The 72,089-nt window shown below is 33.2% G+C and overlaps 6 protein-coding genes across 6 annotated transcripts in view; 4 read left to right on the plus strand and 2 right to left on the minus strand.

The window, feature by feature from the left end:
- Window positions 1-8,962: 8,962 nt before the first annotated feature.
- Window positions 8,963-10,311, minus strand: LOTGIDRAFT_214285 (hypothetical protein). The gene is made up of 4 exons (XM_009053771.1): window positions 10,024-10,311; window positions 9,690-9,771; window positions 9,297-9,378; window positions 8,963-9,082 (listed from the first exon to the last, which is right to left on the minus strand). The coding sequence occupies exons 1-4, from the start codon at window positions 10,160-10,162 to the stop codon at window positions 9,014-9,016; spliced, it is 372 nt and encodes a 123-aa protein (XP_009052019.1). The 5' UTR covers window positions 10,163-10,311; the 3' UTR covers window positions 8,963-9,013.
- Window positions 10,312-11,720: 1,409 nt separating this feature from the next.
- On the plus strand, window positions 11,721-17,515 carry LOTGIDRAFT_114873 (hypothetical protein; the record flags this gene model as incomplete). Its single annotated transcript, XM_009053772.1, has 11 exons — window positions 11,721-11,897; window positions 12,210-12,301; window positions 12,556-12,696; window positions 13,275-13,401; window positions 13,681-13,796; window positions 14,185-14,228; window positions 15,302-15,412; window positions 15,791-15,951; window positions 16,307-16,391; window positions 16,783-16,856; window positions 17,327-17,515. 11 exons carry the CDS (start codon window positions 11,721-11,723, stop codon window positions 17,513-17,515), a joined length of 1,317 nt encoding a protein of 438 aa, XP_009052020.1.
- Window positions 17,516-21,693: 4,178 nt separating this feature from the next.
- On the plus strand, window positions 21,694-22,614 carry LOTGIDRAFT_94311 (hypothetical protein; the record flags this gene model as incomplete). The annotated part of the gene is made up of 1 exon (XM_009053596.1): window positions 21,694-22,614. A coding segment is annotated over one exon (921 nt), but the record flags the coding sequence as incomplete, so codon positions are not given.
- Window positions 22,615-24,180: 1,566 nt separating this feature from the next.
- LOTGIDRAFT_214293 (hypothetical protein) lies at window positions 24,181-26,516 on the plus strand. Its single transcript, XM_009053773.1, has 2 exons — window positions 24,181-25,378; window positions 25,577-26,516. Exons 1-2 carry the CDS (start codon window positions 24,256-24,258, stop codon window positions 26,137-26,139), a joined length of 1,686 nt encoding a protein of 561 aa, XP_009052021.1. The 5' UTR covers window positions 24,181-24,255; the 3' UTR covers window positions 26,140-26,516.
- A 2,334-nt stretch (window positions 26,517-28,850) lies between these two features.
- Window positions 28,851-44,692, minus strand: LOTGIDRAFT_231601 (hypothetical protein). The gene is made up of 9 exons (XM_009053774.1): window positions 44,602-44,692; window positions 35,288-35,370; window positions 33,264-33,473; window positions 33,032-33,106; window positions 32,580-32,684; window positions 32,008-32,073; window positions 31,424-31,528; window positions 30,870-30,953; window positions 28,851-30,529 (listed from the first exon to the last, which is right to left on the minus strand). Exons 2-9 carry the CDS (start codon window positions 35,345-35,347, stop codon window positions 30,470-30,472), a joined length of 765 nt encoding a protein of 254 aa, XP_009052022.1. The 5' UTR covers window positions 35,348-35,370; window positions 44,602-44,692; the 3' UTR covers window positions 28,851-30,469.
- A 16,675-nt stretch (window positions 44,693-61,367) lies between these two features.
- Window positions 61,368-72,089, plus strand: part of LOTGIDRAFT_159467 (hypothetical protein) — a gene marked incomplete at both ends in the record, with an annotated part of 15,112 nt that continues 4,390 nt past the window's right edge. The window contains one exon of the mRNA XM_009053775.1: window positions 61,368-61,887. Coding sequence (XP_009052023.1) covers window positions 61,368-61,887 — 520 coding nt within the window. The remainder of the gene's footprint in view (window positions 61,888-72,089) is intronic.

Raw genomic sequence — 72,089 nt, forward strand, 5'->3', positions numbered from 1 at the left:
GATAACGTATGCTTTGAAAGTTTAGACCTACTAGATATCAAATTACCTAACCATCCTCGTCAAATCCATGCTAAGTCTTTTTTCTAAACCCATTTTAATTATCTACCGTTTTTCCTCTGACGTAATGACGTCAATGGTTAAGATGCAAAGAGAATTGCTTCAAGATGGAAAGATTAATGGTAAAAATTTAAAAATTTGCTTTTAATAGATTATTTTGAAGAGGGTGGTTTCCAATTATCTTAATATAAACATCGTTTCAAAAACATGTTACAGACGTTTTCTATTAGATACTAAGTGATTATATTAAAATGTTATTAGCTCAATCATTCTAGATTTACGTATCATATTCTACACATCATAACATAGGTATTTCATACGTAATACAAACTTCCTTTTTACCTTTTATTTATTTCTCATTATAACTATCTTGAGATAGGTGAAGGTATCCAGCAAACGATTTGTATGTTTTGTGGCCCTTTTTTGTGGCCGGAATATCTAATGAAAAGCTCATGCCTGTTATGAAATGCTATTATCATTTAATAGCATTACGTGACAGTTTCCTTTTAGTATCAGACAGTTTTTTCAATAGCCTAACATTTCTCAATCTCAATCTTACCACGGAAAACTTCCAATGTACCTATAGGTGCAATATAATAACAAGAACTAATACACCAACTATTCTTAAGGGTATTTGTACCAAAAGTATCTACTCTGCACTTCTGTAACGTAAAAAATAGGTACCGTATATAATTATCTTTGTATACTACAATTCCCACTAAACAAATAATAGGAGAGTGGAAAAAAGATGTTAAGATTATGTTATCTGATACAAATACTGCAAATACTATATACAATTACCCCACTTACAGACCATAACATAGTATTCAAGGGATCTGGGTGTCTAAATATTTGGAGTGTCGGTCATCGATAGTAGAACCTTTTAGAATGAGGATATTTTGTAACTCAATCTAAGCGTTGGAACATTATAACTGATCGAAGTAATACTAATACTATATTGTTATCAAAAGTCTCATTTCAGAAAAATTTGTGCGTTTTACAACTGAAATTCGTCAAATGTGTCTGGTAATACTGTTTTCACCATCCTTTTTCCGTGAAATTAGAGATTTTGAAACTTCATTCCGAAAAGATTTGGACTTTTGATATTGTGCTCTATTGCCTAACAAGGCAAATATTTAGTCGACTTAATTCCTTTAATGTGATTACTATTCCACACCTAGCCATACTTTTTAATAAGTTACACCTTGGAATTCGTTCAATGAGATAATTATATATGAAACAAGATACAAACATCTACAAAGTGCCTCTATTTACACCGTTATATTTTGGCACAAGTAATGATATATATCAATCATTGTATCGTAATTGGTTTTAAGAGTGAAATTTCCCTTTCACATTGATGTTTATTGCCTCTAAATGTTAAAGGTTATGTTAGGTTTTAAAATTTCAAAAGCAATAATAAATTTCCAAACATCTTGGAATCACAATTTCGAGTTTTGTGACATCATTGTTGTGGGATAAGAAAGACAAAGATGTCATTCTTACTCTTGAGTGTGACTGTTTCAGATATAGACGAGAGAAAGGGTTTCAAATTACATGGTTCCCACTTATACATTAGGCCTGTATCTTATTAGAACTTTTTCTAACATGAATCGGCCATATTCCCTTTCATTAAAAATGGAAAACTATAATTCAAAATATCTGTATAATTAATAGAACAATGTTCAATGACCAGAAACCATCGGCACTGATTGGTAACATCGTGATGTTCTATTAATAGACATTAGCTAGCTATATGTTCAAACAGTTCATTAATTCTTTAAGCAATATCGCAGTTTCACCCGTTATTTTGTTGAATATTCAATTAAGTTTATGGATAATTTATTCGAATACAGTACATTGTTATTGTTTATTTTTGTTTACCTTAACTGTTCAGTTTGCTTCCTGTATGAAATCCCACTGTGTATACATTTATTCAATAGATGACGACAATTTGTATGAATATATAATACTTGTGCAATTATCAAATATGAAACCCCATAACATATTTTTGGTCATGGCAAATGAAGTATGAGCAAATGTTTCGGTTATACACCTGGAAATTTTCTCGAATCATGAGATATCAGTTGTTTTTAAATTTAAAGTGTGATAAATGCTAAGTATTGAACTGCTTGAGCGGTCGGGTGAATTGGTTTGTAAACGTCTAACAAATTCGATTTGAGCCTGTTCGTTTACAAAAGTCTAATAAATCTTAATTTGACCAATTGACCAACATCCCTTAATATGTAGCAGCATGCTGAGCTTTTATCACTTGTGGTAAATCGTATCAAAATATGTTCTAACCAGATATATATCAGGGGAAATATAGGTTAATAAATACTAGCTTCACTAATCATATTGATTAGATATAATTCTATCAAACTAATAACTAATCTGACATCAGCCTCCGCTCACCTGTAAATCTAGGTAGCATGGAACAATGAGTCTCATATATAATCAATTCTTTTTACTGAAAATCAGGCCAAGACGTAAAAAGTTTATTAAAGAGAGATATCTAAATAATGACAAATAGGAAATCATAGCATGAGGCAGCATATTTAAATTATCACAACGATGCCCGTTAATACGAGTAGGTCTACTATGAAGCTTTTGAAGGAATAAATTCTTGTAAATCCAAGTAAAGCAAGCTGCCTATTCCATTTATTCAAAATGCAAATCCGCAACAATCTGGTCTGTGAGCGGAAATCAACTTCTCATCTACCAACCAACCAACAGTACTAAACCATCCTTTTGATCCAGATCCTACGAGGGAAATACCCCGACTATCAATAACTACCTAGTCTGTGATATCAGTTTTAGCTGGATGCGACGTTAACTTGGTATCTACCATCGAACCAACAAAACGAAGCATATGTTTTTATCAGTTGGTATGAAATGTTTGATATTAATCTTTGACTGTCTGAAAATTGTTATAAATGACTTGAAACAAATGGCGGCGCCTGACCCAGTGAGCGGTACAAACAGGTTCTCTGTATAGACGCAAATCTCGATCATTAATTTAATAAGACAGCAGATAATGTTATTATGATCAATAGGATCAAACCAAAGTGTATGTTTTTTAACAAGAAAAACACTGGAACAGAAAGTAGTTTATAGCATGATGTATGGTTATTTGACATTTATACTAAACAGAATACCCGTAATAACATTAGATCTCGGCGAAACATTGAAAATCTAGATTAAACGACTTGATTACATCATTCGTTATCCTGATCACAAATTTGCTGACTATTTTCTGAACTATGATGGTTATTTTTCTGACAGATGTCGGTGACTCACGTCATCCGTTTAGATCTAGGTTCTTATTATTTTAAGATAGCTTTCACCTTTCATTTTTCGTCAGCATTTATATGTCACATAATTGCAATTAACAATACACGAACCTTATCTCCACCAATTATTTTTACCAGATATAGGCTATCTAATTAATGTGTATTTGATGCATGTAATCGATGTTTCAACATCTATTGGGCAAAGGTATACGATGTTGTGTTCCGTCCCCTGTTTGTCCGTTCAAAGCATTATGTTCGATAATTCAACTGTACGGAACATGCTTCAACATGCTTTTCCTGCATTAAAGATATGTTGTTTCGAACATCTGGTTATAGTAAAGGTAATATGTTTCAAACATCTTTTATACGACAAAGATACAATATTTCAAACATCTTGATACGGAAAAGATACGATGTTTCAAACATCTTGATACGGAGAAAAACAATGTTTCAAACATCTTTTATACGACAAAAATACAATATTTCAAACATCTTGATGTGGTAAAGATACGATGTTTCAAATATCTTGATACGGAAAAATACAATGTTTCAAACATCTTGATACGGTAAATATACATGTACAATGTTTCAAACACCTTGATACGGTAAAGATACGATGTTTCAAACATCTTGATACGGTGAAAAACAATGTTTCAAGCATCTTGATATAGTAAATATACATGTACAATGTTTCAAACATCTTGATACGGTAAATATACATGTACAATGTTTCAAACATCTGGATACGGTAAATATACATGTACAATGTTTCAAACATCTGGATATGGTAAAGATACAATGTTTCAAACATCTTTTACAACAATAGATTTTTCTTCACTCAAATTGTAAATAATGCGAATCCAGAGAATTAATGATAAAAGTACAAGTAAAACTGCTGAACAATGATGTTAATAATTGATTTTGACATTTAAATCGAAGTTCAGCTCGTGTGGAATGATGTTTAACATGTTTGGGGTGATTAGCACAGACGACACACACAATAAACTGGTGACGTCATCAAGATTTTAATCTTATAATTACATTTCCGTTTTCCCGTTCAATTAATTGAAATAAAAGATTTTCTCTTTGTACAATATTATAATAACGATTGATTGGTATTGATCACTCATTGTTTTTCTTTTATTGTTTATTCTTTATTTTGACAATGATGTAGGCAACGTTAAAAATATATGCAATCCTACATAATCATATTTTTTTTCATCTTGGACACTGTCGGCTATGGGACGTTTTCACAATGTCAAGCTATTACCAACTGTGTCTTATACCTCGACCGCATTGGGCTCTTTACTAGATCACGGAATGCAGCCTTTTGATTGACTTGTACGCTAGTGATTCAGCGAATCGAAGCCATCGCCAAACGGACATTATGGCACATGGTTTACAGAATTTTTGTTAAGGCTTCTGATTAGCTGTAATCGCTAGCGTACAATCTTGCATTTATAAATTTCTGAAATACAAGTAATGAACTTAATGATGTCAAGGTATTAGATGCAGTTCGTAATAGATTAACCCGTGAAGATAACTATAGGACTGTAAGATCTTCCTGCATCAGATACAGGAAGTTCAACTAACTTAGTACCAGTGCCAAGTTATCGGAAATAGATTGAACACTTATGTTTCATGAATCAATGACTGCTTTTCAGATCAAATAATGCTTTCACGGTAGGCCGTTTGCAAATAAGACAAAACGAAATTTTGACTTTTTGTTGAAATGAAATGAAGTGAACGGAGTTTTACGTCCAACTTTTCTGCACCATGTGGGATAATGAAGACGGATCTTTTTGTTGAAGAAAAGGCATTTTGTGCATAATAATTCACTATCTGTTCTGAGCCTCACCTACATTCCAAATCGTTGCTCAAGTGACTGCAAACTGGAAGCACCTGAGAGAATCTGAGCTCTGTAATTTACCTATTGGCCATAGTAGCTATCGATATATGCTTCTAATAAACTATTGAAACTGAAAGGCGACCTGTACAATTATCTAATTGGCGATAAGTGATTAAGATGAGTAGATGTCGGATTTTACAGATTTTTAAGAGTGTCGGGACCATTGATTAGTGCCGTAATTAGGAATATACAGAGTGTCGTAGTACCTTTTAAATCTCAAATTGTACTTGAAGATTGGAAATATAACAGACTCATTGCTTTATTATTTGAAACATAAGTCAGTCATGGTTATTGGTGGTGATAAATGATAGAACACAGCAGACTTGTGACGTAATAGAAACCATTGAAATTGACAGAATTTCCCCTACAGACTCTGCCACGACGTACTAATGATGGAATCAGAAGCCGTGTTTAGAGTGAAAAGTAAATATAGTTGTCAGTTTACTTCTGAATTCGACCAGTTTCTATCTGTAGGCTGTCAAACTTGATATCATTCTGTCGTTTTCAAACCAGAATTGAACACCAGAGAACTCTTTGTGCATTCAAATGACACACTTGTTTACAATTGTCGACATTCTCGATTTTGATTTAGCATGTTTAGTTCACTTGTACTACTGTAGTTGAAGGAAATGGACATCATAGATCTGTCTCTGATTGTAAAAAAATGATGGAAACAAAGTAAATGTCGCTCGAGTTTGGAAATCAAGCAATATTTTAAGTGCATGATTACGAGTATCACATGGGGTGTCATTCAGCCCAACTTTTTCCACCATTGGACACCCACCAAGAACTTGACATGTTGACACTTTTATAGTAGGATTTTGTTTATAATACAGCAATACATTTTGAGAATTGTTTGAACCTGGGCTTGAAATCGGAACAAAAATGGGTAGCCTACTAGGTGGAAAAGTTGAGGGCAAGTGTTTCATGTCACAGAATTAATGTTGTATATCGTCTCTCGATTTTCGTCTTTCTTCTATCTCATCCGATGCCAGCGGCCTACCTTGAAAGTTGCGCTTGTCCTCTGCAACAAATTCAGCTCTACAGAAACTGTTAAGGATTGACGAAAGCATTCGATGTTGACCATTCCACGAGAGTCAAGAGTGGACGACAAATGATACATAATTATATTTAACTAGTAACTTCAATGAGTTATTCAAATTTTCGCCACGCCTCTTTAAATCTTACTGATCTGGAAAATTATTCGTCATGAAATTTGAGGATTTATTATGGTTGAGACATAGCAGGGGGTATAATAACATGTCAACATGAGTGATTTAAGTTTTTTTTAGTATTAGATAAATAAAGCCTAGTGCCTGTGGTAAAATAAGACAGAGGTGTTATATAGTTCACTATAATGTTTTATAATTTTAGATAATTACAACAATTACCAATAAGGTCATTAAATCGAACACATATTGCGCAGTACATGGGCTTAAATGGAAAACGCAGAAAACAAATTACAAACACAATTCTGCCTTTTTATGCTACTTAGTCCAGGAGTAACCAGGTAGGGAACTTCAGAAGTTCGTATATATCAAATATTTACGGAACTGAAGTTGTGTAATATCATTTGAAAATTCACCATTAGTATAGTGAGATACAACCAGTTCAATGTATGCCCGACCACACAAATCTGCCCAGATACAGATTTGTCATACGTTTGATCTGAAAGTGGTGTTCCTCAGTTTATTTTACATGCAAACTTATGCTTACCGATAAAAAAGTCATTATACGAATAATTCAAATATTATTAAGGTCAATTTAATTTTATAATATATTAATCTTATCTTAATTCTTTACAAATCCTTTTAGGACTAATTGTGATTGACTATGGTGATTTCATTTAACAAAGAATAATGAACGTACACGATTTAAAGTCAAAGGTAGAAGAGCCTGTCATGGAAATTTTTGGGGCCCCCTTAAGCAATGTTAACAAATCTTTCAGATTTTTTTGTAGCCCCCGAAAGCAAGTTCAAAACCTTTCAGACTTCGTTAAGCAATGGTTCCCAACCGTTCAGATTTTCTGGTGTCCTAAAGCAATGGTTCCCAACCTTTCAAGCTTTTTCGAGCTCTTCCTTTATGCAACTTCCTAAAGCAATGGTTCCCAACCGTTCAGACTTTTTGGAACCCTCTAAAGCAATGGTTCCCAATCGTTCAGATTTTATGGTTCTTCCTAAAGCAATGTTTCCCAGACTTTTCAGACTTTATGGTTGTTCCTAAAGCAATGGTTCCCAAACGTTCAGACTTTCTGGTTCTTCCTAAAGCAATGGTTCTCAACCGTTCAGATTTTCTGATTCTTTCTAAAGCAATGGTTCCAAACCGTTTAGTCTTTCTGATTCTTCCTAAAGGAATGGTTCCCAACCTTTCAGACTTTTTGGAGCTTCCAAAATCAAAACAGCACCGTTTGACAATTTCCCGGACGCACTAAAATACAGACAAAGCAAAATGTAGACTAATAGTCTATTTATCCGATCGTTGAAAAGATCGAAAACAAAAACCTTATCCACTTATTTCTCCTAATAAAATAATGTACAATCAGTGATTTCTGAAGGGAAAATTGACGAAATAATTTCAAGCTTCAACACATTTGTTAGATATAATTGGTTCATCTATTTCCGCCTTTTCTGCTTCGTCTCAGATTCTGAATAATGTTTTGATTGAATTTTAAACTTACATTAATCGGAATTTGGAATTTAACCATACTAGTATAAATTTCACAGATTGTATCATATCAAAAAAAGTTCATGTTGGGTTTGTAAATTACAGCATTCTGTTGTCTGAAATCACGTAAAATGCCTAACGAATTGCTTGAAGTGGTCCTCACACCATTCACAAGTATGGTTGCGAATAAGAATAGAGGTTGTAAGTTTTGAACACAACCCCCATGCTATGCATGTATGAGTTGCGTTAACTGCGTTAGTTCTGTTCGTGGTTTACTAAAAAAAAAATTAACGTTAACGTTGACCTTCTATTGAATTATACCATTATTCAAAGAAGGTTTGCCAAATTCAGGACGATAACTATAATTCAGAAACCTATGAACGCTCCACTCCACTTTATGCATTCATTTATCATATTACATCTGATCATCAAGGGCATTAATTCAAAAATATGTAGCTCTACATATTGCAAACATCGAATTCAAGCGAGTCCTCACGAACACTATTTTCTATGCTGATCAAATCGATAAAAGATGGCCGATTCCATCAAATTACAACTCCATCCTTGAGTAAATCTTTTGATCACTAGAACTAACAGAATATAAACAAGTCGGTTGGGAACTGCCAAATCTTTTTCTGAGGAATTGATTCAATAACAGTATAACGACGACTCGATAAACATAGTTTCAGTGATTTTCAATAGTACTAATGATTTGTACTGAATCTAATTTTATCTCTTACTTTTCTCTACCATTCAGTTTGCTGATTAAATGAATTGCCTCGTGGGGTATAAACAAATTATTTTGAGAGCTCTAAGGTGTTTAGTTTTCAGATATATATATGCGACGATGTATGAGGGTGTAAGAATAGGAATGTCCAAACAATTGAAAATACAAGAACCGAAAACTTGTTCGTGCACGATGCAGACACGATTCGCCGCTCTTATTTGATTCCATATTGATTGACCCGATTATTCGGACGTAAGTTTTACAATGAGTGTCGAAGGGGATACTCGAGATGGTTCTAATAAAACTCCAAACAATTGTCTTAGGTTTTTTAAATACAATTCTATAAATCAAAATAAAATGACTCTAATCCTCTTCCAATAGCATTTTCACCATTTCAGGTTTAGCACATTGTGCTTCTTCTAACCTCTGCGGCTGAAACAGAAAGAAGATTCGAATTTCCAACATAGAAAGGAATTTGAACAAGTCTTTCAACAAGAAAAATGATTGTACAAGTAAGAAAGTTTTCAATTAACCACGAAATTCAACGCTGGTATAAGGGAGTTAACTCCATTTACAGCAATAAAACCAGACAACACTTATTTTCTTATACTCTTTAAATAACACTTATACTCTTACTGCTACTTACATGTCCGATTTTTAGTAATGTGGGAACCGACTTTAATTTCAACACAGGATCTTTTCTAAATACATTATTTTGATCTTTCCAGCTGAAAAGAAAACAAAATGAAAGGTGTTAGTTCAAGGCCAAAACACCATCTCCCTTCCAAACTATGCATATCAAATTTATGTCACAGATTGGTTAAGAGTAATCATTCTTAGGAGGTCTGAGAATATCTATTCTGGTATGAAACTCTATGTAGTGTTTTCCCTGGAATATTTCTACCACAACTTGGAAATTGGAAACACTATTGATTGGATGTAGATGCACAATTTGTTGGAGGCATTAAGCATGGGGTCAAAGTATGCCAAGGGGTTAATGTTTACACCAAATTGATTATCGAAATACGAAAATACTTACAAATCTCTACCTCCGACACCACAATGGATGAAAACTGAATCTTTAGGGGCGTGCTTCAAGTTATCAGCGATAACTGGGGCAGCTGAAATAAAAAAAAAACTTCAAAGAATGTGTGTATAATAGATCTACTATCGGCACTGACATCAAAAAGAGCAGGCTAATGCCGCTGTCCTGGCAAAATTGCCCACATGGTGGAGAAAAGTAGGAAGTAAAACTCCATTCATTTCATTTCAATAGTGACCTTGAAGAAACTCAATCTGTGGTAAATATCTCCTACCCCACTACTACGACTTTGGTGACAGCTTTATGTTTCTGTACAGTATAGATGAAATACCTGTTACACAGTCCGGGCACCAACTTTCACCATTAGCATTAACAGAGCCACAGAATAAGGCAAAAACTAATTTCGATTTATTCTCCTCAGCTGCTTTTTTGTAGGCTTCATATCCTTCAACAGAGACTTCAGCAACCATTTTTAAGTTTTTAGTGATTACACAAAGTCCGAACACTAGATCTACCAAGTGTCTATAAATATTACTAAAATTGACAGGTTAAGAGGATAAAAATATGCAATATTTACAATTTACTATCCTAAACACACTTAACCATGCGTTTGCCACGCCCACATAATTTTACCAACCGATAAATCAGAGTTTGAAAATGAAGTATAGTAAATGAGATGACAAATTGATTATCTTTCCTCTGTTCTCAGAAATATCTGCCTAATGTTCTTTTCAGATTGATCTACCGCACATGTTTTTGGTACTGTGCATGAAGATGGAAATATGAATCAATGATTTATCGATTTGTTTCTAAACCGGAAGCTGAAGATTTTTTAAATGAAAGTAGATTTCGCCTGTGATCATAAATACAACTCCACGCCTGTGATTCAAAGTTATTCTTCTTCAAATTTTGTTTAATATTAAATAGTGAGAATGATTAAGCCTTAAGTCTAAAGGCTAATGAATCAAATATTTTGAGGAGCGAAAAAAATGGACAGACCGAAATGCAAACTAAGATTGTAATTCCCATCTCCTCTCTGTAAAAAGTACACGGACACGGAATTTATTGTCATTGTTTGGCTATTATTCTAATCGGTGAAAATATATCTTTGATAGCAGTAGCTGACAGGGCTGAAGTTCTATTTAGATAGTAAGCCAGATGATTGCTTCAAGGCTTGAATCAAGTAGGCTTATCTCAGTGTACTAGTCTTTCAAAATTAAAATAGTGTATTCGTCTTATGCCTGTTACTCATTGTACATCTCTGTTACTCATTGTACATCTCTCTTACTCATTGTACATCTCTCTTACTCATTGTACATCGCCCTTACTCATCTTACATCGCTCTTACTCATCGTACATCTCTCTTACTCACCGTACATCTCTCTTACTCATTGCACATCTCTCTTACTCATCATACATCTCTCTTACTCATTGTACATCTCTCTTACTCATTGTACATCTCTCTTACTCATCGTAGCCTACATCGCTCTTACTCATTGTACATATATCTTGCTCATTGTACATCTCTCTTACTCATTGTACATTGCTCTTACTCATTGTACATCTCTCTTACTCATTGTACATCTCTCTTACTCATTGTAGCCTACATCGCTCTTACTCATTGTACATATATCTTGCTCATTGTACATCTCTCTTACTCATTGTACATCGCTCTTACTCATTGTATATATATCTTACTCATTGCACATCTCTCTATAAAGACATACCAAACATTTTAGTTTTGCACACTGCTAGCTGCAAAGTACTTTTTGAGGTTGGGCCATAAAAGGACCTATTTAAAATTTTAATCATATAATATCTTACACTTACACTTTTTCTCATTCATAATACTGAATCATTTAAGTGTCACTTAATTTACTTTATGTATAGTGGTAAATCATCCCCTACATATAAAGAGCACTACTACTGTTAGATACTATGTTAATAATATACAGTCATCTACAAAATTCAATACGCAAAATTCAGTAATTTGTATTGGGCTAATTCTTTTCAGGCTGAAACAGAAATATGGATGAAGAGGATATCACAGATAATATTTTCTGTCCTGCTTGTTCTAGTCTACTAACAGTCCCTTACATCAGGTGTACAGAATGTTTACAGCCTGATGTTTACATCTGTTTAAATTGTTTTGCAAAAGGTGTTGAATTCAAGTCACATCAAAATAACCATTGTTATAGTCTTATTGTAAGTTTTAATGTTAAATTTTCAAATTTGCTCTTGTCATGCCAACAGGTTATAAAATACATAAATAAACCTTCACTTTGTGTATGGATACTTTATGTATGGATACTTTATGTATGGATATAATTAAGCTTCTCTGAATTTGTCTTTCTAAAAATGAAAGTAGCTACAGATGGAATCGCTCACAACTTTTCATAAGGATCAGCTTTTTTCACCAAGACAGTAAGTTTCCGGTATTCTTCAAGAAAGTTAATAAACCCTAGGCCTCTGCCATTATTAAGAAGATTAGTGATAAATGATATTTTTCATGTTCAGAGAAAAGATTTTCCATTATTTGAAGATAAATGGACGGCAGTAGACGAATGTAATTTATTAAAAGCTATAGAAGAATTTGGTTATGGGAATTGGTAAGTAGGTATTGTGTAAGAATGTTGGAACACAAAAGCAGCAGTGGGTTCTTATTTCAGTCAGCGTGTGAAAGTCTGGTCATCTTCCCTCATTATTCCAGTCAACGCAGCTGAAATTTGGTGTGGATAATCAGTAAAAGAATGGCAAGAGGTTTGGCCAATGTCCAACTGGTAGAAAGGATCCTAATTGAATTTAAGTTGTTATCCTTGTAAAATATAGTGCAGGACTGTAATTTTTTTGATATTTTTGACAGGAAAGAAATCAGTGAACATGTTAAGAGTAAATCAACTATTGAATGTGAAAGACATTATGATAAATATTATATTGAAAATCCTTCAGATGAAATGCCAGGTGAGGTCATAGTCTTTTCTTTATCCAATTCTTGTTCTTCTTTGTCTAAAATAGCTCAGGATTGACAGACTAAGTAAAGATATATTCTCAAGGTCAGTAAAGACCACTCAAGAGAGCTCCCATAGGTTTTCCAATACCATCTTGAAAAGTAATCTACCTATCAGTTGATCTGACTAGCCAAGTCACCAAATAAGGAATAAAACCAATGGCTATTTTACTAACATGTAATTTCTTTTTGTCAGATTTTCCTGAACCAGATATAGATGTGTTTCCTTCTCCTATAGTATTCAAATGTAAGTAGCTTAATATTATCAGTTAGTAAATTTTTTATTATTTTTTTTTGATCCATACATCTTCCCAATACAAGTTGGTCAGAAGATAACAGCAGTTTCCGGTAGATGGACATTGATAATGGGTTGACAAAACATTTCTCACTGTGATTTTATGCTGTTTGGCATTATGGACATTTGGAATGTTTCATTTCTTATATTATTATTGCATTAAAAAGCAAAGCACTAACTTTTCATTGTAGTAAGTGAAGACCCACCATGTCCACCAGAAGGATCTAGTATATATAATGATATGGGTGGTTATTGTTATAATATCTTTATTTGTAGTAAGTGAAGACCCACCACGTCCACCAGAAGGATCTAGTATATATAATGATATGGGTGGTTATTGTGCAGCTAGAGGTGATTTTACTGTAGAATATGACAACTATTCAGAATCTACTATCTGTAATATTGATGTTGATGAATATCCAGAAGAAGATGATGACACACCTGTTCCTGTAGATGAAGATCTCTCTAATGGTATGTTAATCAGTATACTGCATGTTGGACTTATTCTTTATCATGAAACGTTTCTTGTCATGCTTCAATATTATGTGGTTTATCATGTGGAATGTATTCAGAAATAGCATGCAAAATATAAACCTTGCACTTTCATTCCATAGGAGACCATAGGCTGTTCATTAACCATAGTATATCATTAATACGACATACCAGATTGTATGTACATTTACCAGATTTCTATAAAAAATACTCATTTCTTTGATACTGTATATTTTCTATTAACAGAATTAATATATGCTGCAGCCAATATTTATAATTCAAGTTTAAAGGAAAGGGATAGAAGAAAAAAGTAAGTGTTGCTAAACTGGTTAAAAAGAAAAGTATTAATCAAACTGTAAAGATTTAAATATTATTTGTGATACAATGACATTATTGTGTTAAAATGATATTCTGTTGGATAACAATGATATTCTGTTGGATAACAATGATATTCGTTAGAATAACAATTATTATTTTCTTATTTTGTTTTAGACAACCAAAATAACCATGATTTCCATTTGGATGTCAAAGATACTTTTAGGATAACAATGATATTGTGATATTATTCTGTAGGATAACAATGACGTTTATGCAGGATAACAATGTTTATGTAGGATAACAATGATATTTATAACAATGGTATTTATGTAGTATAACAATGTTTATGTAGGATAATGATATTTATTGCATTTTTCCAGAATCGTACGAGATTATGGTTTAATTAGTATGAGTAAAGTAAACAGTAAGTCTATTTATCATTATATAATATATTTTGGTCTTGCTTTGGATGAGATTTTTGGTTCATGGAATTGTCTTCTGTGTGCAGATTTTTTAATACATTTGAAGTCAATTATAGACCCATTTACTACAAATTACCCCATCATTCCATTATCTGTATATTTTCTTTAGAATGCATTCAAAGATGGAAGGCTTATATCTATATTTTCTGTATTTTAGGTATTAATAAAAGATACAGTAAGACTATATATCTGTATTTTAGGTATTAATAAAAGATACAGTAAGACTATATATCTGTATTTTAGGTATTAATAAAGATACAGTAAGACTATATATCTGTATTTTAGGTATTAATAAAGATACAGTAAGGCTATATATCTGTATTTTAGGTATTAATAAAAGATACAGTAAGACTATATTTCTGTATTTTAGGTATTAATAACAGATACAGTAAGACTATATTTCTGTATTTTAGGTATTAATAAAAGATACAGTAAGACTATATTTTCTGTATTTTAGGTATTAATAAAAGATACAGTAAGACTATATTTCTGTATTTTAGGTATTAATAAAAGATACAGTAAGACTATATATCTGTATTTTAGGTATTAATAAAGATACAGTAAGGCTATATATCTGTATTTTAGGTATTAATAAAAGATACAGTAAGACTATATATCTGTATTTTAGGTATTAATAAAAGATACAGTAAGACTATATTTCTGTATTTTAGGTATTAATAAAAGATACAGTAAGACTATATATCTGTATTTTAGGTATTAATAAAAGATACAGTAAGACTATATATCTGTATTTTAGGTATTAATAAAAGATACAGTAAGACTATATTTCTGTATTTTAGGTATTAATAAAAGATACAGTAAGACTATATATTTGTATTTTAGGTATTAATAAAAGATACAGTAAGACTATATATCTGTATTTTAGGTATTAATAAAAGATACAGTAAGACTATATATCTGTATTTTAGGTATTAATAAAAGATACAGTAAGACTATATATCTGTATTTTAAGTATTAATAAAAGATACAGTAAGACTATATATCTGTATTTTAGGTATTAATAAAAGATACAGTAAAACAATATATCAGTGGTTAGATGGGTTACGTGTATATTGTACACTATTTAATCCTATTGAATATGATCAGTTGTTAGAATCACTACATTGTAAGTACTTAAATCATTGTAAGGTGTTTTCCTCATCTTAAATCACTCCAAATTAACAAAAATGATATTGTATTTAAAAACAGAATAAAATGGAAAGAAAAAGAAAAGGGATAATACCATTTGGTTTTACAGAATTTGTATTTAAAGGGATTGTAAAGAGGTTTTCTAAACTTTACATGTGTATCAGGGACATTGATTCCAATTTTCATTCAGATGTCCACAGGTCTTCTCATTACACTAAAACTAACCAGTTAATGGCATTGCTATTACAAAAGCCCTTAGATATTATAAGCAGCTTCATATATAAGATTCAGAATTTTCCACAGACATCTGACAATATAAATAGGAATTGTTGTAAAATGGTTTTATTTTCTAAAGATGAACAAGAATTGAAGAATGATATAAAGAAGTTAAAAGAGTATAGACAAAATGGACTAACTGAATTAAGAAATATCAGACTATATAAATGTATGAAGAAAAGAAGGGAGATAACTAAAAATAGACGCCATTTTCTTTCTGATCTTATAAACCATGTACAGGTGAGTGATAGCTCAACTTAACTCTTTTATTTGAGAGTAGCTCAACTTAAGCCATTCATAGCAATTAGCAAATTAAGGAATATAGCCCAAGGGGAAGGCTACGTTAAACTTTAGGGTGTTATTACAGCTAAGATTGATATACGTCACCACAGATCTTTTCCAAGGATATACTAGTCTAGTCAATCTCCCCTGCAGCCAGAAAAGGAGTAAATGTAGGCCAGACAGGGGGTCTAAGGTAGTATCTATCTAATCTAACCCCATTTGATATTTTTATAGGGTCATGAATCTTTATAATTGAGCTCTATGAGCTTGCAAAGCCAATAGTTCAACCGTTAAAATTATTATTATTATATAGGATGAAGAAGCATGTATATCTTGGTTACAGAAACAAGCTGTAGCTAATAATAGATCTACCTCTATTTTACCACTACCTCAATTACGTAAGTCGTTCTTATTGAATTTTCTAAAGCATTTGAATTGTAATATTTCCTAAAGTGAATGGAGCCTTGTTGGCTCAGTGACTTGTAAACAGGAAGGTCCAGGGGTAAATCACAGTACAGGTCGAAATCAAAATAATATCCCCTGTCAGTATTGTAGGTGTTACATGCACACTGCGTGATGAATGCCCAATAAGGTGCAGAATCAAAGGACATAGAACTCCATTCATTTCATACCATTTGAGTCAGGACTAATAAGACAAATAATGAGCAACAGTTATAGCCTAATGAATAATATCTATGAAAAAATTGATAGTATTTTTATTGTATTGACATATTCATAATTTGTGAAATGTTTTTTTTTTATCAGTATTTGATCTTTCGTGTTTTCTAGAGAGAAGAACTCCACAACCACTAGATATAACAAGTTATCCAAGTTTTGATAAACTTTCTGCCACAGAAAAAGAGGTAATTAAGAATATCACTAAATATTCAACTGATAAAGCAGCACAGGATCATCACTAAAGCATGAGCTATGGACTGAGAATCCATCCGTGGGCTGGTCTGCAATTTTTATAGTTTAAATTTGTCTCAATTTTTTCATAGCTCTTGTACTATGTTCCAATGTTATCAGAAATTTTCAAACCGTCTTCATACGCATATTTATGAGATCACCTCAATTTTTTATTTTATCAATTCATTTATGTCAATTTATGGAAGAAGTCAAATTTCATGTCAAAAGGTGATAAGATAGGGTTGAGTGAGCTGATTAAATAAAACCTAGCACCAATGGTGATGCAAACTCATCATTATAAATTAGAAATAAATTATCATGATTCCCATAGCCTCATCTATAGAAGATGTAAGAGCTTGATGCAATCTTCATTTACGTGATAAAAGGGTTCTAAAATTACAACCCTGAATATAATTTTTTTCAGGTTTGTTCCTATGCAAGACTTTTACCAGAAGCTTTCATGGAATTCAAAAGGATTTTAATAAAAGAAAGTGAAAAGAACAATGGAATATTAAGATTGGCTCATGCTAGATCATTGATCAAAATAGATGTCAACAAAACCAGAAAAATTTATGACCATTTACTGAATGAAGGTTTAGTGAATAAAGAGTGATGATACATTTGAGCTAGTAGACTCACCCTCATGTGATGAGAACAGTGACTCGGTCAGTAGTGGTACTTTTAAGTTAGTAGACCAACCCTTATAGGAATAGGACAGTGATAAAGCTCTGTCAGTCGTGTTACATTTGAGTAAATAGACCCACTCTTGTGTGGGGACACACAGTGACCATACTTTTGAGTTAATAGCCTCAAACTTATAAGAATAGAACAGTGAGAAAGCTCAGTTAGTAGTGATACATTTGAGTTAATAGACCCACCCTCATAAGAATAGGACAGTGACACATCTCGGTCAATTGTGATACATTTGAGTTAAGAGACCCACCCTTGTGTGAATATGACAGCTAAAAATATTCAGTCATAATTAGGCTAGTGAGAAAGCTTTGTAGGTATTAATGGTAGTGTCCAACCAGGCTTTGACATTGTTAAGACGTCAGCGCTATGCTAAACCTTTTATGCCATCTATCCAGTTTTATGTTGACAAATGGAATATTTCATTGTAGACTACAATCACACTTGTATAAACTATTTGTGTTCAGGGGTATTTCATACTGCAGACATATGTTTTGGGAATAACATCCACATTGGTAAAGGTAGTTTTGGAATTGTACGTTAACGATAGATAAATATTCTATAAAGATAATGACCAGGAGAGAAACAGATGATACTGTGCCCAGTACTTTGGTCCAACTAGCTTTACTCAGAATGTTTCACTGTACAGATAATCTACTGTAACAAATAACTTCCTTTATAGCAAACACTTTTAATCATGTATAAACTATATTTACATCATACATGTACCCATAACAATATACAATACTATATTCAGTATGCAAAAACTATTTACAATACTGTAATACAATACAATACAATACAATACAATACAATACAATACAATACAATACAATACAATACAATACAATACAATACAATACAATACAATACTTATCTCGTTTCTCTTAAAATTGTCTCCCGTCTTCATTAGCCCACATGGTGCAGAAAAGTAGGACATTAAACTCCATTCATTCATTTCATTTCTTATAATTGTCTAAAAAGGAGTTTAAATTTCTGATTCTTTGACGCTCTTTGTAGTTCCCCTTTGCTTGTGCTAACTTAGCTGTCCAGAGATTTTTCAATTTTTGCATGAAGTCTTTTTTTTGTTCCTCAATCTCCTCAAATACTTCGCTTGATCTAGCCTCCATTATTGCTGTTTCCATTTTTCTTCAGTGTTCTTTTGGACAGTTGAAAAACATTGGACTTTTTATCACGGCATTCCTTCTTGAACCCTTCTATAGCATTGTTATTTTTACTTTGACAATAATGCTTCATTCCATTGCTTTTGGACTCGACATCATCTTCCATTGCACTACTGTTTCTTGACTTATTGGTGCCTCCTGATTTCCAGTTACCTTAACTCTGGATATACATGTACTTCTTTCTTTCCTGATCCCATTACATCTTCTTCTTCTGAAATTCCATGTGTGTTATCTCTATTTTGGTCTTCTGCTTCTTCATCCACATTTCTTGCCACTGAAGTATGGAGCTTCGTGGCGTCGATGGCTTCTCGTTTCCTAACATTTTTTGTCTTCTAACCTCATCCTTCGCTCCTTTGTCTTCATCTTTTACTGGATTCTCTATCATGCCACCATTGCTCATCCTTTGCTTATCAACCTAGACGGAGGTTTCCTTATATGATAGAGGATCTTCAAACATAGTCCTTGGTCGTTGGGGTGATATTCACAACTTCGCAGGTTGCTTTTGCAGTATTTTCTTCCACTTTGTAGTCTGCTGATTTCTCTCTCTTTTTAAGGCCGCTAGCTTCATCCGTTTTCTCCTCACACCTAAAATACGGCTTTTAATGCTCCTTCTCTTCCCTTTTGGTTCTATCATCAGCCATGACAGCTTTGGGATATAAACACCATTTACAATTGTGTGCTCAACACCATTTTCACCAACGCCGCGAATCACCTGTCTTTCAGCATTGATGGTGTTTCTGTAAGTCTTCCACTGTCAGGACTGGTTTGACGTATGTTATATGGTCTTTCTCTTGCAGTACCTCGTCTCAATAATTCCTTCTCTTCTCACCACCTGACTTTTTTATACGATGTACATGTTTTCTGCATTTGTGCTTTTGTCCTCCTGTGTTTCTTCTTCTTCTTGGTCCCTTTTGGAAGAAGGCTTGGATTGTGCTGCTCTGGAAGACATTGATTCATAGGATTTCCAGTTTTGTTCTCTTCCTCTTTTGCATTAATTGATGGGTGAATTGATGATAGAGTTCTTCGACCTTCCTCCTTTGTATATTTTTTCATTTGAATCTTCGTCTGCACTTACTTTTGCTGTCCAGTGATATGGAATTCTTTGAGATAAGATAGTTTTTAAAGTCCTTTAATTTTTGTTCGAATCCTTTTTTCTCTTCCTTGATCTTATCAAATACCTCACTAGATCCAGTCTCTTTAATAACTGCTTCCATCTTTTCCTCGGCTGCTGTATTTAGTTGCAGTGTTCTTTTGGACAGCTGAAAAAGCTGATCAAGCTATGAAAACAGGGTAATCTGTATGTTGAACATTTTCATTACTGTACTATTTATCAGGGTATGCCTTCTTGAACCCTTTTATGGCAGTTATTTTTACTTTTACCATCAACTACTATTGTACCTTTTTAAGTTAAGAAAGCCTCCTGATTTCCAGTTGCCTTAACTCTGGAGTTATATCTTTTTTTCTCGTCTTGCTCTCCTGATCTCCTAACATCATCTTCTCCTGGAATCTTCCTCTCCTCCTCTGCTTCTACATCCACATTTCTTGCCACTGAAAATCTTTATAATACCTGTCGACTACATGAGCATGAAGAGAATGAAGTTTCGAGGGGTCGATGGCTTCTCGTTTTCTTTCATATTTGGACCATTGGCTCTCTTTTTCAGGATATCTTTTATCCTTTTATCGCTCCTTTGTCCTCTTTTCCTAGATTACCTCTCATACTCATCCTTTGTTCATCAACAACCTCTTCAGAGGTTTCCTTATGCGTTTTCCTCGTCGATTGGCCAGCCTCTCTCCTTGGTGTGATATTCACAACTTCGCAAGTAGGTGGCTTGTAAGGAATTTCTTCCACTTTTGGTAGCTGATTTCTTTCTCTTTCTAAAGCCGCTAGCTTCATCCGTTTTCTCCTGACACTTAAAATACGGCTTTTATTGCTCCTTCTCTTCTCTTTTGAATATTCTGGAACTGGCTTATCAGCCTCATCCAGCCATGACAGATCTAGCTTTGGGATATAAACTCCGTTTACAATTATTGTGTACTCAACACCATTTTCATCAAAGCCGCGAGGCACCTCTCTTTCATCATTGTTGGTGCTTCTGACCTTTTCTCGCTTTTGCAGATACTTTCTCAGTCGAATCTTTGGATGGAACCCTTGAACTAGTAGATTGGAGTAGGGTTCTATGGATGTGGCATGTTTAACATCATTTGACGTTGGTTGGTTAACTGTATTAACTGTTGGATGATGGTAATTTTCGACGGTATTTACACATGTATATTATATGAGGTTTACATGTTACATAGAATATTACCTCTTAAGGTACTTTGCGCGAAAATGTCCGCTTTTACAAATATTTGATTTGAGTTGGATTACTCAAGTAAGTCAGTTCTTTTGACAAGGAAATTATACATGTTGTGTATGACTGATGTTAAAAGATATGGCGACATAACATCACCTTGTCTTACTCCTTGTTAGAACAATAAACCTTGTCGTATTTACTCTAATTAATGACTTTGTTCTACATGATTGGGTTGACAAGGGAAATAGATGATTACGGACATATAGCAAGGATGGATGTAAGACAGACGGACGTGGGTAGAGACACACCTTAGAAGAAAAGTTAAAAATGCCTCTAAACAAATTTACATATTTTAATGTATTTGATAATTTTCTATTTTATTTTATGTGAATAATTGTTATAAAAAAGGATAGTGTTTTACGCCTTCGGCGATATATTTGAGTTTATTTTAGTGCGTTAGGTAAAGTGGTTTTAAAGACAAGAGATAATACACAGGGGATCAAACGATGAATATGGCAAAATGGTTGTCTCTATTATGTGTTTTTCTTTACTGTGTGAACTTTTCGGAAAGTGCTTCCATTTCAGAACAGAATAAAAACAGTACTTGTATACAAGGATTAACGTGTAAATTACCAAATTGTTTCTGTTTAGGACAAAAGGATCCGCCTGGAAATTTAACTATCTCTGAAATTCCTCAGCTTGTTGTTTTGGCATTTAATGATGCCGTAAATATTCAAAATTATGGATATTACTTGAAGTTATTCAACCAGACGAGAAAGAATGGCAATGGCTGTCCGATAAAGATGACGATGTTTGTACAAGATTTGTATACAAATTACACAATGGTCAAGGATTTATACAAAAGAGGTATGGAAATGGCGTCCCATAGCATCACCCATAAACTTCCCATATCATTTTGGCAAGAAGCAACCAAAAAAGAAATATCGTATGAGATCCTAGAACAGAAATCCAGACTAGTTGAAAAGGCGGGAATTCCAAGTAAAGAAATCCGCGGATGGAGAAGTCCCTATCTACAGCCTTCTGGTGATAACCAATTCTCTGTATTGGACAAGAACAATTTTGAATATGATGCTAGTTTAAGCATTCAACGGAGAAAGCTTGACGAAGAACTATTTTGGCCTGGAACTTTACATTATAAATGGTCCTACAAGTGTGACAAATGGCCATGTCCAGAGAAGAACTATTCCATGTGGGAAGTACCTGTGGTGTCGTTAGTGGACCAGGATGGATTGTATCCCTGTTCCTATGTGGATTCCTGCATCAATCTTCCGAAAAACGAAGAAGCAGCTTTCCAACTATTGTGGAAGAATTTCAACAGTTACTATCGTACCAACAAAACACCATTCATTGTTAATATCCATGCTCGATGGCTGAATACAGATTTCCAGATGGTTGCCATGGAAAGGTTTATTATGTCTTTATTAGGTATGGATGATGTCTATATTGTTACGATGCATCAAATGTTAGAATGGATGCGGAATCCTGTGAATCTGACGGATATTTTACATTATGAAGCCTGGAAGTGTCCTGAATATTCAGGCTCGATGATAAATTCTATGAATATAATCCTAATGTTTTCTAGTTTGTCTGTCATAACCTTGTTCAATTATTTCTCTAAATAGATTTCTTTATGTGATTATATTGATATATTATTTTTTTTTCCTTTTTTGATTTACTAATTTTATTAACTTCTGCAAATGGATGGAAGTCCATGGCTAAGGTGCAGGTTTGTCAAGAAATCGCCCTCGCCTGACCTGTGGTTTCGTCACCAATGTTACAATGTACATTTATTTTTGGTTTTTAACGTCCCTTAATAAACAAAAGAAGAACGAATTTCTATAAATTATCAGTTAGTGGAAAGCTAATATGAGCTTAAATCCCTCTATCCCTTCTGGGGTACACAGAATACTTTTGACATATATGATGTGTCAGAAATGCTCCAGGGATGGTGTCACAGTCCAAACTAAAAGTACGAATTTCCCCTTCGAAATATTCCCCTAGCTGGAGTCTAACGCACTTTCCCGGGCTTCGCAGAAAAAAAGTGAAAATATCCTTTGATTCAAACCAACAACGGTCCAAAATATTTTTGCCCAATTTGATAGCAATTGCCTTTGAAAGTCTCTTTAAAAGCTAACTTTAAACATTAAAAAATGAAGAAATGAAATAAAACCATGTGAACAATGGAGATCCAGACAAAAAATATAGCCTACTTCCAACAGGACTAAGTTAAAGGGACAGGTGGACCATTTTTGACCAATCACAGCTCGCCGTCGAAATTTGAGCCTTCAAATCCAGAGTTTGACGAGTCGTCATTTTAACATTCAAACGCAGAAATAATTCTGGACACACATGGATTTGAAGTCTCAAATTTCAGACTAAAGTATGATTGGTCAAAAAATCTGTGATATATAGAAAATACATATATAGAAATAATGAGTAAAAGTCCTTTGAAGTATTTTAAGGGAATTATACGATTTTCGTGTAGCCTACATCAACACTAAAATCAACCCCACATAATGTAACATCTGTCCCTTTAATTATTGGTTATTACACTTTACGTCTTAAAGCAATATGAGCTAGGCGAATTTTAAGTTTGATGTCTACAAACGATTATATAACAGCTCAGAATGTATTTTGCAAACATGAAAATCAACACTATAATATAGTATGCGGAAAGAAAGTGGATTACACCCACCATCGAGGATCTCTGTGGGTGACCTCGATTGAACCTCTGTTGTGGAGCTAGAGTTGATGGAGAAATAACGTAATTATCTTCAGCGAGCAAGCCGGGTGAGGGTCGCAAGGCTCTGGTTAAGGCAATATGGCGCGACTTTTGACCAGATATAGACATTCCATGCTACGATGTTAACTCGTGTCTGACTCTCCAAATAGTGAGTGTCGGACCCGAGCTTCTAACTAGGTCAAATATTAGATTTGAACGACATATATAGGTCAAATATTACGTCACACGAGTCTCAACTCTACAAAATATTACAGTTCGGTTGTTGCTCGAATGACTCGAGTCTAACCCGGGCTCTAATCGTGTTCGAGTCTAGGGAAAGATAACTAGCTTGCATTAAACAGGTGGCGCTCTTTAATCAACAAGAAGGAATTTTCATTAATTCTATGTTTTTTATGAAAAACTAGAAAAATAAACGTTCAAAATGCCGGACAGGGATAGCGAAGTGTTCTCTAACCCCCTGCCGCCTTCGCACCATAAACATGAAGAAGAAGACGACAGCCATCATCTCACGAACGATGATTTTCGTAAGATGATGATGACCCCAAAAGTCTCTGGACTGGGTGGAAGCTATTCAACGTCAACGAAAGAATCCAGCTCGACTGATCGCAAGCTAGAAGCTCACGACGACGAGGACGATGCAGCTACAAGAAGAAAGAAAAAGAAAAGTTATTATGCCAGGTTGAAGAAAGAGGAAGAAGATAGAAAGAAGGAATTGGCCTCAAAATACAGAGACCGTGCATCAGAGAGAAGAGTAGGAAATGATTACAATGACTCTGAGATCAGTACTACAGCTGATTATAGATCAGTGGCACCAGATGCAAAGGCAGAGGAAAATTATGCAGAAAGAAGAAAACAAATGATTCAAGAATCAAAATATCTTGGAGGTGATATGGAACATACCCATTTGGTCAAGGGCTTAGACTATGCATTATTGGAAAAAGTAAGGGCAGAAATCAGTTCTAAAGAAATCGAACAGGAAGAGACAATGGAAGCAGTAGTGGCCAAGGCAGATGAAGAGCATCCCGAACCAGACCCTGAGGAGCAAATTCAATTCAAAACCAAAATGGGGAGAAATGTTTACAGAATTCTTTTCAAGAATAAATTGCCTGATCGTAATGAACTGTTTCTACCAAGACGTATGGCCTATGTTGTGGATTTAGAAGACGAATTTGCAGATTCTGATGTACCAACAACTTTTATTAGAAGTAAGGCCGATTGTCCAACTTTAGAAGCTTCAACTACTTTAACAACTAATGACATTGTTATCAACAAACTGACTCAGATCTTGTCTTATTTACGTCAGGGAAGGAGGGAAAATAAGAAATTGAAGAAAAAAGATAAGGGAAAATTGAAAGATGACGACAAAGGCAGAGAAAAAATGACTGGTGCTGACGACAATATTTATGAAGACATCGGTCAATACCAACCACTCACTAAATCTAAAGACAAGAAAGAAAGAGATCGTGATTATGACAGAGAAAGGGATTACAGAGGTGACAGAGATAGAAAAAAAGATAGAGATAGACGAGATAGAGATAGGGATCGTGATGAAAGGGACTACAGAGACAGAGATGGTAGAGACAGAAGGGATCGTGATAGAGATATTCGTGATAAAGACAGAGAACGAGACAGAGGTAGAGATGGTCGTGATAGAAATGAGAGGGACAGTGGTCGAGACAGAGATCGTGATAGACGAGATGGCAGAGATAGAGGAAGAGAAAGGGAGAAGGAAAGAGGAAGAGAATCTGGTAGAGAGGGACGTAAATCATACTTTGAGAAACCAGTTGAAGAAGACGAAGATCATCACCACAAACATCAACAGACAGCCCGAGAACTGATCAATTCTATCAATGATAAATATAAATCTTATGACCATGGAGAAGAGGAAAAGGGTAAAGGTGGTCGGGAAGGAGGAGATGATCGCGCCAAGAAATTAAAACAAAAAACAGAAATAGACAGTTATGCAGAATGTTACCCTGGTTTAATGGAATCCTATGATGCCTTCGATGATTCTGATGACGATGCTGATTACACTAAGATGGACACAGGAAATAAGAAAGGACCAGTTGGAAGGTGGGACTTTGATACTCAAGAGGAGTACAGTTCATATATGTCAAATAAAGAAGCTTTGCCTAAAGCAGCCTTTCAGTATGGTGTTAAAATGGCTGATGGACGGAGAACGCGAAGAACTGGTCCTAAAGATGAGAAAACCAAGCTAGATCGAGAACTTCAACAGATTAATAGGATCTTAGATAAGAGAAAAGCGTCTGGCAGTGACGGAGGTAGTAAAAAGCCTAAATATTAATATGTGTTAATTACTGTTCATTATAGATAATTTGACAATCACTGCTTTTCTAAATCTACTACAAACTTTCAATTATGAGAAGATTCTCCACTGGAGACAGTGATAATATTGTGTAAGGGTCAAACTGTAAAAAGTTTAGTGTAAAAACTGTTAAAGCTTGGAGAAATTGTTTTTTGACTTTTCAAATGTGAATGAAAATGAGTTGACCAAAAAAGTTTCTGCTGTGTCTGTATTATTTTCTTTCATTTGGAATCTGGAAATGGGTTCTACTAGTTTGGAAAAACACCACTAAAAACTTTTTTAAATTTGATATATTTAGATAGAATGTCATATTTTGATTATGATATAATTAAAGTTCAGACACATGCTTTAAGCTTATGGTGTGATATATTTTCCTAGAAATCTATGTACAAGGAAGGGTTCAGTGTAGAGCTTGGTAAAATGCTCAAAATAATCAAGTATCATTGCTAGGAATTTATGATTTCGATTATCAAATTTCATAAGCGATTATATGTCAAAGTTTTCTCCACTATACCTGTTAACAAGTAGTAATCTCTTCCACATAAGTTCCCTTCAGCACATAACTTACCTACAATATACTATAATTACCGATCAAAAGTTCATTCCAAGAAATTTTGAGGATTGTTGAACGCTTCCACCATGGACTGCTAGTGAACTTTATTTGACTATCGTGGCAGTGCCTTTTATATTCACAGACAGGATTTTTGTCTAAAATTTTGATTGGGTCCTTCAATGGCAAACAGTTATCTCAAATTATCTCTGTCACTTTTCTCTCGACAAAATGTCACAAAAAATTTGAGGACTTGCAACTTTTAGGAGCAGATATTTATATGCCTGTATCCCATTATAATCAATGAACATAAATAAGTTAGAATAATATTTATTTAAACAAATCATAATACAATAATGATACCCAACTATAATAATAAATTTACAATGAGCCATTTACCTGTACCCTCATTCCAATAGGAATGTATCTTCAATGAGCTCCACCAGAAACTTCAAATTTCAATTGCAACTTGTTAAAAATAAAGTCAAAAGAATATTGAAGATTTAGAATGTGTTTTTGTTGGTCTGTTTAATTGCCACTTTGAAACATTGTACATTGGACTACCATGGTCCCAAATCAATTAACTTTATGAGATTTTTGCCAACCAAAGATTGAATCAAATCTGCTATTGATTCAATAATGACTGAACTTGATTCCATTTCTCCTGCAAGATACGTGCTTCATAAAGGCACTTGCAGGATTATCTTTCAAATTATTCCTTTCTAATGTTATGAAAAGCTGGATCAAGCAAGATTTCATCAAAATCATAGACCACAAGTTGCACTTAAGCATAAGTAAATTTAGTTTCAGGTGGGTTAGCTAATTTTGCAACAAAGAAGAATAATATTTAACAGCCAAAAAAGATATATGATTTAAATAAACAAAGTATATCTACACAAGTTTATACATTAATAGATGATTTTTTTATTACAAAAACACCCAGAAAATTTTAGACTATGGAATTAGAAAAACATGAATTAATGTTAATTCTAATAAGTTCCACATTTTCAATGAAATTTTTGGCATTATCCCACTAAATGCCTCAATTACAAGCCTGAATAATACCATTATTGCTTTTACACTGAAAATCAAGACATTTTGGGGTAATGATTACATTCCTCTTTATGCCTAAAAACTTTCATGTTTTGTAAAGTATGTTTCCTACTTGCATTCAAATTCTTTTATTATAAAGCTAATTAGTGGCATAATGCCAAATATTTCCACAACACAACATCAATCTTTTTTTTTTTAATTTTTAAAAAACATTTACTAGTAATTAAGGAAAATATGAAACTTTATCATAAGATTTATTTCAAACAATTCTTAAAAAGTGGATTTGATTTTTAGTTCTCCAGATATGAAATGAAATATTTCTGTTGGCTGATGAAGACCTCCAACACTGAACAGTTGACATTGAGGGCAATTTATCCATTATAGCAGTATCAGAACATGCATAGTCTGTGGTTGAAATATATCCCACAGGATAATTTCAGGAATCTGTCTTTGAAAGCAAAAGATTACTATGATCACAAAACATGATATGAAATCTGAAGAACTAAAAATCCAGTTGGCATGACATTATGTCAAAATTTTTTAGCCCATTTCAAACTTAACAAGTAATAGGTAGGAAGTTGCCAGTATAGCAAAATAAACCTTTATCAGTAAAAATTAACAAAAAGAAAGGGATTTCTATTCTACAAGCACTATTATTGTAAGTTTATTTCATTGTGCCCTATACAAATTTAACTTTTGAAAAGGCACCATTAGTAAGTTTGTCTGCCTAAATTTTAATTTAATAAATTTGTCAAAATTTGACTATATAAGGATTATATTGCACAAGTTATTAGTATCCTTAAGTACCAAAGAAAATGTGATCTTCTTTTTGAAGAATCTAAAAAATGCAATAAGAAAAAGCACTGAACACGGCATCAAAATTTGTCATGTTAAATGATAGTCATACTCTCTCCATCTTATGGAGTAGACAAAGTCATGGAAATACTATTACTAGACATTTCTATAAAATCTCATAGATTTACCATTCATAAAATTTTGAAAAATGTGGTTGGTGTCAAATATCAAACTAATAAAATTATTTTAAATATAATAAAATTTTGAAATGAAAATTGGATTGAGAACATTTCTAACGCACCAACAAATAATACATGGCTAATATTTAATGTCTACTGAATGAAAATATACAAAATGAATTATATACACACAGAGAACAAATAATGGGGTAGAAAATCCAGGACTATATTTCTAATTAATGTTTATGAAGCTGAAACATTTAGAAATGATATTTTTACAAAATAAATGATAAAAACTGAAGAATGCTGAAAAAGGAAACGCAAGAATATAGGCAATCAATGAAATCATCTCTCTAAACATGTACAGGAATAAGAATTTAAATTTTTTTTCTTTAACCATTTTACTGGTCTAACTTAGGACAATAATTTGACCAAATAAAAAATTAGACCCTTATCTTAGTATAGCATCATTTCCATTTCAATCATGGTAGCTTTAAAAACATTTTTTAAAAACTTTTCATCCCTTAAACTGTATTGGCAATAAATAAACAAATTGAATTGATTTTCAAAGACATTTACATTGTTTTGAGCTTATCTCTTAAAAAAGTAAACAGAAAAAAATGTCCTAATGAGCAACTAGACTGTCGGATATTTTGAGCTAAAAGAGAAACATGACTGGCTAATAAGATGCTTAAGACAGACATTGGACTTTAGTCAAGAAAACATTGTTTGGAGTCTGTCATGTGTGTAAGGTGTATGTAATTGCTAACTGATGAAGATGCTGTATGACAATGAGATATATCACCCTTAGTATAACAATAATAATAGAAAGAATACTTATCTAAAATATACTAATATCATTTAATAATAAATATATTGAGCATTAATACTTCAGCTTGATTAAATATTATAGAAAAAGTACCAAAATATGGTGATTTAAAGTTGTGACATGTGGTTCTGAACACAGAATATTGAGACCACTTCACCTTCTGTTAAAAGAGTATAACATCCTCTTAAATACAAGGGAAATGATATATTTTTTCCTTAACTTTTATGATATATCTTACAGATAAAAAAAATGATAAGAAATTGTTTAATAAACAACAACCAAGAATTGATATTGTTATTTATATTAATCATTATTTTTATGAACAATTTCTTAAAAACCATCCTTTTTCATAATATTCGGTCGATTAATTTCAACAAATTAAATATTCATCAATTTCTTTTCTAGATAAAGTGTAAATGGTGATGAAGTTTTCCTAAACATGTGAATGAACTCTCCTGTCATGCAAGCATCTCAATTATTATACATATATTCTTGGACCAGATCAAAATGGTCATAGGGTATAATATATAATCCAGGCACATTACATCATTAGTTTCACAAAATTTCAAGAAATTATCTCTCAACCCAAGTTCAAAATTTATTTAATGATTGACCAATCAAATGATTACAAATGACAGGTCATACTAAATTTACCATAATCAATGAGCTTTAGTTAATAAGTATTAATTTTTAGTTATAACCAAATTCAAATCGTACCAATCAAAACTAAAAATAGCTATAAAAATTTCAATTGCATCAAAAGGGGTTATCATTTTTTAAATAAAAACTTAAATTTTCAAAATGCTATTTCTTTTCCATTATATGCTGCATTATATTTTTAAAATTTACCACCCGAATTTTTATTATCAGTTAAACTATATTCTTAAGTAAGCTGATGACAGTCTATTTCTCCTCGTATTTAAATGATCGGCATAAACAGATACCAAATATAAATCCAATAATCTGAAAATATAGAGTATGAATCATTAATATAACACAATGTAGTAGAACTACAGTACACAAGTTTGAGTAAAATGCTTCATGATTTTCATTCAATGTGCATTTTTTTGGCCATCAAATTTGCGTTATTTTCATAATAAAGTTAAATGTGTTCTGTTGAAGTTATTTTAAAAGAATACGACAGACTGTCTTTAAGAGTTTCAAGCATCCAATTTGGATTAAAAAACAAGGAATCCTAAACTATATGACATTCTCCATTCTTAAAGTAAATTTTGACAGTTATTCCCCCTCATTGCCTGATATTTAGAGAATCATTATAAAGTCAACTAAATTTAATGTTTACCTGTAAACCAGCCAAGCCACATCCCACACCAATCAATATAACAGAATGTGATTTAACCCATTCAATCAATTTCTTTTTACATCCCTAGAAATAAAAAATACAGATAGATATTGTCCAAATACACCAACTTGAGAAAATGACAGAAACATCCACCAAATTTTCAAGACTTAGGACAACTTCAATTCAAAAAAAACTTCCAAATGTGAAAATTTATCACATTAAGTAAGGTGTGCATATAACAACATCAATAACAAAACAACATCAGGGGTCAGTTACGTGGCAGTTCAGAATTTTCTCAACAAAAATAGCATGCATATAAGCTGTCATATGATATTTTTACTACTGTTGTTCAGAATGTCCTCAGACATTTGGTTGCATTTTCTGCATCTTTCGGTTGTTAATTCTGTGGATTTGAAAACCAGGGACATTATCGTCTTTATTCATGTCCTCCATTTTGAAGTGCTAGCAGTCATGTGACAAATCACAGGCGCATTGTCTATGGTGAATCCATACTGACTAAACTAACTAAAGTATGGAATAAGAAAATATCAAACCTCTTCATGGTAATATTCTGGTACTTTATTCATACATTGTGATTTATCTTTAGCCACCATATTGTTTGTATCAGACAATACACAGCATGAGATAGGTATGATTATCTAAATAATAATATTTAATAATAATAAATAACAGTTATACATAAATAAATAAAAACACATAGCTTAATTTGATACACTTCCAAACGAAATCTTGTGAAAATGAACTTTTACATCTTAAATAGCAAAGATATCTTCTAGGTGCACAACCTGTAACACTACGGGTCTCCAGTGATTTCACATCTGCATGATCAGATGCTTTTTCCATATCAGTCCCCCTGAACTGCATCACTGGCAAGGGAAATGGGATTTTAAAAAATCTGTTCACTAATCCACATTATTTGTAATTGATGTCTAGGATACTGAGGCAGAGTCTATCTACTATTTCGTCTAATATTACAAGATAAAGCCTAAGATTTCTAGGCCGTGTTATTCTTTACACCTGCCACTAACATTTCTCCGTTTGAAATTCCACACTTTCAACAATAAATAGGACCATACCTAATGAAAGACTGGAATTGTAAGAATTTCTTGATACTTACTCCAGACATGTTGGTGAATTTACTGTTCATATAATCATCAGGTCCCTTACCACCACAACATTTCAACTGTAAAACACAATAATATAAACTATATAATAATCTTTACAAAATTGTAAACATATTGTAGATCATCTAGTCAGTGTTCCTGACTAAAATGATGTTCCTCCAACATTGGTAAGGAGTCTTGAATTTTGTGATGTGAACATGTTATCGAAAAATTTCAATAAACTTTGAAATCTGCGATACAATAGATCAATGCCTGAATTGATGAAAACCTAAATCCCAACTTATTTTTTAACAGTATTTGTTCATAATAAACAAACAACAACCCTAGGGATTGCTTTCAGCTTAGGCAACCAATAATTGTGCATTGCTCAAGAAATCAATTTAAAAATCAGGAATCTGTTGTGTTTCAATCATTATACAGCTATAGAAAGCAATATCAGAGACCCATTTTCTTCAATCCGTGGACTATCTAGAAATATTACTGTATATTAAATATTATTTAACAGTAACAATGTATCTTGAGTGTGAACTGCAGGTTAACTATGAACAATTGAAATCTACATTACCTCAACTTGAACAGTGTCCCACGATTTGGTGATAGCTGATTCATTAGCAAAAGTATATTCCATCTTAATAGAGTTACTTAACTCCTTGTCCACGCTATGCTCAATCTAAATTTAGAGAGATATTTTATTAAAGAAGTTCAAAAGTATGATTTAATGAAACTTTAGTTGAAGTAACTGACAAAGAAAGCAAGCAGGCCTGCCTTTCAATCACAACAAAGAAACAGTGTATGATTGTGGTACATTGAAATAGGTATATGGATGGGTATTAAAGGGGTAGAGAGCATTTAACAAATTTTGGAATGAACTGGATGGACTTGAACAGTTGACCACTCCTATAGCAAGCAGTAGATAAATTTAAAATAGGCTATTTCTTGTGATTCATATCAAAATTAAAACCATTTCAAACATAATTTACACTTCATTTAGACACCTGACAATTTAGCAAGTCTTACCTCAGTTCTATAAATAGCAACAATGATACCAGCAGCCAATTCTCCAGCGAAAATTATCACCAAGAAAAATAGATACTGAAAACAAAAGTAAGAAAACATGACTTCCTACTCTCTGTTCAATCATTTCAGGTATTTGTAATATTTTGTACTACTTCCAGAAACATAAATGAATTAGAACTGTTGTAGAGAACAAAATGTGAGAAATTCAAATTATTTGCAAAATGGTACTTACAAATCCAATCAGGCATTTACTTCTTCTAATGGCACCACAACATCCAAGGAAACCAATGAGGAAAATCAAAGCTCCGAAAGCAATAAGTATATACGCAGCATAGTTGATGTAAGCATTAGGTACATTATGATTTACAACCTCTAGGTAGGATACAATATTCTTATCAGCTAAAAACCATATACCAACACCTAATAATGCTACTCCAGATAACTACAAAATAACAAATTGGAAATATTATTGAAATACATACATGTTTCACTAAGTCTTGGCTTATTCTCAAAAATTTAAATGGTAAAATCTGATTAATAATAACAGTTATATCTTTATTACAAAAAGTCTTTTAAAATATACCATATATTGTCAATTTGACATTCAACAGTAGTAAAATTTGACATGAGGCCCATATTTCTCAACACCTTTTATGATCAACATTTGACAACCATTTTTTTAAGAAATTGATTACAGCAAAATTTTGATCTTGAAAAAACTAGAAAGAGAACTTCTCTTTATGACAAAAACCACTGGTTGATGAAGATTAATTAATTTCTTAATCAGACCTAGCTTTGAAGATAATTCTGCCTTCATTAGAATATTAATATTAATATTATTTATTACTACTTATAACATAGATATTTGGATTTAATCCCATTAAACATAATGACTGTTTATTTTATTTCCCAACAGGATATATATAATCCATGAATAATGAAAATTAAAGCTTTATTACAATTTATTTTAGACTATAACAGCTTAGTTATTTAGTTTTTTTATATATTTCCCTTGAACAGCTGATAAGGGCCAAACATCAGCTATCTGTATTACTTTTCACAATCAAATTTTTAAAACCAGGTCTGTACTCATATTCAACAAAATAGTACCATGGATGTTAATACTATTGTCACTTCCAGACTGTCTATACGATTCTCAAGAGTAGTTCTTACCTAATATCAGTATCATCTACATAGGAGAATAGTTAAAAAATGTGTGTAAAGAAAGTTGTACTTCAACAATATATTTTCTATTTAATTATAAAGGAAACAAATTCAAGATAGCAGTTCTGAAAAGTACTACAGATAGCTCAAATATAGCTCTGTAAACTGGTGAACAAATATTTGGGCGAATATATTCCTTCAAATCCCCTTCCTACTTTTGGTATTCTAAAAAATCCAGTTTATTTAAGTCTTAGAATCTAATTCCCTTTGTTTCTTAAGGCATAGAAATAAAAATCAATATCAAATTAAGTTTTTACATTGTGACAAAAATATACTGGAAACATCTGGCTAGATTCTTGATATCCAGACTAAATACAGAATCTTTCATTTCATACCAGAGTGGGAGGCCATACTGAATAACATATCATCAGATAATGACAAAATTGAACATCATGTCCTTTATGATATTGATATCATCTGAAAATAATTTGAAATTCAAACTATCATAAGATATCAAATATTTATGAAGGTAAATGTCATATAGTGAAATAATACAGTATCATTTATTATAGTATATAATAGTTAATAATACTATTCTAGTCTCTATCATATAATTTACAGTTCATTTCCTATATTCCTATTAATATCCATTTCAGTGAATTTAACACAGCTTTGATATGAAAATGAAACAGTATTGTATTATAGTGTGCAATGAGCAAAACATCGTATTGTAAATTTGAGAAATGTTATCTGTCAGTGAATCTTAAATTTCAACAGCCCGTGTCACACAGAGTCTGTTTTTTTATCCAAGACATTGACCTATATCAATGACAATGGTAACCTGATAGAAGAAAGTCTAAATTTGCCATCCTTTAAATAAAATCTTGACCCTATGTAAAGTATATCAGCTAAGTTATTTTAGTCTGAAGAATATTGAAATGGCTATCTGAAATACTTCGGTAAATTGTCAAGGTATCCATTATAAAATAGAGAAGTAAAAATTGGACTGAGAAATAACTTGAAAGCACTCAAAAACCAGGAAAAAATGACAAAATTTAACTGGTAAAATAAAATAATAATTGGTAAACTTACCCAAAATATAAAGTTGAAAATAATCAACATAACACGAGCACTTTCTACACAGAAACCCATTTTGTATGGCTTTAACAGTTAGACTGAAATGATAAATATCAGTTATAGTAACAATGACATCAAAAGGAAATGATAGTATTAAATATATATTAACTTTTCACAGGAAATATTAAACGTCATTGACCGAATTCAAAACTCAAGTTTATGAATCATTTTTCTAATCAAAAATCAATTTGAAATTTTCTAATTCTAGATAATTTATTATAACACGTAATGAGATCACAATTGTGAATGATTTATATCTTGTCAAATATCATTGAATATATTTCAAATATATTCCAATCTTCGTAGACATAATTTAGCTAAGTAACATTAGTCATGAATGAATATTACGTTCTGTCCTGTCAACCAGGAAAGGGCTGGAATATCTTGACTATTGAAAACTTTGAGGTAATTATTTTTCTTATCAAACGTGAAATTGAATCTAAAATTTTTCAAAATCTTAGTAGACATCAATTGATCTATACAGAATTATTTTGTACACTAATAAATTACTGCACTATATTTGTAGTCAAAACATTAAATAATATACCTAGAAACAAAGTAAAACAATGCCAAAGTTCTTTGGGTTATGTTATAATTCTTCATCATTATAAAGAAACAACTTCAAGACAGACTTGCTTTGATTGGTTCAAAATAACATCATTGGAACCAGACCTTGGTACAAAACTTGTAAGATTACGATGGAAACAAGACATATCCAAAAAAAATAAAAATACTATTGCTTGAGCAAGTTTGTTTGTGTATCAAATTTTGCCCATTTTTTTTTAAGTGAATTTATAAACTTTAAAACATTACTGATATGAATATGTCAGTTCAAATTTATTATCACATTGCTTTCTAGTGCTTCCTGTCTGATAAACAGAAAATTTAAAATTTTTGTGTGGGCTTAGGGATGGTTAAGCATATATCAATTTTCCAAGCAGAAACTAGATACCCAATGACATTTATCAATCCTGCTATTAGACAGTAAAAATTTAAAATTGGAATTTGGAACATTCAGAATGTGAGCAAGAAAGCAACACTTATTCAATAAGTAAGCTTAAAGTGACAGATTTGCCATTTTCAGGAATTGATTTGGGTCTTGAATATATAATGATACTTTTCAGATGTTGGCAATACGCTACAAATATCTCATAATTCCTTCAAAAATACCTCACTTTCTATTTCTATATATGTCTTCTCTATATATGGTAGAGTCTCAAGAAATGATGAGTTAATGGTAGCTTAGCTAAATATTCCTGTTTCTAAGTCTAAAGAACAATTTGTCAAACGGATAGCCAACCTGTCCCTTAATGCACAATTTGTACTAAAATTTACATATTCTAGATTTTCCTTCCTATTTTCAAAGCCACAAGATCTATAATTTCTTGTTATTCCATTTCTATCATTTATTCTTGTTCCTTCCGGTACTTTCTAAAGCCATTACCAGATGTTAAGATGTTCATATTGATAAGAGTGGTTCTTATAAAAACCTCTTTAATCTTTCACAAGCTTTAAGGTGATAATAAAACTCTTTCTCACACTCTACCAAGTTAACAAGATCAATACAGTCTAAAAATAAAATACTACACGACTATGTCATGATATGTTAGTGTGCCATATTGGTACTGATAAAGAAGGCTAAAGGAATATCATGTCCTTGTCCTATATCTTTGATTCCTATTTCAACCCTTGACCTTTTGGAAATGATGGCCTGCAGTATTGGTACTTTAGACAATAATCATTGTTAGCTATGTAGATTCTCTGAAATGGACCCCAAGGAGGCCAGGCGAATCGGGGCTGCCAGATTTCAGATGACCTCATTTAGAGGGCTTAATATTCACTTTAAAATAAGAACTTTCACAGGCCTTTCTAAATATGCTAAGCATAAGTATTGTATCTACTAAAGAGGTGAGGCGGAGCAAGAGAGTCTATGTGTAGCTTAGCACCTCCACTTTTAAATAGTTTTGGCTTAATAAGTATTAGCCTCTCCGTGTATTTACCCTTATCTTGATTTTAGAAATTTGAATGGGTCTGATGGGCATGTACAGATACACAAGTTTAGTGTAAATCAATGACAAATTAGTTATGTAATTATAGTTCATTTGGTAAGATAGGTGTTTTTGCGTCATTTCACGTCAGCAAATTACCACCCTTTTCAAGTAAGCTAGATAGCAGATCATGTGACAAGGTTATGTTTTATAATCAATAAAACGGTTACACCACAACAAGTTGACATTGAACTATCTAACATGATTACTAAACATATTGTCAAATGATGCACGACAATAACAACTACAATTTGTTATCTGCTACAATCAATAAATAAAACTATAGTGACACTGACTTAAAACAATTTGATAAAACACAACAATTCTAGACTAATCCTTCTATGATATATTAGAAACACAAGTCATAGATAAATAGAAATGAATATGAAATGAAATGAATGGAGTTAATGAGGACGGGCAATGCCATGCAGTGTTCTAAGAGGACAATTTTGCCAGGACAGCAGCATTAGCCTACTCTTTTTCGATTTCCAACTGTTGTTTAATGTGCACAGCCTGTAGCACACAGGGCTTCGGTTTATTGTCCCATCTCAGCCCTCCGACCTGCATCACTGACAAGGGGAAACCAGGTTGCAAAATCCAAAGGTATCATCTCGACCTATAACAGGTTAGTGAGGAATCGTCTTACTGAACCACCATGGCTCCCATGAATAAATAGAAACACAAGTTATAGATAACAAAGACAATGGATAGATACTTCTAAAATGTTTATTACTTTTAACATTTTAATATCATGTTCTAATATCGTGTTTTAATATTCAAACTATGGTGACACAGACTTAAAACCACTGTATAAAACACAACAATTCTACACTAATCTCTCTATAACATATAATAACCACAAATTTCAGATAAATAGGACAATTATTACAGATAGAGTATTCATTTCTTTTAACGTTTCAATGTGGTACACAAACCATCATCAGGAATGAAGTATCATTCATAATAATTGTTTTATTTTTCTATCTGTCATACTTCAGCAGATTGAATTTTACATATTATTTCTGAGTGAATTGAGATATTAGTTGTAATGATAGACTTGGAATGACTTTGTGTGCACACGCAAAATCATTTTGAAATTTGTGTTAAATACGAAATTTTCTGCCAAATGTTTTTGAATTCATGGTAGAAGTCTGTCAGATAGAAATTTGTTTAAATCAAATGTCAAATTTCTGCTTTATGAATTCTCTGTCATAAGTTTGAATGTTATATTCCAATTCACAATAATGCCTAACTTAACAATTCTATAAGAAATATTGTGAAAATAACCAAACCCCATATTGCCCAACCCTACTTACATCAAATACAGATATTTCCTTCCACAGAGTAATCAGTCACTGATTTAATACTGGTAACAAAACAGGTTTTAAGGGCCTCACCCACACAAAGTATTCTATAACTAAGTCACTGATTTAATACTGGTAACAAAACAGGTTTTAAGGGCCTCACCCACACAAAGTATTCTATAACTAGGTGTTCTCAATGAACATGAAAATTGTTGGTTACATTTCAACGACCACAAACAATATCCATCAGCTTCAATATTCTATCAAATAAGTAAAAAAAGGAAAAAAAGCTCCAAGAACACACCAAAACTTGTACTATGTAAACTGTATTGGATCTAAATGGTAAATCATATACATAAATAAATACCAGTACTGGTAAATACAATATTATAGATGGAAAATTCGAAGTCTTTTAATACTTTTTTTTTTAAAAATATTAAAGGATTTTCCATGGCCTATGACCAACTAAAATGATAATTGTGTACAAGCATATTCCTTTAGCAACAGTAGATTGTATATTCAAAGCAAAATTCCAGTTTTCATGAAAGAACATTTTCCTCCTTAATTTGAAAGAACCCGTATAAGCCTAGTCATAAAAAGATGCATTATCCAGGATTTAAATAAAGACATTAAAAAAAAAACTGCTACAAAAGAAGTGCATCAAAGGGCAGAGGAGTGTTGAAAATGGATACATTAAATTCCTATTCATTTTCCTTAATAGTGAGATTATAGTCTGTTTTGTCTGTCTTTCGCTGGAAATGACTTTGAAAAAGGATCATTGAAAGCATAAGTTTGTAATCATGTAAAATATGGCTGTTCTTTATAGTTATAGTAGCAATACATCTAAATAGCCTATTTATATATATTATGTTCTTATCGGAACAACATACAGACATGGAGAAGCTTATGGTAGATTATACCATAATTGGTATTGATTAACCTTGGCATGTAATTTACAGATCTAGATATTAACACCTTGGTTACCACATTCTTACTAGCAGAATATCATATTTATTTCTTATATCAACAACAAGTCAATATATTGCTTAGTTTGCTCATAGATAGATATCACTACTGTAGAAGAGGGGGGGGGGGGGGGATTGTAGATAGGTTTTTCTAAATTTTATATGTGTTTTTGGGACACTGATAGCATCAATTGGGCTATAACTTCACTTAAACTATGTATTTAATGACATCACTAATCATAAAAATTTAGAAAACCTCATAACAATCCAAGGCACACAATAATACACTGCTGTGCATTTGTGGTTTCAACAAGATCTATCTTACAAGATCACATGTCTAATGCCTGACGAACTGCAGATTTTGAAAAAGAACACTTACAAACTTTGGACCTGTCAGCAGAAACTGCGTAATATCAATTTTCAACAAAGCATCCATTGAAAGTTACAGTGCTCTTGTCTATTTGAATGCAAGTATAAGGTAAACTATTGATTTCCAATCAGTGTAAATTGGATTTATTCATGTGACAATAAATAACAATAAACAATACAATAACCAGTAGGGAATACTCAAATAATACCTGAATGATATTCACTTATATTACTCTTTTTAATTCCATTAGACTGAATATCAGAGGACAGGCATCAGAATGACATAACCTATCGCACTGTATCTGGTTTTTTGTATTTCCATCCCAACATTAGCACCAATTTTTCATGAAGTTGACCGCTAATTTGACAACATGGAACTAACCAAAGGTAATGTACCAATACAGACAATTCGTGAATTTAACATAAAAATATTTTATGATCTATTTTCAAGTATTTATAAGCTTAAGTAAAAACATAAAAAAAACTGAACAAAAAATATCTGAACTCTTGTTTATCAAAAATGCTTATTTAAGAAACATTAAAAAACATGATTACAATCTACCTGAAAGATAAGGGTGTGTATGTCATACACCCTGTCTACACCCTATTTATTTCAATTATCTTGTAAACTTGTTATACCTGAATTACTTAAATAAAACCTACTTCATGTATAATAATGAAAGATATATGTATGAATAATAAAATAATAAGTCTATAAAAATCAATATCAAGGGGTTTTATAGTAACCAGCAAAAGTGACAAAAAGCTATTATTTATAATCAATGGTCAGTCTATATAAGCTAATAGAAAAGTCTGCTGTACGTCCTTATTGTCCACTTAAAGGGAATTCTAGCCTTAGTGTTTATAACATGTTGCCTTATAAATAGTATTTATATTTTTATCAGAGGTTTGTGCTGACTGGATAATGCTGTCACTATCAAAAATACCATTTAAGCCAATTGATTTTTGCACCACTGACATCATATGCTCATTTTTTCCCCGAATTATAGGAACTACGGTACTGACGATGCAAGTCTCGCAAGCGAATACGCCCACCAGCAGCTTGATAAAGAGCTGAATGTGAACTGTAAACCAAACTGTATATCATAGCCTGTAGAGTGAGCATGATCCAAAAAAGTGAAAAAACACGATATCAGAGTCTTATGCGATATCTCTCAAGAAAATCATCGGATCCTCACCAAATTCATTAGTGCACATCTTCATAATGATATTGACACACATACAAAAGATCAAAAGAATCCATAGAGAATTGTAGCCTGTAGGGTGAGCACGAGTCAAAAAAGTGAGAAAAAAAAATGAACTTGATATTAGAATTTTATGCGATATCTCTCAAGAAAATCATCGGATCATCACCAAATTCAATAGTGCACATCTTCATAATGATATTGACTAAAATACAAACAATCAAAAGAATCCTTGGAGAATTGTAGTCTTTAGGGTGGGCAGAAGCAAAATAAGTGACAAAAACGAACGCGAAATCAGAGTTTTATGTGATATCTCTGAAGAAAATCATTGGATCATCACCAAATCCAATAGGGCACATCTTCATAATGATATTGGCACACATACAAAAGATCAAAAGAATCTATAGACAATTGTAGCCTGTAGAGTGAGCACGAGGTAAATGTGAACGGACACACCAACACGAAATCAGAGTTTTATGCGATATCTATGAAGAAAATCATTGGATCATCACCAAATTCAATTGTGCACATCTTCATAATGATATTGGCACACATACAAAAGATCAAAAGAATCTATAGATAATTGTAGCCTGTAGAGGGACCGACGGACAGGGGCAACCACAATATACGCCCAATATAAAAGAAGTAGTTATTGTATGTTGCGAAGAGAACACTAGATTAATTTTTTGTACAAGAATCAATTAATTTATGATAATTTTCTATGCTATAAATTTCTAGAGCTATAATTTATAATTCATAATTTTTTCTGACCTATCAAAATATTAACCAAAGTTCAGTAGGTTAATATCAATTTGTAAGACCAGTAATTCTGAGAGTGCTGACATCTGATTTTCATTTAGAAATAATCTATGGAAGACAAGGTATACCAGCTTTCAAATGAAACAAGAAAAAAAAAGAACATATATGTGCAATGGATCAAAATGATGCATAAAGCATGGACTGACGTAAATATTTTAAGAAGACCTTTCTGACTGAAAATGGATGGCATACAAGAACTACAAGAGAGTACTGACAGTTTTTAAAACGATTAGAAAATAACTGTGGCTGAAATAGCAGACAAACAGGACTTCATCAGCTTTCTAGAACACCTGATAACACTCTACTGACAGCAACTGTGTTGTTATCATGGCACACCTTTTAGGGAGTCAACAAATAAGTATTGTTAATTATCTTCTATAGATCATATTTACTTAACATATATATGTACCTATGTATGTAATGATTATGAAATACTTATAATCAATTATCTATTAGAAAACACTCCCTGTAGTTATCCGCCCTAAGTAATAGCAATTATTTTCAGCAGATTTTAATTCTAGATAAAATTTCAATATTTTTTCAAACATGAGATGATTAGTTGACAAGATCTGTATAAAAGGAGAAATGCGTGCCTGCTTCATCAGACTGCATTGATAACTGTAATTTTCATTCCTTAGATGCCTCATATGACTGCAAGTATTACATATATATAAGCTTAAATTTTAATTCTTCAGATGGCTGCAAGTGTAGGAATTTATCATTCAATTCCTCAAAGACTATTATAGAGTAATAAACTACTGTAATCTATTCTGATTAAAATTCCTATAAGGTCAAAATATCACAGTTAATTAAAGATGACATTTGAATGCCAGTGACAGAAAATTCAACTTGTGCTATTTGTATCTGTCTAATGTTAAAATGTCATATAGAATAAATAACAGAAATAAAGCAGGGTTGTTGATTTGAATGTATTTGCCAGACATGGATGGTTAATATTCAATAGAGGATGGAAATGAGATGCCTTTATTTATATAAGACATTTTTCATGAATCTAGACCCTAAAATATTTGACTTTAAAGTACCAGAAAGATGATGACCAGGCATTTTCCAGGCATGTCTCACTAGACCCATAAATTATCAAAGTGGGATTTAGGTTACAACAACATGGTTTTATGGATATAGACTTCTATTTATTTAGGAAGAATAAGGTGCTATTGACTAATAAAGAAGAAGATACATAGAAATTTATATTCATAAAACTGTTCTTTCTCAATGTGCTGTGATACTTCTAAATGTCTTATACAAGAATTATATTTACCAGTTGTTTACAATGAAATTGGTGAGAAGCCAGATTTAGCTTTAAAAGTTCAACTGCTTTGCTGTATTTATTCAAAGTGATTTAAAATCTTTTAGGTCTAATATTCTACTACTTATACTGAACTGATAGCACACACTTATTCTTAATTACCAGTACTTTATTTCTTTAACCTTACATAGCTGCACAGTAGGGTTTTATCTGAATATTAATGTTTACTTACTTGTTTACTATATCTAGAAAGGTACAATATCAGTTACAATTTGTTTGCTAAGTATTAACCAAAAAGGCCAACTCATAGTTTGGCAAAGTTCACTTCAGTTCAATCAAGAATGACTAAATCTAGAGTGTTTAAAGGAGATAGGAATATGCCTAAAATGTTGTCTTCAGATATCTGGTTTAGTAAGAAAGACCTGGGGCAATGTTAGTAAGACTGTTGATCATAAATATCATGCCATTGCCATTAGCAGTGATGTCAATTTTGGTATGGCACTTATACTTATAGTAGCCTACAGCTCATTACTATTACTGGTACCGTACTTATTATAAGATTATAAGATGCATTTTCTTACTGAATTAACTTACTGACTAAGTAAGCTTTGAGCTTTGAATTGAAATTTTTCACTCATTTCATAGGTACCGGTATTCAAAAGATAATTTCCTACTTTATACCATTAGTCTCAGAATGTCTTCAGTGTCCATACAGAAATTTAAGGTTCAGTGATTTTACATTTGAAATAGACACACTTCATTCCCAGAATATTCACGTGAACATGACCTACTTTTTGAACTGAAAATTCCCCAATCTATGTAAAATCATGTTTACAATTAATAACTTTTCCAGTGGTTGACATTTTCATCAACCCAAACGCAATCGAAAACTCTAAGTGGTATTTTGTAATTGATATTGCCAAAATCCAATTCAGAAAGCAGTGTAGTCAGAGAAATAGATTTAGTTAGGCTAGGCCTATTTGAATATTGGTAAACACTACAAGAATTTTTTAGCATATTCTAGAGTTCATACACAATGTCCAATATGAATAACTGTGGATTTCTTATCCTCCAATGCTAATTAAGTCGTATTGCTCAGGCAATATCTTTGTGTGACATAACATCGGGAATGACTTGCTGTTAAACTGGACTGAAGTGAATTATATGATACTTGAAATGAATCCAAACAAACTCAAACTGATCAGCTGAGATCGATAAATTACTAACATTAAGACTAAAGAATCGCATTGAGTGTGTCAAATTAAAAACAGTGATATATAGTTCATGCTTACCCACTTTCAACTTTTTAAATAATAAGCACAATCCTCGAAACAAAACAAGTTTGGAATCTTTAGAAACAACTTGACGTACTGGAATTTACTATCAACATCCAAAACGCCACCTAGCGGCAGATGCTTGCTTGAATATTAATTGACCGTGGTCACCAGATTAGTTTCATTCATTTGCACTAAAATGGAAATGTCACGCTTGATTGAATGCATGCGATAGAAAAAACTCCAGGCATTTAAAATATATTGCAACTCAATGTTATAGCCTTGAATCTAATTCTTGCTATGTAGATTAATAAAATGATTCAAAGAAAGACAACTCTTAATGGAAAGCCACACCCTTTTAGTGTATATTTACTGCAGTCTGTAGCATTTATTTCACATTGTAGTTCTCTCCCTCTAGTCAAACCCGGTGAATGTGAAATTTTGGGGTTTTACATCAAGAATTTTATATCTCAGATAGGCACAAGTTGCCTGTTAAAATTTAGAACGCTGCATAAATTCGGCGCTTACTTTTGGAAATCTTACTGATGAAATAACACATGGTGGTCTGTAATAATTAAAAGACTCTTTGACAAAAAAAAAAATGTTAAAGCTACAAACAAAAAACTTGCCTTGTAAATGATCTTGAAAGTACGTTGAGGTCTAAATATATGTTTGATCATTCTTTCGATTTTTCACATTAAACAATTAATAATCAAAAAATTTTTTGGAGCTTGAACACTTTCTTCGTTGGAAGAGAACCAAACACATTTTCACAGACTTTCCAAAAATCTAATAACCCGATTGGCATTATTCCGTTTATTGCTTATCAGATGTCTCTCATGTACCATTAAGATTATCAGTTCTTGTGCTGTTTTGATTTGAAGTACTCTAAGCACATTGGAATATTATAAACAAGATACTAAACTGAAGGAATTTGTTTATAATTAAGTATATTCTACGATAATTAATAATTTTCTTGAAAACTTTTTCCCACGATCTCTCGTCATTTTGGTAGGCTATAATGTTAAATCATTTCAAGAACCGTACTCGTTTTCCGATACACCGTATTTGAAATTGTTAAACGTCTTCGCTGTCCTAACTCTTGTGTTTTATGGGACAGAGGTCCAGGCATAGGAAAGAGATGTAGGCCAGAGATCAGTTTTTCGAACTTAACCAACCTGAAAAAGAGGTTTATATAAGTGACAAAAGAGAATAGCCGTCAGTATTTTGTAAATTGAAAATATCTTTTTGAAAATTCAGTACATAAAGTAGATTAGGCTACCCAAAGTCCCAAAAAAATCCAATTACTCTGTCCATACCCATTCACGCCTGGCCAACTTGTGTATCAGATTGGAATCGCCTCTTTTTTATTTCTATATGTACATCACAGAGATCATTTTGCTATATGACAATAAAAGCGAGAAATCCAGTCTTTTCAGCATATTACTAAACTATCGTGTCCAGCAAGAAACAGATAATACACTGTACTTGCCACATTGACAGTACTGTTGTCTGTGGTAAAAATGTCAATTATATGTATATAAGAGTTACAGGAGAGGTGTCAGCAGAAGGATTGCACTTTTTCAAAACGTCAAATAATATCTTTTGAATAAAGAATGATTGACGCCACACACGATTCTGAATCTAATAACGGACTTTTAATTAGAGAAGATTTCATTTTGAAGAAATGATTTGATTTAAATCCGAAATTCGAATGTAACCACATGAATTAAGCCTATTACATTCAGTAGAATTGTAACAGTATTGGCCTATTGGACATTATGTGTTCAATTCAAGTCATAATCCGTTGGTACGTGTAATCAACCCGTTTTAAAGGGGTGGCGTGATGAAAATGCGTTGTGGTGTCAATAAATTCATTTTTGTGTCTTTACAGCCAAAATTGGGTGAATGTCCATTTCTGAGAATGCTTAAAGATTTGGACCTATCGATTTAATCCTGTTAATGAATGTGAGTCATAGCGACACGGGCCTTCCCCCGGGATATAGGGATAGATCAATAGGAGCTTGATAAGAGGTGTGTCCTATGAAGGTTTGGGTAGGTGTCATCATCGTCCACATTCTGTGGTTTGGACGCACCCAGACATTTCTTTCAAATGCCTGCGGTATTTAAAACCAGTTGTATACGATCGGCCCTTATCCATTAACAGATGGAGCAAAATCTATTTTCAAAGTAAAGCCAAAATAATGCTCATTTGATTTTTGCATGTGTCCAAAATATAGTTTTATACATGTAGTTGAACTAAAATGAGTTATCTTTTAGTCGACAGGCTATAACAGAGCCTTAGCTTTGAGGGTCGTCACCGCCCATGTTGCCAAGAGACAAGCTGTATTTAACTTCCCACAAACATCTTTCTATTTCAAGTTATAAGTAAATATTATTTTTCTGGAAACCTCATTGCTGGGATTGATGACTTGTGATCTCTCAAAACTTTCGTCTTAGCTGCTTGACCAGTCGCCATTATTAACATCTATTGCTTCAAAGTTCAATAATATTGTCAAAAGGGTCACTTTGAAGGATTGGGGTCAAATAAGACCCTCAGACGGTCAAGATTAAAGACCAACATCAAAGGTGGTTTTCAGAACAGAAATGACTATTATGGACTCTATTTACAAACTCTCTAATCAAGATGGCGGCATTGTTTAAATTTAAAATTCGATTATCGAGTCCCAACATTAGACGAAATATGAGGCATAGAATTCTTTGCTGTTTAATCAAGTCTATCTACATCAATATTTTCAAGTTTAACATGTAATGTAACCATTGATAATAATCAAAGAAGGGTAAGGGTCAATAGTAAGGAGCTGGCTAAAGTTTCATGTGTAAGCCTATAACCTTTCCAAGATAGTTTTAGCTGAATCAGCTTTTGTAGATATAAACCTATTCCAGCAAGATACGGTCCTCCTTCCAGTAAGAAATATACTTGTGGACCGTTATGGTTTTCCTGCGATTTCCCAAAGGAAGAGCATTTACATAGACATCATAAAAGCATTAAAAATTTAACATTCTACTTTGACGACTAGTGGATCTTTAATAACCTGCATGCTGCTATTTTGAAAATGAAAGTATTATGTTGGATTCGACTGCAAGTACAGTTGAAATAAAAATGGGGTAAAGGGCGTTATACCGAGACATAAAATATATAAAGAGTGAAAAAGTGAAAAAGAAAAAAATTGAAATGAATGGCCTTGATTTGAAAACAGATATCTGATTATATCTATCTCATTCTCGGATTTCTACATGCATGATGTAACTCGTTATTTATATTAAACAAATACCCTCTTTGTCACATTGAAATAAAAATAAATGAGGTGAAAGGAAGATCTGATTACAAATAAATTAGAAAATAGCTGGAGATCGAGAGTTGTATTCAACTTTTTCGACATCCAGACAGTGCTGATTTATTAAAACATTTTCAATTTAAACAGTTCAGTTAAATATTAAATGCAATAAGATGGTTTTACTTCCTCCTGTGAAATGATTAAAATCTGCAAGACAGTGGCCTCAGTCATCGGAAAGACAAACATCGACAAGCCCTTGTTCAGAAAAGAACAATCCAAGTACAGATAATTATTCAAACAAATGCTGTAGGGGCCCCTGGACGAAATTGGGTCCTGGCCTCTCCCCTGGGAAATTGATTCAGATAAGGAAATAATATTGCCCTTGGTAGGTCCTCAACCTAAGTTTTGAACCATTTAATATTGTGTTGACCTTTAAGATATTTGTTTCTGGGGGTGGTTGGGGTCTGGTGTACATAGTTCAACCAGTTCCCATGGTAGTTGAGACACATCATAATGGATAACAAAAATCAAAGGGGGGCTATTATTCAACTGAAACGAGAACTTTAAGGTAAACGCTTTAAAAGAAGACTTGTCTTCTAAATTCAGCTCAAATTTTATTTGAATAAACGCCCTGAAATCATATATACAGTCTCATTCGTAAACATGTCAGGAGAGTTCATGTCATTCTATGGGTGTTTGGTACTCCATGGTGAGAGCAATAGCTCACAGACTAAAATACGAAACAAAATACATATAGATCTCGATTGCCATCAAATTGTGATATAGGCATGGCTCAGGTTTATATACCCTTGGAGACAAATCCTGTCATCTAAATTCAACCCAATTTTCATTTTAATTTGATATGCCATAGCAAGCCACTAGCTCACAGACAAAATAGAAAATAAAATACTTAGAGATCTGCATTTTAATCAGATTGTGAAATGAAATATAATGCTATTGTTTATTGTGATTGTTACATGTACCCGAGGGATGGCATGAAAAAATTCAAACCCAATGTTACACGTGCGTTTTTATAATGGACTATCATATGTCCAACACTTGTTACATATTTCAATTTTATCTCTCAAATATCAAAAGGAGTTCCTTTCGCACATTCTGTCACACTCATTATTATAAAACCTGTACAAATATAACTCGATACTCTTATGTCTTTATTATAAAACATAATAGGTACAATCATAACCCTAGTCAACCAACTAAATTGTTGAAATAGACTTGAAAATTAGATTTTGTTGTTGAGTTTCAGAGGTGCTTATCGGTATTTCAGAAAAAAACTGGTCTACCTATACCATCATCGTCATCGCAAATAAAAACAATAAATTGCTCCTCCGGATATATACACATCATATTACCTTTGTTAAAGACATCATGTTACCTTTGTTAAACACATCATATTACCTTTGTTAAACACATCATGTTACTTTTGTTAAACACATCATGTTACTTTTGTTAAACACATCATGTTACTTTTGTTAAACACATCATATTACCTTTGTTAAACACATCATTTAACATTCGTTAAAGACATCATGTTACCTTTGTTAAACACATCATTTCGTTAAGCAGAACATGTAACCTCCCTTAAGCACAACATGTAACCTTCGTTACTACCTACCTTTAACGTCATCTTCACTACAACTAACCACCAAATTGTCCCTTCGGGTATATTACTTGCATTTAAGTTTTGTTGAGCCACCACCTAACTTCGTTTAGCACATCATGTAACCTTCGTTAAGCAGAGTGTTGTACTAATGATATCTAGACCATATTGCGTCCATAACAAGTTCTGGTGTATTAAAAACTATCCGTCAGAAATAGTTTCAGAACAGTTCAGACCTTATGACTCTAAAATCAGATTGTGTAAACAATACCATGATAATAAGAGCTGGTTCAGGAAACATGTTACATATAACCTGGTTTGTAACAATCTTACTTTAACCCTTTCATCTCGTATCTCTCTTATCTTTCAAACAGCCTTCAGGAAAACTCCAAACTTTATAGAAAATCTCTTCAATGAATAACATTCTGACACCATGTGTAAGATTGAGACATTCTTGGCTTAATGATTACATGGTGTGAACATTTTTTGGTGTTTTCCTGGGTTTCCTAATATTAAAAGCAGTGGCCAAGAAACTTTGATCCAAAATATCAGACTGTGATAGACGAATTTTGTCTTTAATTTTTTTCTTTTTTGAAATTTGTTTAATTAAGTCCGATTCAGTTGTGAGCAACATGCCTTTGGATACCGCGTCTCTATAATCTTGGTACATGTAACCCTTTGACCGCCATTAACCATTAATAAGTCTTTTAAAATCAACCCAAGAGGATTCTAAAGTGGTACAAATAATATGATATTTCAAGGGCAGCTCTTCCACCCCACAGGGCTGCGACCAAGTAGTAGGTAACAGTGACTGAGCCAGGTATACGTCCGAAAGGGGGCGAAATATCAAAGGTTGCCCGAATTTCTAACCTAGTTATGAGGTTTTTGCATGAAAAACATGCCTTTGGGGCTGCGAGGGGAGGGGGGGGGGCGCCACTAGTAAGAACAAACAATGAATTGTTTTCGTCAAGGTATCATTTCGGTAATATATGTTCATTTATTTGCAAGTTCGTTTTGTAATCTTAAGTTCCTGTATGTAATACATTTCTCTGATGTGACTTTTTTCTACTTGGTCATTTCTTTTCTACAACGAAACTCCACTTCTGTCAAAGAATCCAAGCAGCAATTAATTGTGAAAAAACATTTGAAATTCAAGGCGACTCTTGTATAATCTCTTGCCTTGACATTTCATTAGAGTTTTAGGAGAAAATCTGGAGCCGATTTTGTGGTTTAAGAAGAAACGACTCGTTGTTATCATAAGAAATTTGTAGTGTATCAAGGCAAGTCCTGTCTTTACAAGAAGGAAAACCAATGTTGACATTTCTGTTCGTGGTTTTTTAATTTGGTTCCCATTATACCAATTAAATTGAGCCAACTTGGTTTGAAATCTGGATTGTTACTTTTTTGTTCAATTGAGATTACAAGAAAAATACAAAAGTTCTGAATATGGTAAACAACTGCGGAAGAATATGGCGAAACTAAGTCTTTTTAAAAAGCCTAGTCCGAAACATCTGCCTGTATTCCAGCCTTTGATAGCTACATGTAGTTTGAAAGTTATCGGCTGGAAGATGTCATTAGATGATGGAATAGATGTATCAGACTATTAAGAGCCAAATTCCAAACTTTTAAATGCATGAAACGTTATGATCATATTATATATTTTGGGAGACAATATCTTGCCCAAATTTGATAAAAATGTGAAGTTTAACCAACGATTTCAAGCACAATTTTGAACTCAAATGAGTAACTTGTGGCAGAGTAAAATCTTGTAATACGACCGGAGTTTTCCATCGTTTAAGTTCGGGTCCAAACGTACAGTTATGAACATCTTTCAAATTTATACAATGAAAAGATTAAGTACACATTGAAAATAACTATATTTTTTTAATTGTACAACTTAGTGTTAAATGAAGCATCAAGGGGTTAATAACATGCAACATTATAAAATGGTGATGTAGGGGTTAAACTGCAATCTTGTTACAACATGATATCTCGAGTTCAAATGAGTTTAAACTGAGTTTAACATAATATTATCCAATATCTCCTAATTTTGACATATTATATTATGTTACAGAGTAATCAGTGCATTATAATTTTAGACTATTATAAACAATATGTTTTATATCCTGATAACTAAATACTTTTTAAATAGAGTGCATGGTGTTGGATTTTTTTGACTTTTTATACGCCTACGTGGAAATGTACACTGACATTGTTAGCCAGTCCGAGGGTTCGCCCATAATAGACACAACAGTGAATATTTTGTCTTGATAAAGCTTAATATACATATGCAGTTTGTTGAACTCGAAAATTCGAAGTTGCTGATATTTCGATGCAAGGTTTTCGATTTATTGTCCTTGGTTGATAAAAGAAAATGCATCGAATTTGACTAAGTAGTCGTTAAAGAGGCTAGGCCTATAGTTTTATCTGATCTTGGTGAAACTGGGTATTCATGTGCATGTATGAGTTATTGTCCCTGAATTTGTATACATATTTCATAATGTGAATTGCAGACACAATAAGAATATCGTGACGAAACCTCGGTGGGTACATAACGATGATAAAGCGCGGTTTGAAGCCTCTGGTTTAATTTGATATGGAACAAATGTGTGTGGAGATGATTCTTCAAAAACATTCACTGGTCTTAAAAATTCATAACAGACTGAGTTTTCTAATAGTTAGAATGAAACTCTGTCATTAAGAAAATGTTTATGGGTTTAAAGCAGTTAGATTTTGATATTTTTATTTACAGCTCTCAATAGATAACTTTTAAGTCTACATACACACATACCTCATAAATCAACTTATTAAGCTTCTCTAGCTAGACGATAAACTATATAATGACTAAACCCCCCCCCCCCCCCCAGCCCCCCCCCCCCCCACCCCCATATCATTCAGTGTATAAATCATATTTATCAATAATGACAGAATTTTCATTTTAGGATTTCTCTGTCGCCAAGCTATACAGTGGCTGTGGTCTAAATATCGAGGGGACGACACGAAACGGACATTAAATGTTAATCTCTATGTCAACCAATAGTTCCTAACTTTCCGGTCATTCGTGTCGAATCTCTGATAGACTGAACTAATTTATGATCTACATCTTATCATAATTAAACAGATATTGAAAGATTTGTAGTAAAATGATGTACGATGGCTATTTAGATTTTAAGAATGTATTGTTAAACGCTGTGAATAGATACCAGTGGCATACTGACGTCGCCTGTCTCCGAGCGTCCATATATATATAATTGTCGTCAAAGTTTGAGTTAAAGTGATCTATGAAATGGGTTGAAAATTCCTATACAAGACTTTAGCCTAGATATGAGGCACGAAGCAAGTTGGTCATTTATTCTTGATCTGTTAGTACGAATTCTTGATAATCCTGGGACAGTTTTGATGGATAAATTGTTATCCAAGAAACGAATCTACGCACAAAATGTATTCTTACCACGTGTTTTGTCATCTATTTCCTTTACATTTTGTTGCTCAACTTTCGATTGAACTTTTAATTCTGAATATTAATGACCTTTATAGAGAAATTTTACATTTCGCATAGGCCTATCTATATATTATATCTATTTAAAAAAAGAGTGAAAATCACTTAAATGATATTTTCAAGTATTTTATGAACGCTGCAATGCAATGTATATTAAGCATTCAAATTATATACAGCAACTGCTCTATTCATCGTTCACCACCTGGTATAAATCATTGAGTAAAAATATATCTAATGGCAAATCTAATTCTTTTCTTTTTAACGCATAGATATTTCGATATCGCTTCAATACTATACTCAAAGATTACAAATTTGTTATGATTAATCGTACAAGCAATTGAAGAATGGTTGAAAAGATCAAAGGAAATCTAACGGTATTTCAGATTACTGGAGGGACGCGATGGGAGAAAATTCCGTGAGAACATCACTTATTTCTATCATTAAACAATTATTCCAGCCCATTCAAACAATAAGTTGAGTTTAAACTACACCCAACATCTGCCCCTTGAATTACTGACCCGCATCCCCGACAGCAGGTGAGCACGCGCATGGAAAAGCACGCGCTTGACATCTGTCGTTACCGACGATCGATCGCAAAATCACATTTTTTCATAACAATATTGAGTTTTTCAACAACAAAAATCTTAAAGTTTTTCCTAGATAATCTAGACTACACTTTAAAGTCTATTGAAAGGTGAATGGATATAAAAACACCTGTTAATCGTATCTATTACCACGCGACTTATCCTTTGATGTTGGCGTTCATTTAAAAAGACAAAATAACCGTTTTGAATGAAAAAGTGGATTTATTTTTTCTTAATATACTGAATCGAAATTAGTACTGTGTTGAAAAGAAAGTCAGTCTCAATAATAATTTACTTACAAAAGCGTACAATTAAGAGAAATAGGTCGTACTAAATAATATGGAATTTGAAGATGCTATTCACAATGAGTATTTTCCCAGGATACCGTCAATAATCCTCACAAATGTGGATTTTGATAAATAAAAATTAAGTTGTAGCCCTATCGGTAAGAGCGTTAAGATATTGTGACGGCATTTATTATATGAATAATTATTGGAAATTGTAAATATATGTAGTACTCTATCCCACTAGACACAGCTGTAAATGGTATAGATAATCTGGAAAAGTTTAACCCCACCCCCTAAACCCTGGGACAGGAGATATCGGATCGGAGCCATGACATCTCCCTTCTTGATACAGGTGTATTTCGAGGTATCGTATTGAAAAGTCACTTTGGTGTTATATACTATTTTTTTGTTAACATCCTCCTTCAATGACAGCAATTGGATAATGTACCTCAATGGCGTATCATGCACCACTCAATCCATTCTGATACTTAAAGGAATTGTAAAGAGATTAAAAAAAAAATGTATGTTTATCAGGAATCAGTTTGCACCATTCCAATACTTCAAATTTATTCAATTAGACGTTTGTAGTTTCCGCAATTCCACAAAAATAAGTGTTTGATGACGTCGCTTATCGCAAAAGCATGTATCACATAAGGCCCTTTGCAATTATTGACGCCATCAAACACATAGGAATGGCGCTAACTGATGCCACTAGTGTCTCTGAAACGCATAAGAAATGTATAAAACCTCTTTAAAATACAATCCCTTCAATGCTGCCCGTTATACCAAAATGATTGAACTGAAATGATGTAGGCTACGTCTTACTTTTTGCTCCTTATTGCACTAATAATGAATGTTATCCAAATGTACATTGAATATACCTACCCATGACTTTAAGGATCTTATAATCAGAAATTCGAGTTCATGCGTTCATTGTTCAAATACAAAAGCTTTAATACAAATTATTATCAAGGTCGTGATTATAATGTAACTAGAAAAGCAGAACTTGAAGGTGAAATGGCGGGGGAGTTTCCTCTTGCTTTTATTTACTTACTCGTATTACAAAATACAACACCGTTAATTTTGCGGTTGATTATTATTAAATAGGGTGTAATATGAGTCGTATATCCTCCGTTATAAACAACAATTTTAATAAAATTACTGTTATATAGCGGATGTCGAATGAACTAAGGTCGCGTAGGAGATGCAATCATTGGTTTTGAATAATGAATATAAACTTTCATTATGATGAAGTAACTACATATTATTTACCATATCCTGTGTTTTATTTTACGATGTTTCTTATTTAAACGGACCACCATTCTTTCAGTGCAAAGTTTCTCGAATTTTTTGTCTGAAAAACTGACATCCTTTAGATTCATCACTGCCGGAATGTTTCAACGACCGACAGAATCCAATTTCAGATTCTCAACATAGCACTTTTCAGGCATTTAAAGGGATTTTAAAGAGGTTTCCTAAATGTTTCATTTGTTTTGCGATTAACGACGAAAAGTTTCGTAGTATTGCAAGAACTACAGACGTCTGATTTAGAATTGGAATGGAGCGAATCGATACTATCAATGACCCCGGTACAAATACAAAAATGGAAAATCTCAATCCCACTATGAAATTTAAATCCAATTTTCAGTCATTTAAGGTAGGCTATATAGATTATACTTATACTTATACCAGTTATTGTCTATACGATTGAACTGTTTTCATGCCACCGAGTAAGCATATCTTATTTTAGCAGATTAAGAAGGATTAGTAGAATTAAGTAGCTAACAATCATTAATGATTACTTATCACTTCTGTGTTAAAATCACGAGTTATCATTATATTATATAAAAATCTGGTTTACGTTATGAAAATCTCTTGCCGCACAAGTAGTACTTATAAGTTGTATGCCCGTAAGGATTAAACAATGCCCAAACAAATGTTTTTTCAGTGACCCTTTTACTAACAAGGTGAAAATGATAAATTTTCATTGTTCCCCACGTGTAATTTAAAGAGGGAAGCGCGTGCTGTTCCGGAATAATGGTATGATCACACCTGCGGGTACCTCAGCTGTCGCGTGCCTATATTTCCCGCCAAATTCCATCACAAAGGCATTATTATCAAATAAATGGTTTTTTTTTTATTGCCAACGAACATGGTTTATTTAAATTCTTTCGCAAGCATAACTTTGTGTTTGTGGTGTTGCGGATTCATTATTCTACTTCTGTAATTATCTTAATTCTACAAATCTTTATGCCTGACAACAAGAGCAACGACTCGTGATTCAAAGCATCTAATCGAACCGTTTAAGTCGACTGACTGCTCATAGCATGAAAGTATTTATCGATTATAAACTACTACTGCGATCAATCAAACAGTCGCAGATTTGGGCCAGACAACATCCAACTTTTGGTAGAAAACAGACATCAGTGAGTTAAAGTCTAATAGTTCTAGCAATTGGATCAGATTCTCCACTAGTCGCAAGCCACTGTTGAAAAGCAAGTCTCTCTCAGATTCTCAGACTCTCAGATCGACCTGAGCCCCTAGCTCCGTCACACGGAATGGCGTCCTCACTGCTGCTGCAGCGACAAAATTAGCTTGCCGTAAGCGTGTTAAAAGCCGATGAGATCGAAACGGAACCAAGAATCAAACATGCAACGTAACATCTTCATTAACGCAATAAGAAAAAGTGCACTTGGCAACTAGACTTAATTAGAAACGCACCGTAACGCAAAAAGTGTCTCCTATGTCGCAGGTTGGTAGCCATTGTTGTAAAAGGGATCTATTCTCACGTTTTCTTCAAGTACATATTTTGTTGCCATAAGATCGGAAATGGTCACAATCCAGTGTGACGGGGCTAAGTCAATGGGTACAGAGCACTAAATGTAAATGAGAAATCAATTGAAAGCTATCCTAAAAAAACAACAAAGATTTAAAATTAGGGGCGTTTAAATAATAGCACGCTTATCAAACATTCTAAATTGCGCTTTGAAAGGGTTCCATGTCGGTGACTGGGGCTATACGCGCTTTCCTTTTACCAAATTGAAAAATCCATTAAAATTCATTTTATAATCAAATAAATAGATGTAAGTTTTTACCAAACGAAGATTTTTTGTCAAACGAACCACTTACATCAAAATCTCTTCAAAACGTGTTAATATATTGGGACTATTCTTACTTTTTTCAAGTGTTCAATTTCGAGTCTTTTCAATTTTCATTGAAAGTCAACATCTAAGTTGAAAGCTTACAACAGAGAGCTTTCAGAAGTCACGAACTATCACTGATATGATACTATAAGACGAGTCCCAATTCTCGCTTTTGTACCCTGCTAAAAGTTGAGGATCTAACTGGATTGTATATCACCCAATACATGATCCTTAGTTCATATTACTTTATGATTGGTTATCTGAAAATTGTACTGAACCAGACACCTCGGTAAATAATCGGTTCTTTTTTGGGAAAGACAGATAGATATCTCAGAAACAGAGTACTTCCGGTTTGTTTCTTTTCACGGAAGTGTAAAATGGTTGAGGTTAAGATTCTGAAGAGCATCTCGAGATTTCGTTTTAGTCTACAAGCATGTCTTACTCCACTTATTACAGATCTAAGAACATTGTCAAGGGAAAGGTGTTCAAATATTCAATCAATCATAAGCTCTGTTCAGAGGGCTTACGATTTTGTTAAAGTTATTCAGAAGCCTGATCAATTATAAAGTCTATATAACATTTGTTGCAATCAGATTACATCGAAGGTTATGTTGATCTGTACAAGCGCACTGTATACGTGGTCTGTGATTTAAATGCACTGTGTCTAACAACATCAATGAGAAAATAAGGAAACTAAATATCTTTCTGCAATAAGTCGATAACGAAATTTACAAGGTTATCTTGGTACACCTTTTGAAATATCATACATGTAATAATTGTTTAAAGAATTTATCATAACACGGTACAAAAACTTATGCATGCTGTGGGCAACCAGGATTGTGTGCGTCATCAATGCATCTTACTCATTAAAGTCACTATGTACTGGATGACAAGAAATGAACAATCAGAGAAACATCAATCTGATCCACCATGTTGAAATGCAAAAATCCAATTGATTGTTAGTGGAAGGCAGTCGTTGAACATACGCCATTTAAATTGTTGAGATATGTCTTTAATATTGGTTGAGAAATATAGAAATGATTTGAAAACTGGCACTTCCGGTGAAGAATTATTGGATTATAATTTTGAAACGTGTTAGATTAAAAAGCTGAATTGTGACTCTTATGACCCATCTTCACAATGTCAATCATGAACTCCGTATTGTACTTATGCGTGTCTTATGAAGTCAAGGTACGAGACGGAGTTCTTGTGAAGATGCTTTTGATCATAGGCCTACTACGAGCTCTACGAACATTTAAGACAATGATATATCGTGAGTTTATTACAAAAAAAACTCTCTAAAGGTTTGTTTCTTTTTCAGCCTTGAATACCACAGTGCACTGAACACTGGCTACATTTAGAAGAGATAAGAACAAAATGAAAGGCGATATGCCGCAAACAAGAAATCGGCTGTTATCAGCTTGCATTAGATATAACTAAGTTTCTTTTGAAAATGGAAGAAAAACTTAGCATACACGTGACATAAAAGGGTATTATCAGACGTAAGACAGTTTACGACAGTCGTTATCTTTTTTACGACAATATAATTGATAAAAATAACGAGTTTTTCTGTAAGCCTTGTAATTATTATCAGGAATCTAAGAACTGGAATAAAGATTCGGTTCTGTGTTTATGATAAGTTATCATATTAATGAGATCTGTCAAATTCGTTTAAAAATTATCAAAATGATTGAAAGAGACTCACTACCGTGCCTTACCCCATTCGGTGAATCCTACTGATGTGTTTCCAAGAAGCACCCGATGGCACTACGCAACTGCAATAGATAAGGTTCGTTATGGCAATATCAAATTGACTTTTTATTTTGAATCGTGGTATCAAAAGTATCTGACGGCGTTACGGTAAAAATTTGTCGGTAATAACGGATTTTTCAAAAGTGATTGTTGCATTAGTTTGCTCAAAACACCTTATGGAATGTTAGTAGTTCCACAGGCATTCAGTAAAAAATTTCGAAGACAATGTCTTAATTTCAGTCTGGATAAAAGAGAACACAGGAAGCCATTGCATCAGATGATGACTGATCTATAAATAAAACCACTGACGACTTTTTGGAATTCCCCTGTTTACAAATAGAATACGTACGAAAATGGAGATTGGTATTGATTATGTATCGAAAATGGAAGAACTTTTTTGAATTAGTTTAAGTCAAACAATTAACCAAGGTAGGATAGGCTATAAAGTATATGCAATTTAAAAATGAAAACTGCTGCAAGAGAACTTGTGGATTTAAACTGGTTGGTGATATGATGGTCTGAAACGTGCCATCGGTACCTCTGCAGTTTGCCCTTCTCTGGTCCTTCATTTTTGCCTTTTCAGATTTGAAGAGCGTTATAATTTTTTGGCTTTAGATAATGATCCTTTGAGCTATAGTATACTGCGCTCAAACAAGATCAGTCGATAGTAAAAGATGAAAATTGGAATGGGTAGCCTATAACTAAGCATGTTGTTAATGTTTTCTAGTAGGCTATTGAGTTGCTATATGATTACTCATTAGCGAAATAAGGACATGTAAGTAACCTCAAAGTTTGTAGAAGAACATAAAGCGATGTCCCTGACGCCATCATAATGGACAATCAGCTATTTAATGGCATAATAAGAGTGTAGCTATAATCAGAGACATCATAAATGACATGAATCTTTCAGATTTATACAAGGTTATTCAAGCAGCCTCGGGCTAATACAAACATGTGAAAACCATTGCTCACGTCTCACATTCACAGTATTTTCTTTCACGCCTAATAGCTTCAATACCTGACTGTATCGTAGAGTAAATACAACCCGTCGGTACACGATAGACTTCATGAATGAGACTAGTAGACCATGGCCAGTTTTTGTTTACGTTAATAACCCTGCCCTCTCGTTTCTGATTGGTCGATATGATAAAATGGGCGTGGTTAACGGTATACGTAGTAAAACATGTTGAAACTTGCTACATTCATCCAAACTGGCTTCTACTTGTGACTTGTGAGGAATTATAACCTCGTGTTCTGAAATCTTGGAATTATTGTTGGATTATCTATCTAGGTAATAAGGTAAGCATAGCACTCGCCTGCTTCAAAATAATTTCTGGATTTATTTTTATGAAGATACCACGTAGCTTAGATTCGATTGATAGGTTTGTCTTTATGAGACATTATACGATGTAATTAAACAGCTATAGTTATAAAATACTATAATAAAAAATTTCCAAATTTTACAAAAAATTTTTTGTCGTCTTTCTCAAAGACTTCTTCACTCTTAACACAAAGATATAGTTCAGGTAACCCCGGACGTATTCGTGGTCTTTTAAGGCAAGGACATTTTCTGATGGCACTGACAATGCTTTCTACCTACGCCCACTACCACCTAATTAGGCTTGACTATATACTGCATAATATTAAGCCAATCTGCAGACATGTGGCATATCGGGAATTTCCACATGGGTAGATTTTCATTTAACATTTGCGTAGGAAGAATTTCTTTCCTCATAACTAAGGAAAGTCAAAGTAAATTTTCTTCTCAGAGATTTATATAAGGAAATAACAGATGCATTAGATGCTCATTATGATTTTTTGTAATGAAGGAAATATAGGCAAGACCTTAATGAATTCAATGTGTAACGGAGAACGAAAGAATTTTAACAAGCCTATCCCAAATGATAACTTTCCTTCATTGCACCATAGCTATTTATAGCTGAAGAGGGCAAATAAAAGAAAGATAATGATAACACTGAGATCTTTCAGACGGTCAAAATACATAATAGTTAAATAGATTCTACATACAAATCCTTAATTTGTTTTTGGACTGGCCTCAAGTTTCGGAAATTTTTCTCAGTTTGGAAAAACCCATTCTCATCTTAATATAACTTTTGATGCACTGTGTTACATTTATATTAAACTGATGTTACATGAACATTTGCTGGGATTAAATGTTGCATTGCTATGCTATATCAATATATAGCATTAATATCTTATGTTACGCATGACATTTGGTGCATTTAGATATACTTGATGTTACATTGCTATGGTATGATTATATTAATATTTGAACATGTTACATATTATGTTAATATCTTATGGATATGATTATGGATAATTATATATTTTTAGTTAGTACTTTGTTTTTACATTTCGACTTTATGTTACACTTGACTTTGGTATTTCACTTATCATTACAATGAGCTTAATATTACATTTAACTTAATGTCGACAATGTTACATTTAAACAAATATTGATCTTTGAATTACTACATTTTACTATTTGGTTGTTTTATCAGAGAATCAAACCAAAGTGAAAATTTGCGTCATATTAATACCATCATTGTACTTGTCTTTTCCAGGTGAATTATCTACAATGGAAGTTCAAAGGTTATTGATATTAAGCCTGTTATTGATTGTATCATGTGCGCTAGAACATACCGAGAGTGGTCTCATAAAGTGCAGAGAAGGCGAATTTTATGTTACTAAAGAAGACTTATGTCAAAAGTGCTCGACATGCAACGTCAATGAAATTATCAGAAAACCTTGCAGTTCTCACAAAGATACTCAGTGTGGCCCTTTTAAGGAATTTGAATTCATGCAGTCCTCAGAAGATGAACAAGTTCATGTTAAAAAGAACAAGACACACCAACATCATAAGAAGCATCATCACGACAGTAGCATCAGCAGTACCACTCACGCCTCTCCTACTAGTAACAACAGAATCTTAGACTTTACTTCAGTTAGTTCTAGTGAAGAACAGTGGAGAACCCTAGCTATGGGGTTAATTGGAGTTTTATGTGTTGTGTCAGTATTTTTGGCATTTTTTGTTTTTGCTGTTTGCTACATCAAGTACAAGAGACCTATCGTGGAAAAAGATATAGTTTATGATCCAGGTAAGTAACTTATTTGACCTTAGACATGTTCACACCTTATTCATTATTCCAGCAGAGAACCATCATTAGCTTTCAGATTTGTCATCTGAAATACATCAAGAATCACCACTGACTTTTTGTATCATTTGTCAAAAATATTCGTCAAATGGTAAATATAGATTCCATTTATGAACAGATAGAAGTGCTGTTTTGTGTTTCGCCTATGTTAGCAAAAATGTTTTTACATCATTTCACACCAATTGACATCAAACATGATAAAACAACTTCTTCCTATGAGCGGAGAGAAGGAATGTTTTGTGTTTCACCCACATATACTCCACATTATTCTCAAGCATACTATAGCAAATAGGTTAAGTGCTTGTTAATGTAATAGATTTTCTCTCATAAGATGCATATATTTAAATGTTGAGAGATCGTTTATTTTGGGAGGGAAAATGATTTAACGGTCGATTGGTTTAGGGGATTTCCATTTAGATAACAATACACCTATTCATACAATATCATAACGGAAATGGGAGTGATGCAAGCCACCGGTGAGCTTTTATTTCATGTTGTGCATAAATCTCTTTAAAATTTCGTTGACCCGGTGTACAGTTGCAAATTGTTGTAAAATTATGAAGCCGGCACTTCTGGTGTATTAAGCTCAGGTTGGCCATTTAAGCTCGGGTTATCAGGTTGTTCTTCATGACATTTCTTCCCAAATCCATAAATGAGCACTAGATTGATAGATTGCATGTTAAAATGTTTATTTGTTTAATCTGACTGATGTAATTTACCAGTTGAATGCTCACAGTGGCTCGACCTAACGGATATGACAATGCAAAGATTTTTGAAAGTTACTCAAGCGACGGTTATTATATGTTAGACGACACCCTCGTGACAAAACATTACATTTATTAAAATTATGAACTGTATTTCCGTTCTAAGTTTCATGCGATAAAAATGTTTTTTGTTTATCTTTCGAGAATCTTGCTTAGTTGTACAGGGCTATACATTTATTTAAGCATATTCTTGGTTGATGAAGCCGACTGTAATTTTTACAAACTTGAGCGAGCAATTTCATTTCCGTCAGAAGTATTTATATTAGTAGCGTTACGTGTTCCAAAAATGTGTTCTGTGAAATGCAGACGTAGGTCCCCAATTGATATCAACATTTATCTGGGAGAGGAATCAAACCAACCCTAATTTGCAAAACGGCATAGTTGGAGTTTGAGGGGTATGATGGTTGTTGAAGAAATCGGGTGATCAAGTGTCCTTCCCATTATTTTAAAAAGCTTATTCCAGAAAAGAAAAATACTTGTTTCAATTTGAAAACCAGTTTATCATTTTTATAGTCGTCAAAATAAACAGTACAGGCCTATATGGGTTATGTTAATAATAAAGTGATGAGTGAACATAACCTGTAACTGACACTGTTTTAACAGGGCCGAGCAAGTTATAACATTTACAAGTGTTACATCAAATATATTTCATAACACACCCAGACACCATAAGTACCATGAATTGATGTGGTTACCATCAGAGGTAATAATGACATTATCACCAACACTTTTGATTCGTTCGATTCCGAATTAGGATATGACTGCACTTTGTGATACTGTTTTCAACATTGCCTTCTGCTGACTAAACTGTATTTATATATACCTGTGACATTAAAGCATAAAAAGTAGCCTGCATACACATTCTTACCTTTTGACCATTCCATACAAAAAATCGCTTATGGAAGAGTTAAGGCCTGCATCACACGTACGATTTTAATTTCCCTATTAAGTATATTGATGAAAATCACTAGACATAATACTGAATCCTGTAGATCTGTAGTGAATAATGAAGAAATATGAAAAATTGAAAATGATTTAGTATCACAATTATCAGGTTTCGTCTAGAATGATGTGTATCTTATAGGGATACAGAAGGTGAAAAATAAGATGACATAAAACTGAATATTATTCTATGATTAGAAACAGTTCTGCTGTAATTGATGTTATCAGACCTATTATAAACTATATAAAATAACCATGTCATGATAAATGTAATGAAAAACATATGCTGTATTTGAATTCTATAAAACGAGGCCTGGGAACTCTCTACTCGTTTAATATCCACGGTTTATTTGGCAAGCTTTTCGTAAAAACAACTTGAAATGACGAGAGGTTCAATTTGAGATAATTATTCAAAAAAGATGTACTCCGGGGAATAAAGGTGAATCTATGCCAAAAATGTAAATGGCAAATATGTTAATGTTGAAAATATTGAAACCGAATGCAAGTTGTAATTTTCTATTCAGTTCGACATGGTGCAATGTACGCTAGGTAATAATTAAACTATTTAAAATATTGACAATGTATGATACATATGATTATATACTTTAGTTGGTATATATTAAACATGTATATTTTTAGTGCGAAATTAAATTTTTTGAAAACGACCTTAGACTTTTTTATCATTTTATGGCATAAACTGATCCCCACCCGTTTCAAAATAAATAAATTGGAAAATTGAAAACACCGAGAAAGTTCAAAGCCAATGTACCTAAAACCGCTCGTAAAAAGTAGGGTGTTACATTTAATTGGTGTTCAAAATAAATGCATTTGTACCATCAAATAAACTATGGCTTTGTTCATCAATTAATTCACGCTCTGATAAAATCTATTTCACGTTTATTCATGAATTAAATAGTTCTCTAATGGATCAAATTTTTTTTCTTTCTTTCAAAGTCAATAATTGCTCTGAATGAAGTTTTCCCACGACTTGAAAGTTAAACGAAAAGCAAAAGTTTAGCCAAACATCTTGATTTTTCTTGTCTAATTAAAGAAAGCGGGTGGGTGGTTATTGGGTCACTGTGACTCAAGAATAAAACATTTGTTTAGTTTACAAGATTGGTGGCTTCCAAATACAACTGTTAGAACCGGAAGCTCAAGTTGTGACCAAGCTCTCCTACTTGAGAAAAACAAAGAAAGCTTTAGGTAGCCATTTTGTTTTGTGAATCAATATTACCTCAAGTAGTGGTGAAAAATAAATATTTGTGTGTCAACCATTCTGCGAGGACAACATTTGATAATTTCACCCAATTTTTGTCTATTTTTTACCATGACGACCCCATGTGAAATAACGACGAGGAAAACAAAATAAATATTGCCGGTCGTTTCTTTATTTCCTTTTCACTTCTTTGTTTGACCCAGTCAAATCTTTGGGTTGTCATAGGTCTATTATGTAATGGTTATGTAGAATACATTATGAAATTAATGCACATGAATAGAATTAAGACAATGGTAATACAGTAATAATTGGTGGGATAAGACAATGTTGTCTGCTGTTGCCTTGTTATTCAATTTCATCATCAATGTAAGTAATACAAGTAAAACTGGATACTTTCAACATGTTCCTTTGACACCCACATACTAAATAACGACAAGTCAAAGAAAACAAATATTGTCTGTCGGTTCTGTCATTTCCGTTCCGAGTCGATGGGAAACATTCATTCTTACAGCCGTCACGAAACTCACATCTACTTCCGTATATCAAATAATGCTTCGTCTGGAAGCGAATTAAATCGACATTAGTGAGAACGTATGTTAAGATTCCAAACGCATGGAGTCAGACAAGGTTGCCTGTTTTTGCCGTCCATATTCACGTTATTAACAAACGTTATTAAAACTGTGCTAATTCTACTATAAATATTAATGGTATCTGAATTTTCCTGACTCATCATGAATTTAAGATTTATTAATAGCCTCTCTATTCAACACAGTTTACATATTTCGTGGTATTCAATTAAGGAATTGTCTGGATGCTACTGATGATTGAATTATTCCATATACCTATCGTGCATGCATCTATCTGTTCTTTATAATGGGATTTTCAAAACTGATTTTTTTTTTCAGTTCATATCCATGGATAGTAATTATCAAATTATTCATACTTGATTTATTTGAATGTTACCCTGGTCAGTGCTTTCTGTTCGTAAACGAGTTCAAAATATCACCTTAACTAAAGTCTTCATGATAAGATAGGGCAAGGAAACAACAGTGCAAACCATTCATATACTGACACACGTCATGTCGTCGACTTAATACCCATTCATTTATTGTTTCGTTGATAAATAGAGGTCACATGTCACTAGTTGGTTGAGAAATATGAATGAAATGGTCAGTTGTAAACAGATGTCGTTATAGGTCAAAGATCGAACTACTTTCTTCTTTGAGGCTATGGCAGCAATTTCATTGTATTGCAGAAACTTGCTGTGATGTAAAGGTTTTGGACTATCGCATGCATCGCATAAGGTAGTTAGATAAGATCAAGGTTGATATTTTGCACATGTTATGGTATCAAGATAACAATGTAATTATACCAAAAATTTCTGGTAAATATGATAAAACAAGATCTTATTTTTAGTCAAAATATAGATTATAATTATCAATATTTTGCACACGGACATTACAAAATATATAACCGAATCATCTGCTTCTATTCCAGCCTCTGAAACTGTCAAAATATCTCTTAGAGGCTGGAATCGAGGCAGATGTTTCAGACCATGTTCAAGGTAGAGATTACTTGCTTCAACTGGTGCATTGTTGGGTCAACCTGATCTTTTAACGAGACTGTTGACCATTTCGCCCACTACTTGTTAAGTTAAATTGGTCAGGGTATTCTATTGTTGTAAATGTCATGCTATTATAGGTTGAGGATAATGTGACGACTGGCCTGAATGAAGTACCTTTTACATGAAGGTGTAATCTTGTTATTGACATGTCCAGGTCTCTCAGTCCAGAAAATGTATGGGGTGGTCAAGGTCACTTTGGTCACACACGTGAATTCAATTTATATTGGATTATTTTCTTGAGATCGTAAATTGATATTTTTTAATGAGAATTTGATGATTTATTCAAATTTGTGGAGGATGATTTTGAATGTTATTGTATGTATCCATGACATTTCAAGGTCATATTGTGGGGTCATTTGAAACTCATCAAATTGATACTGATCTCGATCGTGTCAGGTTTTGACATGGGATTAGTTTTCTGTCATTGCAAATGATCAGTATTGATTGGATGCGTTCGATTCATTGATACAGATTTATTCGTGTCAACAATTAAGCTCGTAGTCTTGGTAATTTGAATCCTAGATTTACACGAACTAATGAAAATCGATATTTTTTAAGCCAATTAAAGATAAGTGCAGCTGTCACTGAAATGAACTATTTAGTGTTCAATTTGCAGAAGTGATACAGTTTCGGGTTCAAGGGGAGCGTCTAGGATAAAGTATGGGTTTGATTGGATGCGGTTTGGCCAGCTTGGGTGCAGCTTGATCTAATAGTGTATGAATTGGTCAGATAAGGTGCAGAGTTGTTTAAAAGGTGCAGTCGACCAGAGAAAGCAAAAAAAACGAACAAAGATGGTAGTAATTATCAGCCCCATCCCTCGCAGCCCCAAAAGCAAGTTTTTTCGGCTAAAATCTCATAACTAGGTAAGAGATTCGGGCGATTTCAGATATCTCGCCCCCTCTCGGATATAAACCTGGCTCCGCCACTGATTATGTAGCAAATATTTATGAAAAATATAATCATTCCCAATGGCATTTTACCAAGTTCATTCTTCAGATGTAATAAATTTGGCAAAAAGAAATATTTAATAATGAAGTTACATGTTTATTCATGATTTCAACATTAAACAATTTAAGTTTGGAGAAATTTTCAAGTTTGTCATGTCTTATTGTAAATATTTCCTTTGATCTTGTATAATTGTTATAGTAATATACATTTAGTAATTTACAATATGGTGTCTGTGTGGGGCCCACATACCGCATGTTTCTTACAATTAAATATTTAGACTTAATCTTCACGATTTGTATGTGAACTTGTGTTATGTGTTTTAATTATGGTTACTCCCATAATATTTAAAATATCTGTAGATATAGGGCTGTTAGGAATTATACAAATTATACTCGAGAAATACAGAAAAAATAAACATTGGGGCTCTTTCGAGTTGACTTCGGACTTCTCCAGCTTTCTGAAGTGCAAATGTCAAATGTCGTTTTCCACAGTGCAAGGTACAAGGTGTGTCATAAGACATTTTGCAATCCAAAATATTTTTTCGCTTGAAACTTGATGACTTTCTGAAGCATTTAACATTGTTGTGCTTTCTAGCACATTGAACAGCATTGATTTTCTGCCAAACCCTTCAGTGGCCCTTGTTCGTATAGAGTCTCTTTTGGAATTGAATGTTTTTTTAATTATATCACATTGGTATAATTGACTACATGTATGTGGACTAAATAAATATCGAGTTAACAATCTCAGTCTTGTAGGGCATCATTTGTTCTGCAGGACATGTGCAGTTCCGTCATAAAGATCAAACAGAGAAGCAAGTGCATGGAGATAATATCATATTTATATTTCACGTTGGTGGTTGATAGTGGTATAGATAGACTTGTGAACTGTGAGAAAAACCTGCCAAGAAAATGATTTTATAATGAGTCATCTCGGCAACAGTCTATCTCGCAATCTTATAAATAGTTTCATCATGGCCTGGAATCCTTCCTACTGACATGAATTTGGTGCCAGACATGGTGCCAGACTTACATCAGATTTATTTCTAGATAGAAATAATTACTGTCGTTAAAATAAGCTAATTGTAATGGGGTAACTTTTAAGAGAGACTGTTCTGAATAATATGATATGTATTTTTATATTGGTTTCAGATAATTTAGGAGTTTTGCTCAATTATGATACTAGTTGTATGACATGTAACAATGTAATTATGGTTTCCAGCTCCAATTAATGGTGCATGTCGTCGATCAGCACAATCTGCGATGCAATATCCCAAGATCAAATGTTCATCTTAATGCATGCTTGCTGTAGGGTTGTAGGTTTTGGGTTTGGTTACAACTTAGAACCCAAATACACCGGGTTTCGTAAAACGCGAGGTCCAAATTGACACGCAGGAACTGGTTCGTTCACCTTATTTTATTTCACTTTGTTTTGAAAGATTTCCAGTTTACCATGTTAAACCAATGACCCTACTTTATAAGGATACAAACGTTAGAGCTGTGCTTTATAACGTGGTTTATGTTTGAACACCGATATTGAAGTAGACCGACACTTCAATGAGACGTATTCAGTACAATCACACATCAAATCTGGGCTATTGAAAATTTAAAGAAAATAATGAAGTAAGTCGTGTGAAAGATGTCTAATCATATACCATTGACTATGCTATTGTCTACCTTAATCCTTCTTTATCTACATCACAAAAACTCCTATTAATTCAAACTTTTAAATGATTAGTAATCCCTCTTTTGATATAACACGGTTTTCTTTGTATGCAGTAAAGAGTCTACGTAGTCTGAATACCTTAAAGGGATCAACGTTTTTGAATTGTTTATAGATAGACTTGATGATGTTTTGTCCTTTCGGTTTGGATGATAATCTCTTCTACTTACCAATCGAAATAGCGGCACGTAGCTCCAGGGGGAGCTTTTATCAAAGTGATGATGCATCTCGAACTCGGCATTCTGTTGATATTATAATATAATTCCATGATTTTGGCTTAAGGTGGAGAACTTTTTGAAAACATTATTTAAATATTATAGTATAGTTATTAATATTATACTTTGTGACTTTGAAGTAGGCTTACTATACCCATATGTTTAGGACATGGATTACCCTGTCGGTGATTGATGTAGATATTAAGTAGGTATTTAACGGTATTGTAAGGATCGTAAAAGATATTTGCATACAATCAATCACTAAGCCTTTATAAGACAGGTTTACCTTTTACCTAGATCACTACATACTGACATCAAACACACCGACCGTAATGATCAATTATCATCAAGGGACGATTATTCGTCTGTTCCCGGGTGTTTTGACAGTTTAAGCAGTGGATTGTATTGTAAGACATCGTTTATGATGGATGAATGTGATTAAGATATGCAATTCGTACAGGTCATTGACAATTCATCAAAGCTTGTACATTTTTCGGGGGAAATTTGTTACCCATTTCATAGGCGTTCTTTTCAAATAAATGTATAAGATCTTCCTTAAACGATTGGCGCTTAAATCAAAGCTTAATGATAATGATAATGGATAAAAGCAACAGATGTGCTCAGTTGGTTGACTTCAAGCCCTAAACTTGCAGAATGTCTTCATTGATGGTCCTTAAGCTGTCCCCTGTCGTTATTAGGAAAGAATCGTAGGTGGACAGTTGCACTTGCTTTGATGTGAAGACCCCATATTGAGAACAATCAAATCTGTATGAACGCACGAAACACCGTCTACTCTCTCCTTATTATGTCCTCTTACAAAGGTAATGGGGGCTCTGATGAGGTGTAATGATTTGTATTGTGTTTAAGTAATGGACAGACTCTTGAGCTTTTCTACCCTGGGGCCTAACTAACGCTTTATTTGCCCCTTTCCGAGCCCTTCATTGTGACCTTCTGCTTTCAAAACGCCCAAATCGTAATTGCGCCGTAAACAATACAGTTACATACGTATTTACCTTTGTCCGATGTTCTTACAGCGAGAAACAATTCTAATGCCTGTGTAATTATTATTGCAAGTTGCTCATTAGTTATGCAACATTATTGTTTCTACTCCATCAAATGACAACCATTACTTGCTTCACTGGTCATGTCAGTCCAGGGAGGAAGTTTCAATTTATGTTGTATCCTCCCTTTAAATTGCAATGGTGCATTTGACCAAATTTGTCAAATCACACATATTGTAAGCATGAGTTGATTCTCTCATGCGCCTAACCCACAAATCAAATGCGAGATTATTTTGCACAGCACAAGTTGGTGCAAGACTGCAGCAAGAGTATCCCGTCTTCCAGCCTGTATACGTTGACATAGCCTCACTGTCCTTATCCACTTATCCTTCAGTTGCTTACATCTCTGGTAGCAGAAATATGGGAAAAAAACAACAAACGAAGAATCTCGGGTTAAAAAGAATTCTCAAACAACAGATTCATTCTTCTCTTTACAAACAGCTGGCCTCTGACAAGAATTATTTTATCATTAAACATAATTAGCCTTGTAGCTATGTTCCGATATTGGCACTAGCATATTTGATAATAAATGTACCGTTATCTCTATTACTCGCTGCCAAAACTGTCAGAATTTAACGAATTATTTCGCTTATCTACCACATTCCAGGAATGAATATTGTCTGTAGGGGTACTGGAACCGCTGGGTGGTCAACGGCGTACTGAGAAGCGTTCCAAATGCGAACTTTTAGATAAGATAAATGTATATCTGGATATTGATATGTTTATGAGAAACTGTTTAAGAGAATGTCTTATTGGTTTCTGTTCTATCGACCCTTGTAGGTTTAAAACAAGCCACATTTTGATATGCCACATTGTACATACTGTTTGAATTAGTAGCAACAATTTAATGGAGGACTTTGACCTTAGAGGACCTTCACTTTTCATGAATTAATGTTCTTGATATCTAGTTATTCACACTGAAAAAAAATCTAATCTAAAGGAGCATTTTCTATCAATTTTGATTCCAAAAAGCAAATCAGAAATTTTATTTCTGGATAAGATCGGCATCTGCAAGACTCGATGGACAGAATGTAATGTAATATTCATTGAGAAAAAGAGATAATGCTACTTTAATCTGAGATATATAAGAAAGTAGAGCAATCATCTTGAGTTTTGATTTTAAGTTGTATTGACATGACCTGTATATTGGTTTAAGTTCTACTCGACTTATAAACAACAGGTGCTATCACTTGGGATTTAATTAAAAACTAAACTAGTCTTTGATGGTACCAAAATCTGGTAGGTTATCTCAACTGGTTTCACAATAGTACCATCTATGAGATTTTTTCGCCAAATGGTTCTACAAAATTCCAGTCTTGAGACTTTTTCGCCAATGTTTATCTCTTTGAATTTAAAAAAAATTATGTCCTATATACCAGTTTATCAGTTTGACACAAGCTGTGCTCAGTTTCCCCCTTTGCCTGCGTATCAGTTCATATACACCCCAGGATAGTTCACCAATGTGACAAAGGTCTAGAATGGTTCATAATGGTTGTTTGGTCTTGTTTACAGCGCCTGTCGCTAATGTTTTTTTTTTATAGCGTGTTAAGTTTAGGAAATAGTGCTTCGTCATATATCTGGAATATCTTTGGATTAGGGTTTAGTTCATTAAGACTGAAAACAGTGATTTCGAGCTAAACCGAAAGTAAAATACAT

Source organism: Lottia gigantea (assembly GCF_000327385.1).
Source record: "Lottia gigantea unplaced genomic scaffold LOTGIsca_20, whole genome shotgun sequence".
NCBI lineage: Eukaryota > Metazoa > Mollusca > Gastropoda > Lottiidae > Lottia > Lottia gigantea.

Excerpts from the sequence above, each read along its gene's own strand:
- LOTGIDRAFT_214293 (XM_009053773.1), top strand. The coding sequence starts at position 24,256 with ATGCCGGACAGGGATAGCGAAGTGTTCTCTAACCCCCTGCCGCCTTCG. Across the intron at positions 25,379-25,576 it reads ACGAGATAGAGATAGGGATC|AATCTGGTAGAGAGGGACGT; the intron begins GTGATGAAAGGG and ends AAAGAGGAAGAG.
- LOTGIDRAFT_214285 (XM_009053771.1), bottom strand. The coding sequence starts at position 10,162 with ATGGTTGCTGAAGTCTCTGTTGAAGGATATGAAGCCTACAAAAAAGCA. Across the intron at positions 9,379-9,689 it reads GGTGTCGGAGGTAGAGATTT|CTGGAAAGATCAAAATAATG; the intron begins GTAAGTATTTTC and ends TTTTCTTTTCAG. Across the intron at positions 9,083-9,296 it reads CATTACTAAAAATCGGACAT|CCGCAGAGGTTAGAAGAAGC; the intron begins GTAAGTAGCAGT and ends TTTCTGTTTCAG.
- LOTGIDRAFT_231601 (XM_009053774.1), bottom strand. The coding sequence starts at position 35,347 with ATGGGTTTCTGTGTAGAAAGTGCTCGTGTTATGTTGATTATTTTCAAC. Across the intron at positions 33,474-35,287 it reads TTTTCAACTTTATATTTTGG|TTATCTGGAGTAGCATTATT; the intron begins GTAAGTTTACCA and ends GTTATTTTGTAG. Across the intron at positions 32,685-33,031 it reads TTGCTATTTATAGAACTGAG|ATTGAGCATAGCGTGGACAA; the intron begins GTAAGACTTGCT and ends CTCTAAATTTAG.